This window comes from Zingiber officinale, chromosome 2A, assembly GCF_018446385.1.
Source record: "Zingiber officinale cultivar Zhangliang chromosome 2A, Zo_v1.1, whole genome shotgun sequence".
NCBI classification, from domain to species: Eukaryota; Viridiplantae; Streptophyta; class Magnoliopsida; order Zingiberales; family Zingiberaceae; genus Zingiber; species Zingiber officinale.
The window spans coordinates 125090489-125161346 of NC_055988.1; the positions used below are offsets into that span (position 1 = coordinate 125090489).

Sequence of the window (70858 nt, forward strand, 5' to 3'; positions counted from 1 at the left end):
TTTGTTTATTTAATTGATGTTGCGTGTATTAAATGAACATAAAATAAACTACAGATTGCCCTAAAGTCCCTAATAACAAACTTAACTTCCTCCTCAGTTCCTGCATCAAAAAAAAATTGTTCACACTCTCTACATACAAATATTTCTTGCTTTAACTCCCTTTCAACTTCCTAATATACACACTAATTTACCTAATTATCCTTTTTTTACGTACAAAAAAAAATCTAAAACAAAGTATAATTCCTCATAAATTCAATACCATTTAACTAGAATCGAGTATATTTTCTATCCAATTAAGACGTGCTCAATTGAATAGAAAATATACTCGATTTTAGTTAAATATTGTTGTATTTAGGAGAAATTATATCTCATTTTGGACTTTTTATACCTTCTGTTCCCTCGTGACAAACCGATCAATTGCCATTTGATTTCCAATCGATAAAATATACTCGATTCTAATTAAATAATTCTAAATTTAGGAGGAATTATATTTATTTTAGACTTTCTTTACCTTCTATATATTCTCTTATGATAAACTGATTGATTGTCGATTAATTTCTAATTGATTGATGTTATCCGATTGATAAAAAATATATTAGATTCTAAGAGCATCCACATCAATTATCCTAAATTAAACTTTTACCTTAAATTTTACATTTTACATTAAAAAAACATCCGCATCAGCTACCCTACCCATTCCCTAAATATACATTTTATGAACAGTAGTTCTTTAAATTTAGGGAATTGATTCCATTCCCTAAACATTAAAATACTATTTCTCTCTCCTCCCACTAATAATAAAAAAATTCTCTTTCCTCTATCTCTCTCCTCATCTAATAATAAAAAATATGAAGGAAAGAGAAAAAATAATTAAAAAATAAATATATGATAAATTATAGGGAAGCTGATGTATTATGTAGTGAAAAATGGATATCTAAATTTAATAAAGTAGTTCTTTTACTCTAAATTATAGATTTTGGATGAGGATTATGATGTGGATGCTCTAATCAAATAATGTAAAATTTTAAAAGAAATTATAACTCATTTTAGATTTTTTTTACTATAAAAAAAATAATTAGCTAAATCAATTTAAGTTGAAAGAGAGTTAAAATTAAAAAAATATTTATATAAGTGGAAATAAGTTTTTTCTTGACATAAAAACTGAAGAAGAAATTTAAGTTTAGGGCAATTTGTGCTAAAATAAATCCAGTCGGAATATTAAATTTGTCCACTAACATTGTAGAAGAATATTCATAATGCTCTTAATGTTAAAAGGATTGTGAATCACTTGAACTCGTTCAAGAGGTGGGGGTGGATTTCAGTTGGAATTCTTTCATCCACAAATTACGGATCAGGGGATGATCCACTGATATGAACCTTTAATTTGGATGGACTCCATTTTTAAATAAATGGAGTCTATTCAAATCAAAGGTCCTCATGCAGTAGGGATCCTCTGGTCCACAAATTACGGACCAGAGGATGGTCCACTGATATGGACCTTTGATTTGGATGGACCCCATTTTTAAATAAATGAGATCCATTCAAATCAAAGGTCCTCATGTAGTGGACCATCCCCTGGTCCGTAATTTGTGGACCAGAGGATCTGCTCCCCGTGGATCCACCTCACTAGTGTATTTTTTTTATGTTTTAATTTTATTTATTAAAAAATTATAAATTTTAAAATTAAAAATTAATAAAAGAGGTAAATAATAAAATATGAGAGTATTTTTTAATAATAATATTATTTATTTATTTTAAAATGATTAAATAGATGGTAAGATCTATATATAAGTATATGACAGTAGATAATATACTTTTAATAAGATGATGGATGTTACTATATTAGCGTTATGGTTGCTTTTATAATGGACAATTTTCTATTTTTTTTCCTTTACCACCTCACCGTCCGGCGGCGCGAAGTATTTTAGGTAAGCGCGTTTTATGTTTACCTGCTTTTGATTACCACGGCTGAAGTCAAATTTACAAAGGCGATCCAGATTAGAATTCTTTGTCTATAATTTCTTAAACAGGCCTTGCTATTGGGCTATTTCCTGGGGCCCTTTTGGGTCCCGATAATCTTTCCGAATAATAACGCGAGTACCAGTGATGGTGTCGATTCTGAAGGCCTATTAAAAATAAGCCCCGTCCGATCTCCATCGTCATCGCAGGCGGTCATAGGAAAATCAGACGGCTTTCCTCCTCCCACACGTTCGTAGCATCGTCACGGGAACGGAACGGCGCCCGTTAACTTTCTCCTCACCATTTCCTTTTCCTTTCCCGTTCTGTCTTCTGTTCATGGTCTTCCCCTCGCCTCCCTTTTTATTACGAGAAACGAGCCCTTCGCCCTTCGGCCTCCCCTCACCGCGATTTCTCGCTGCTTTATTGCGACGGAGATGAGATCACCGCCGGCCTCGATTCTGAATCCCCAAATCTCGATCCGCTTATTCTTGATTTGGTCACGGAATGAGATCTGAGAACCAAACTCGGGTGTTTGTTGAAATCTTACTTTGAATTCATTTCTTGGAGCGTCGGAAAGAGAAGTGGAATTAGGACGGTGAGGAGGAAGAGGAGATTAGGGCTTTGATCTGCGGAAGCTGAGGACGGAGGATGGACGGCAAGGGGTGGGAGAGGGTGCGCATGGCGCGGCTGGGCGGGTCAAGCCCGTCAAGGGGCCGAGAGGCCGCACAGCTCCGGCAGGTGTCTTCCCAGACGGTGAGGCTCGGCCGGGTGCAGCCCCAGGCCCCTAGCCACCGAACCATCTACTGCAACGACCGCGAGGCCAACCTCCTGGCTAGATTCAAGGTCAGTGGAGCCTTCTTCGGTATCTAATTCATCGCCTTGTCTTTTTGATTGGATTACGCGGTTATGAGATGCGATGTTTCTGCTTTATGATTGTTCCTTTTAACTGAATTACTCTGATTCAGTCAAAACTTAGGTCTGTGGCCACATTATCTATGGTGTTTCAATACCGAGGTATATATTTGGCATCCTAAATCTCTTTATATTCACTCTTAAGGACCCGTTAATTAGCATGCTTAATGATGTACCATAAGCAGCTGCGCAATAAGATACACAAGGTGTATAAATGGATTCAAGTGTGCACCATCTAGTGGCTATTTAATGTCGTGGTTTCTATCTCTAAGGCAACTTCTAATTCCCACGTTCTTCCTAAGAGTGGCCTGACCTAGATTAATTCCATCCATAATGAGTTTTTTTTCCTTCCTGATAAGGAGATTTTTAGATTGATGTAAATAATGTAAATTTAATTCCTTCTTGATTGCTGAGTTTATTAACCTTAAGAGTCAATATTAGATTGTTGGAATAGAGCCAACTACCACATTCCCTGTTATTTTACTTTGATTTTGTATCCCTAGGTTGTCTTGTTGTGCGGCGGTTTATAATTGTTATCAAATTCAACAAAGGTAATTGTGAAGATAAATTGATGGATTGATAGCATTTCAAATAGAACAATAGAATTCTGTTAAGCAGAGAAAAAGTTTTAATAAGCTCACTTATAGGCATTTAGAATGAAGTTAACTTTGCTAAGTGTAAAATAAAATTTGTGTATAGATAAATTGAATTAAGATACAGTCGCTAGTGATTTGGGCATTCTATGAGGAAGCTCATGTTGGCATACAACAACAACCAAGTCTTATCCCACTAGGTGGAGTCAACTATATAGATCTTTCTACGTTATTGGACTCTATCCCCTACTAGATAATCATTTATATTTAAATAAATTTTATCATATTTTATTATTACTAACCAAGTCTTTTTTGGTCTTTCCCTTTTTCTTTTGATATGGACATTTCTCATAGTTTCACATCGCCTAACTGGAGCATTTATTGGTCGCCTAAGTATATGTCCGTGTGTCTCCCGGAGTTTTCCCTCAATAAGTGCAACCGGACTTTCTCTCTAATATTTTCATTTCTTATCCTGTCCATCTTGATATGTCCGCACATCTATCTTAACATCCTCATATATGCAACTCTTATCTTTTGCTCATGTGCTCGCATTGTAGGCCAACATTTAGCTTCATATAACATAGCAGGTCTAACCACCATTTTGTAAAACTTCCTTTTACTTTACGATCACAAAGAACACCTAACGCTCTCCCTCATTTTAACCATCCCACTTGTATTCTATATAAGACATCTCTCTCAATCCTTCCATCATTTTGTAAAAATAATCCTAAATATTTAAAACTCTTAGTTATAGACAACTCGTCATCTTCTATCTTAACAATTGTCTCATTACGTCTAATATTACTAGGAAGCGAATGTTGGCAAAAGAGCATAAATATGGATAGTGTTGTTAACATTCCGCAAGCATAGTGTTATCTTGCAACTTGATGGAAGTGGGACAAACAGGTTGCCTGAGAAACTGAGGAGCAAGTACACAAGTGACCTTTCTTTTTGATGATTGTAATATTGACATCTTCTAGTCATTATATTCATGTGAAATAGGCCTTTGTTAGGAATCATGGGATAACAAAGCATGATTGCCAAAACTGGTTCTGGTATTAGTATCCAGATAAAATGTATATTGTGTTGGCATCAATGTCAGAAAGGAAGTCAGAAAAATTGAGAATCCTACCAATAGATTGATGGACTGACAAAATTGAAACTGGTTGAAAATGAATCAAATAAAACAAACTTCATACATAAGATTTCAAAAGATGGTCAAAATCTTAAGATGGATGAATATTATTTATCACTGAATATCAGATTGTTAACTGTATATAATATCTAATTCTGCATTATTTAATAATATATTATCTTAATATCAGGAATAATGTCATATTGACAAATAACAATACTAAATTATTATTACATTTGGAATTCTCTATACAGATATAAGTTAATTCCTTTAGGAGCAAGGCCCAAGCAATGAAGTGACAGGAAATCACACTGGTTTTGTGAGTGCCTGTTATATACTTAATCAAAAAATATTTCTGTACCTTGATGATGCAGTTGTATATGGCAGTTAGTTTTCTTTTGCAACATTCTTTTGTGTGCATATTATTGGGGGTCCTTCTTTTAATGCTTGGCTTTTCTAGTTTATAACCTATAGATCTTAGTTATTTCATTTTCTTTCTATGTAAAATTTGTTTTGAATTAATTTCTTGTTTAACAGTTGTTGCAGGATATGCTGGCATTTATCCTATTTCTTTTGTAAGATACTAATATACTTAGTGGCACTACTATTATTTCAGGTTAATTCTGTATCAACGACGAAATACAATATTTTGACATTTCTACCAAAGGGGTTATTTGAACAGGTATTTTATTCACAAATGTGTAGCTTGGAGAATTTTTTTTTAAAAATTTTTCTGCAAATATTTTAAGTCCATTTAGTTTCAAATATCTATTATTTGATTCTATCCTAAAAACAGTTTTGTGATAAAATTGACAGTTCAGGCGGGTTGCTAATCTGTATTTTCTCATGATTTCAATCTTATCTACTACACCAATCAGGTAAATATTTTTCTGAGATAGCATTCACAACTTTTTGATCTATTTGTTCTTCAACTATGCTTCCTTGTAACCACTGTATTAAGCTGCTTGTCATTTTTGCAGTCCAGTGTCTCCTGTAACCAATGTGGTGCCTCTTAGTCTAGTTCTTTTGGTCTCCCTTATTAAGGAGGCATTTGAAGATTGGGTTAGTAAAACTTCTACTCTTAGGGGGCGTTTGGTTTAGGGGAATAGGAGTGGGGAATGGGAATGAGAATCATTGATTGTCATTGTTAATGTTTGGATTATAGGAATAGGAATGCAAATAAGGGAATGAATCCTTGAAATTGGATAATAACTCATTCCCATGTACCTCCCCTTCAATGAGTCATTACCCTATTTTCATAAATCAAAATATTCCCTTATTCCAAAAATACCCTTGATCTAAAATTAAAATTTTCTCCCTTAATATCAAATATCAAAATATATTTATTTATTTTTTCTTTCATATCACTTCTCTCTCCTTGTTCTCTCTCATCATATTTTCTCTCTCATCATTTTATCATCACTTTCTGTCTCCTTAATCTCTCCTATCACACTCTCTTTCCTCTTTTTTTTCTCATCACACTTTCTCTCTTATCATACTTTCTCTCTCCTCAATCTCTTCCATCGCACTCTCTTCCTTCTTTTTCTCTCATCATACTTTCTCTCTCCTCAATCTCTCTTGTCACACTCCCTCCTTTTTTTTCCTCAACACACTTTCTCTCTCATCATACTTTCTCTCTCTTCAATCTCTCCCATCACACTCACTGTTATCTTTTTTCTCATCACACTTTCTCTCTCACCATACTTTCTCTCTCCTCAATCTCTCTCATCACACACTCTCTCCTCATTTTTCTCATTATATCTTCTCTCTCTTTATCCTCTCCCATCATACTTTCTCTCACATCATATTTTCTCTCTCATCTTCTCTCATCATGTTCTCTCCTATCACACTCTCTTTTCTCATTTTCTCTCAGCACACTTTCTCTCTCTTAATTCTTTCTCATCACACTTTCTCTCTCATGAGACTTTCTCTCTCATCATTCTCTTTCATCATATTTTTCTCTCACATTCATCTTTCTCTCACATCTAATTTTTTCTCTTATTTTCTTTTAAGGGTAAAAAAGGAAATTTTGATTTATTCCGATAGAAAATATGTAACTAACCAAACATTGCTTTTAAGAGTGATATCCATGCTTATACCCATTCCCATTCCACAATACAATGATTCCCATTCCGATTTCTATTCCTAGGAAAGAACCAAACGCCCCCTTATATTTTTTCTTCATCATCTTTGTGTTGAGCAAACTTTGATATGGAAGTTTTTTATTTGTTCTCTCAATCTACATGCTCTCTGGTACAGAAGCGTTTCCAAAATGATATTGCAATCAATAGTACTCCAGTTGATGTGCTGCAAGGTGAAAATTGGGAAACTGTTAGTTGGAGAAAGCTGCAAGTTGGCGACATTATTAGGGTACAATATAAACTCTATATGCCTCTTTCTAACAATGTATGCATGATTGTGTTTGCTAATAATTCTTGGATTCATATTCCTTCAGTAGCAGTACATTTGATATTTAGCATTGTGGTCATCTATGTTATTTGGAGAAAATATTTTTTGCATTGGTATTTGCAAGATTTATTGCATGGCTACTAAGACCTTGACATGGAATCTTTTGTTTCTTCACTTTTTGCTAAACTATGGTTTTAGAGTCTGATAATGGAGAAAGTGCATAGAAAGTTTTGTACCAAATGATTACTGGTTTAAAAAAAAAATTCCAATCATCAATGAATCTGTAACAAAATGTTTTTCTATAAAAAATCTTTCATGAGGAAAAAAGAAAACTAAATTGTAATTTGCAGACAATTAATCATGATACTTAGGCCATACCAAGCAAAAGTGATATCAGTATGTCAGTTCACCAGTCAATGCTTCTGTAGATTTGGACTGTGTTTACAATTTTGACTATTTCCCCAATGTTTTTATTACTTTGGCTGTGGTCTGTGCATATGATGATATTATAATGATGTTCAATATGGAGCAGGTCAAACAAGATGAATTTTTTCCTGCTGATTTGTTGTTCCTAGCTAGTACAAATCCTGATGGAGTCTGCTACATCGAGGTATCTTTTTTTTTTTACTTTAAGGACCTAAAGTGTTGACATGTCCACATGGAAGATTTGGTCAAGAACTTGAATGTCAGAATTTTTTATGCCTGATTTCTTCTTTGTAGTTGATAGTTGACATTTCTGTATTTGTGGTTTTAGACTGCAAATCTGGATGGGGAAACCAATTTGAAGATAAGAAAAGCTTTAGAAAGAACATGGGATTATGTGTTTCCTGAGAAAGCTTCTGAGTTTAAAGGTTTGATTGGTTCTTGATGATCAACTTCAATAATTGCTTTTTATCAGTGTTCTTATTGACATGAGCGATAACTGATTCTCAAGGACCGTATTAACCAAATGATATCTTGGGATTTTTTTTGACTTCTTTCTTCTCTTTTGTTTAATGGATGCAAATGCAACAGGAAATAAACATGCATATTCTATCATTATTCATGCATTCTCTGGCAGCAGTTGGACTTTCAGCTAGTAAAATTGTTTCTGAAGCTATTAAGATGATTTCTTGGAGACCTTAGAGTGATTTCCTTGCATAGTTCTATCTCATGTTTGAGTAGTTTCTTTTGATATATTTGTCATTGGAAAATTCAATTTTCTATTTCAAGATTTTAAAGGTTTTGATATTTGTTTCCTGATTTTTATGCTCTTCTAGATACATACTAATCAAATGAGCCATCTAATTCCTAATACTTCTATTTTCTTATTAGTTTCTTTAGGTCTGTCTATATAGGATGTGTGCCTCCTGCTGCATAGAGTTCTTCATTCTAAGATTCTTTTTAAACTATATTACAGTATAGGAACACTTTTGTTGCATCTTCCTAGTAGTTACACAATTGAGGTTTTCCTTAAATATATATTTCTTATCCAATATTCACTTACTCAAAAGGTAGGTTTTGTGTGGTCAAACTGTAGGTTTAGATGACTCTCTATTTTTTTAGAATTTAGATCTGTTTGCTTTTAATCTGTAAAGTGTAAACTATATTTCTTAGTTTAGAAGCTTTGCCTCCCTTAAACTTGATGTGACTACGTAACTAAATTATGACTAATTTTTAGGCTATTGCCAGTATGAACCATTTCTTTCACTAGAGCCTCTACACTTACTACTGTTTGCTAGCTTGATTGACTAATGAAAATTGTCTATTGTTCTGCATGAGAACTTTTCATGATTTCCAACTAATGCCCCTACCAACATTATTCATACATGTGCAGGGGAAATACAGTGCGAGCAACCAAACAATTCACTGTACACCTTTACTGGAAACCTTATTGTTGAAAACCAGACGTTACCTCTCTCTCCAAATCAAATTCTACTTAGAGTAAGAACAAAGACTTTTATTCCCATTTTTATTATTTTTATAATATATATTGTTTGTTTAACAAATTAAACTGTGATAATGCTTTTGTCATTTTAAAAGAAGTTTCTAGTATGTTCTAAGATTTAGTCTCTTATTCACTATTTCATAAGTATTTGTTTATTTGTTTTGTGATATTTTTGCCATTCATGAAGTTACGCTAATATTTGTTTATTCGCTATTTCATAAGTATTTGTTTATTTGTTTGGCCAATGTGGTACTAGAATAATATTGTTTTTCCAACAATGCAAGCGAAAATACTTTTATTTTATTTTTTTTAACAAAGCAGGAGAAGATACTATTATTTTTAAAGATATTCAGATATATAACCTCTAGTTTAAAAGATCCAAACCATATGAAAAAGAGAAAACACAAAAGCAAAGTAAAACTCACACAACCTTTTCCCCACTCCATACTTCCATCTCTATTTGTACATCCAATACAGCAATTATGACACTCTTGAAAATATTAGTTCCCTCCCTGTATTACCTATTGTCACATCTGAGTGATTCTCTATGACCTTTGTATTGCATAGAACCCGTCATGGCTACACCATAATCTCTTTAGCACCTGCTAAGCTAAGCTAGAGACACCCATACAGTTATAAGCAATATTTTAATACTAACAATCAGATTCACTAAATCATACCATGAAGAATCTATTAAGTAAAAGCCCAAAATTGCATAGAAATATCTACTATCAAGTTCTTTCACAATTAAAAGCATATGTGAAGTGAAAGATGATTATCAAATTAGATATATTGCTTCAACTGATGAGAAAAATAGGTAAGCAGAGCTGAGCAGATCCAAAATTATGAAAAGTCATGCAAAATTGACCACAACCCATCAAAGATCTATACACCCTATTCTCATGACCTTAGAGTTGCAAGAAAAGAGGAAATCAACACAATGCGTAATTTATCATCGGACTGCTAATTGTTAGAATGCAATCAAATGGGCATTGTTGGATCCACTCATTGGTGCCCTTGCATTTCCTACACTGTGTTACAGAATGACAGCATCACAGGACGTGCATGCCCCATATTGGTGACTACCAAAGCTCCAAGCTCATTCTCATCGGCATGGCCAATACACAATTGAGGAGAGAAAAACTAGTATAACTATTATGGTCCAATATCTTACAGGCCAAAGACTTTATCTACAAAAGAGTCATTATTCACAAGTATCTCATACTTAGCAAGTGATCATTTGTAATTAATTCAACTAGTGTTATCTCATGTTATGCCTTTTGTTGAACATATCCTAACCAAGGCGTGAAATCTAATATTCGCCATCAATATGGAATAATATCATCATACATCACCATGTAAAATATTTTGCATCAGTAATTCACATTAATAATAGTTAATATGATTTATGGACAAAAGAAACTGATAGAGGCCAATAAGATAACACAAGCAAAGGTAAGTAGAAGAGAGGTAACTCTAGATTTTCCATAAGAGTTGGTAGACTAAGCTCAATTCCAAGCTCACTCAATCTGCCTTCAACCCAATCTAACTTCACAACTCAATTGCCAAGTTACAACCGGACTAATAACTTACGACCAGGCTAATAACTTCCACTGCCTTACAAGCAAGTTGCAACTCCAAATCCCCATCTTCTTAAATTCTCAACCTCCACTTCAACCATCACTCAATTCCACCTTTTTGATCCAAACAAGAACCCCAAGATTGACCCTTGATATACCGTCATTCCTTCTCAGCTGACCTCTTTCATCAAATAACCCTCAACTCAAAAACTTTCAGAAACACAAGGGTGCCATAACAATTGTTTAAATATACCCATTTAACAAGTTTGTTTTTTTTCCAATTGAATATTTATTATCAAATCAGTTTGCCTGATTCTTCCTCTCCACTCTGGAATACACTGTACAAAACCAATCTTCCTAACCTTTTGTTTGCCTCTTCTTACAGTTTCACTTGATTGAATCAAATGAGAAGATGGACCTATTTATACAAGCCATGATTCATTGAAGTAACGACAAATATACTGTTATAGATGGAAGAGGAGTGCCTCCTCACTGCAACAGATAATCCTTGCACACTCGGCTACTGAAAATGAAAAATACCAAGGCAACACCAATTTCACAATTGAACTGCACAGGAAAACCCAAAATTATAACTCACCTGCCTACACACACCATAAAATAGAGAAGGGGAGACCTAAAATAAGGTGATGGTGATGCTAGAAGTGACTGCAGACTGCAATGGTGGTGTGGCACAAGCAGATGAGTGCTGGTGGGAGGAGGGCGGTTGAGAGTGAAGAATGATACAAAAAGCAATTCATGCCATAAGGAAAGAGAGGGAAGGAAAAGAGAAGGCGAGTGAGATATAAGGCTTAAGTTACTGACATACCAAATCCTAACCTATTGAACTGATACCGTTCAATACTGTTTCAACCAAAAAACACTCAACTCAACTCCAAATCCTGCCGGATTTAAACCCAAATCATTCTCCTAATGCAACCTTAAGTCAAACTAACTTCAAATTTAACTCAAATTGAATTCAAACACCATAAAATCAGCCTATATATTCACCTATTTGATCTCGAATACTACTAATTACCCACAATTAACCCACTAATCTCTTCTTAAACCATAATAAAAGAACAACCACCTATATATCCATCCACCAAGCCAAAAATATTTCTACAAGATAAACATCACGCACTGCATGTGTGTCATTAACATTGTGTAAATGAGAATTTTCCCTCCACGTTATTCTGCAAATCAAGAAGCTACAGCACAGTACAATTGTACACGATCCACCTCCCAACTCCATGGCCTGCACATGCTCACCTACCAAATTTCATGCATCAACTGTGGATTTGTAGTTCACTGGACTTTTGCTGCATATGGAACAGATGCTGATTTGTGTCCAGCTGGACAATGCTTGACTAGATTACTTATTTTATAGGGTATGAATGATTTTTTTTTTCCTTGCAAACCTTGATGTACTATCTGTGAAAATGAGGTGATGTAGGTGTGCCTTGGAGGCCTATATTAAAGTATTTGGATTTCATTGTTATTTCTCAAGATTTTGGTCTACTTGAGAAATATCAGTATGTACTTTATTGACACAAGTGATACTACGGTCCGATTTGTGTTTATCTATGTTCATATAAGGTAGAAAACACAAAACCATTTTATAATCTATCTTGGTCATTCATGATATGCTGTTTGATTCTTCAAGTTGATCCAGTGGGATCAAATCATTTTATCTTGTGGAATTTAAGGGATAGAACTTTTGATATTTGGATCACTATACTAATCTTTTCTAGAATATCTTCAACTTCAACACAGTGACAAAATCTACTGTTTATACATCTTTAGGACATGCTTACTTGGAGAAAAATAAAATGAGAAAAAACCAGGAGGATACTTTTTTTATTTTTGTATCCCCTCTAAGTTCTTTCCTTCCACTTCTCTCCTAGTGAACAGAAATTTAGTGCTTGCTATATGATATGGTAATTCTTGCCAATCTGACAATTTTGAGTACGGCAAGTATTTTTTTTTGGTTAGTAAAGTATGCTTCTGGTCTACAAAATAACAAATAACCTTTTGGTGCACTAAAAGAAAGGAAGACACATATAAAGAGCCATGTTGATTTTTGGCCACTAGATAGACTGGAATTCAGTTCTTGGTTATTCTTATGGTATTGAGTATTGACAGTCTCTACACCTGGGAATTGGATACAATTGATTTTATCAGTTGTTCATCTATCGATTTATGGTAATGGTGCTCTCATATTTGCTAGGTTTTGGTTTTGTAGGGAATATGTAATCTCGTAGATGTTGGACATGTTCATGCAAGCATAGTGTACTTTCATTCACTTGATGTGCTTATTTGATTTATGCGTTTCTGCACAGGATCTTCTAGAATTTTCTTTTAGAGATTGTGTGTTTCTTCAATTCCTTGACAGTGTTAAAAAAATCTCTATAGGGTTGCAGCCTTCGAAACACAGTACATATTGTCGGGGCTGTGATTTTTACTGGTCATGAAACAAAGGTTTGTGTTTAAAGGAGCCCTGCTCTTTGTATCAGTTGTTTTACTTTTTGAAACAACTTCTATGTATTTATTACCTCTGATAATCATATGACAGGTTATGATGAACTCTATGAGTGTCCCTTCAAAACGAAGTACATTGGAGAGGAAACTTGATAAACTTATACTTGCTCTCTTTGGTGGTTTGTTTTTCATGTGTCTTATTGGAGCCATTGGAAGGTAAACTTAAGTTTGTTTATAAATGTCTATTTCATTTCCGCTATGTTTCACATACAATGAACACATATGAGTCTCAACTATCGGAGTCAGTAACTTTGATCTTGTTCTGTCATTGAACTATACGTAAGGCAATCTCAGTAAGAATAAATACATTAAGATCTATACTAAAAAAGTTGTTAACATAGTTTTATGTGATATGTTATGGCTTATCTCAACTCTCCATTTGTGTCATAGGTTAGTTTTGGTAGTGTCATTTCATGTTATCAGATACTTTATTCATAATTTTTGAATTATAAAGAGATGAGACTAAAGCAGCAGTTAGATCATGTGGTTCATGTTGGTTAATGTAAGAAAGCTTGCTAACATTGTACAATACACCTAAGAGTCTAAGACCATGGAAAAGAGATGCCATTTGTTTTAGGATTTTTTTTATTTCCCCTTTGAAGTTTTGCTCCTTCATCAAAATGCTCTCTAGAGTTAAAAAAATGTTGAAATATACCCCTAGAGCGTGAAAACTTGTGTTCTCACTCACTGATCAATAGTAGCACATAATGGACTAAATATGTGATGGGTACCGCTTATATGCCTTGTCACTTCTCCATCAAATAAAGTAACAGTATCAGTGGTTAAAGGGTGAAATAAGAATGAAAATTTTACTATGTTTTATCAATCTTTCTTAAGTGACTAAAATCATGTTGCAGAAATAATTATATTCAAGGAAATTCATGTTGTTAATATATGAAAGCTTGTGGACATTGTATAATAAACCTAAGACCATGGAAAAGAAATGCCATTTGTTTTATGGAAATTTTTATTTGTTCCTCTGCAATTTAGCCCCTTTATCACAATGCTCTCTGGAGTTTCAGAATCACCAGAATATTACCCCTTGAAGTTTCAAACTTTTGTCATTTCACCCTCTAATCATTAACATCACCTAATGGACTAATGACATTGTGTGTATGCTACTTATGTGCCATGTTGCTTTTCTGTCTAGTAAAGAAATGGTTTTAGTGGTTAGGGGGTGAAATGATAAGAGTTTGAAAATACTTGGGATATTTTGACGATTTTAAAACTTTGAAGGGATTTTGAAAAAAGAGAGTAAACCTGGGGGTGAAATGAAAATTTCCCTTTATTTATCAAACATTCTTAAGTAACTACCATCTTACTACAGAAGTAACTATGGTCAAGGAGCTTTCTCAGTAAAGATAAAATCAAGGAAATATTGGGATATTTTTGCAAATTTTCAAAACCTTTATACCATTTCATATATATCGAGTGGGTATTTTTATAATACATGTTAAACTTGAGGTACCACTAAGTTCCATATGCAATCAACTGGCATGCAAAAAATAACTCAAACTGTAATGCTTTTGGTGTGAACACGTTTGAGTTAGCATGAAGTTCTATCTATTATCTGGGTAGTTATAGAAGAGACTAACAGCATGTCATGCAACTTACTTATCACATATGCTAATTTTGCAAGCATAATTTTTCATCAACTATCCTGTTAAATAAAAAATCACAGTATGCAAAAATGTAGTATTCAAAATCATTGTATTTCTGGAAACTAAGACAGATGTCAGTGGAGTATCTATGTCCTAGAATAGTGTTTTAGTACCCATTCAGCAGGATAGATTTAATTTTCCCCCAATCATCCTTTCATCATTTTATATTTGCGAGAGAGAAATTAGCTGTACTGCTAAAGCTAAAAACATACCTTGATTATTCTCTTGTTTTGTGCCCTGATGTCCTTGCTAGTTAAAAAACTTCAAATTTCATATCATGCACATGTATCCAGTTATTTGTTTCTGTTAACTCATTGATTGGTATTTACAGTGGAGTCTTTATCAATCGCAAATACTACTACCTTGGACTTTTTGAAGATGTGGAGCAGCAGTTTAACCCTAGCAATAGATTTGTGGTAAACTGTGAAAATTTTAAACAGTAAATACTTTATGTCCTGGACTGAATATGGTTTTGCCCTTCTATAGGTCTCAATTCTGACTATGTTCACACTAATAACATTGTACTCAACTATCATTCCCATTTCTCTTTATGTTTCCATTGAGGTGAGTGCTATCTCAAGTTCACAATGTGTCTCATTTAATATAACAAGAATTTTATGTGATTGTTTCTTTTTCAGATGATCAAGTTCATTCAGTGTGCTCAGTTTATCAACAAAGATTTGCGTATGTATCATGCTGAAACTAATACCCCTGCATTGGCACGGACATCAAATTTGAATGAGGAACTTGGGCAGGTAATGGTTTCTAATTATTTTCATTCTACTAACATATTTATTATTCTAGACTTCTGGTATCTGTTTATCTATGGGTTTAGATAAGATTCAGCTATAGTACATATAATTTGATAATGATTATTCAGTTACATAGTAATATGGCCATCATGTTAAAATTTTTATGCATTATTTGAGCGCTGTCACTTATCCATGTCGACGCTGCAGTTTTTCTAATCTTATTTGTTTCCAGGTGAATGCAAACATGTTACCGAATTAGCTTTGATATGAAAATGAATGTGGTTTGGCTAACCATGTTCAACATCAACTGATCCTGAATGGAATCAGATAGTTCCTATACTGAAATACAGAGCAAGTGCTAGGATTCTAGTCCTTCCATTGAGTTACCTCTGGTCAGGAGGCGAGTTACTGTCAAATTATAAACCCTTCTCTACTGTACCAATTGATTGAGCTTGCTTAAGCTAGTCTGATATTGGTTCAGTCAAAACTCAACCAAATTGAGTCCTCTTCAGACCAAATCAATTTCTACCTAACACAGTCCTCAATTAGCCAATCAACTTCCAAATTGATCCAAATTTGAATCAAAATATCAGGAATGATTTAATTCAAAATATTGGACAATTAGAGCTGAACAATGTCAAGTTAGCTCAATGATGACTGGACAGGCAAGTCGGCTATAGCAATTTTTATTTTGTGTGTGTGAATTTCAGTTCATGGAGGTGAACTGATTGGCTTGAATCCATTTCCTTGCTACTGTACAGATGAATTTTTTCTATTTATCCATTCAATCTACTTTTGTTCTCTTTTTGTTACTAAATCTGAGAGCTTTTTGGTGTAGGTGGAGTACATATTCTCTGACAAAACAGGAACATTAACTAGGAATCTGATGGAATTTTTCAAGTGTTCGATTGGTGGTGTGTCATATGGAGTAGGTATTACTGAAATTGAAAGAGGGCAAGCACAGCGGGAAGGGAGAGCATTGAATGAGGTATATGCATCTCTTTTAAGAAGGATGTTTATTAACAATTATTCACTTTGGATAACTTGACGTTACTTATCCCTTCATTCCTGGTTGTAGATTCAAAAGTCAGACACAGTGGTTTATGAAAAAGGTTTCAACTTTGACGATGATAGGATCATGCGTGGTGCTTGGAGGAACGAACGTGATCCTGAGATATTCAAGGTTAATTTAGTAATCTTCACAGAAATATTTCTTTGACATTTGATTGTAGAAAAGTCCTTCTGAGAGTTAATCCAAATGTTCTCTTTACAAGTGGATGATTTAGGGATTCTTGTTACAATATAAGATCCCTCTATATTTTTCGCATATGGTCAAGTAACTACTCATGAGATTTTAGTTGCTGAAGTCCATCTTGTTAATAATCCACTGGACCAAATTTTAGGTAGTTCCCTTTATAATGGTTTTATAAATACCATATACTAATGTCCATAAAACCTTTTTCTTCATGTATTCTTAATACTGAATAGAAATCATAATAATTATTTATTGTATCTATTCTGCATAAACCTATGCCATATTGATTGCTTCTACCTTTGCTCTTTTTTTTGCTTGCATTATTGTTGTGGTCATAATTGTTTTCTTAGTAGATAATTTGTTGTTTGTCATTGTAGTAAGTTGATCAGTCAAGATTACAAGTATTGAGTTTTCATGATAATTTGTCTCATGAACCTTATAATTAATGTGTCTTTATATTAGGAAAGTTGAGAACTTTCATGAATTCTACAGAATTACAATTTTTGTTGCATATTTCTTGTACTGATTTAAGTGGTTTACAAGTTATTTAGTTCCCTATGCCTATTGCTGACTATCTTCTGTTTCTGTTTGTTAATTAGCTGATTGATTGAAATATTTCACATGAAGTTTTGTTAGTGTATACTAGGACCACTTGTCAGTTTGCATATACTTGAATCTGGGATATCACCAACTAGAACATAACTCCAGTCAGTCCATTCCAGTTTTCTTATTGTCTCCCTGACCTCAAAAAGGTCCTACAGGATGCTTGAGGTGTCTAGGAGTTCCTCCTTTCAAAGCCATAGTCATATATAATGAAACACCTAAATTTCTTCATTGTGGCCTTACCTATGAAGATGAGAGCTTCTATTTAGTTTGTAGATCTGTTCAACTTTTGCCTGCGGAACTATGACTCTGAGATCATGGACAACATGGTGGAATCCCCATGATTGTTTCAAGATTGGTTGGTTAGTTGACTTTATTATCTAACAGTTCTCTCTGTTCTCCCAAACTGACGAACCTATCTAGTCTCTGTGTACCATCAGCTTAACCTGGTTGAAATCAATAATACCTAACCTGACAATTTTGAAAAGTTTGATGTCTTGAAGTTGGTGAGTTTTCATCGGGATTTTAAGGTCACTAAAGATGTTGTAAGGAATATATGTTTACATGAATACTTTCAGCTGCTCTTTCTCAAGTGTAGATTTATATTCAACTGATGCACTGATGTAATATTTTTTTTTATTCTATTAATCATTAATGCCGGTCTTTTGTTGGACTACTCCCAGTGTGTAAATTGGGATGCAAAAGTAGAAGGCTTTTGGTATCTTGCTTAAGTTACGGAGGAACTTTTAAGTTCGGAGTGGCTCTTTTTTACTGCCAAGAGAACTGTTATTAAGCAGATTAAATTCCGTCTAAAAGAGCTCTAAAATCATAGGTGGTTGACAAGGAGAATTTATTTAAGTTTTATAATTTTTATCGCTTAGAAATGGAATGAAATAAGAATAAAAAAGAATAAAAAAACAGATAAGAGCAGGACACAAACTAATTATTGAGAAAATTAAGAGAGTTTTGAGAGCTTGTGCATTTTTATATCAATTTTTATAGTTCTTCATATAGAGATTCTCTGAAAGTAGGCCAAGGAGGTTGGTTTGTCATATCTTCAAGACTTTGTTGGTCCCTGCATAGTTATTTCCTTGGTAATTTTTGGTGTAGTTCAAGGTTATAAGATGGGCTTAAAGGTCTCATTTCTAACAATTTAATGGTCCTTAGCCCGATTGATGGCTCTGCTCTTACTGAGGAATTTATTTGAACACCCACAAATATGTTTGGATTGTTGGAGCCTTTCATCCTACTGACATAAATTTTAAGAGAATGTAGGAGACACTTTATAGATAAACACAATCATGAGTTTTTTTTCTTTATTGGAAGTAGCCTATCTGTCAGATTAAGTTGTAATACAGTTGTATACAATAGTATTTTGAAATAAATCCTATGTAATGTGTAGGAATTTTTTAGATGTCTCGCGTTGTGTCATACTGTTCTCCCAGAAGGTGATGAATCTCCTGAAAAAATTGTTTATCAAGCTGCATCACCGGATGAGGCTGCTCTTGTAACTGCTGCTAAGCACTTTGGGTTTTTCTTTTACAGGTAATAATGGTGTTTTAATTCTTTTGTAAATTGCATGCTGTTTGTTAATGACTGAAGCATTTGTTGATATAAATTGTATGTTATATCCTTTATAATAGTTCAAATATCTCTTTTACATGATATTGATTGGGATTTTAACTTCTAAATGGCAATATTATCTCTGTAAAGAATCTTTAGTTGATATGCATTTATAAGCCTCTAGGGTACATATATATTGATAAGATCATCTGGCTTTGGAATTCATTTTGTGGTCATGGACTGGGCTCAGTAGAATCCAACTGTGCATTTATATTGACAGCAGAGATGATAATAGAGGATAACTACAAAGAATCAAAGATTTCATCTTGTTGGAAAGCGTCATATTCTGACAAGAAGTACTTTTAACTTGATGTCAAATGGTTCAATTGCAGTTGATTTTTATCTATGCAGGCGTACGCCAACTACTGTTCAGCTACGTGAATCACATGTTGAAAAGATGGGAAATATACAGGATGTATCCTATGAAATCTTAAATGTCCTAGAGTTTAATAGGTTAGTATATTCTTGTCACTGAGAACTTTCCTTCACAGTTGATAAGGACCCTTATAAGACTTTAATTTGCCCATTTACTTTCTGATAGTACAAGAAAGCGCCAATCAGTAGTGTGTCGCTATCCAAACGGAAGGCTTGTTCTCTATTGTAAGGTCAGATTTTGAATTTTGATACTTCTAGGTTATTATTGTATAATAAGCTAAAGTCAGTTGTATCTGGAATGCTTTAAACTATCCACAGGGTGCTGATAATGTCATATATGAAAGATTGGCTGGTACCAATCAAGATATTAAAAGATTAACCAGGGAGCACTTGGAACAGTTTGGTTCATCCGGTTTACGTACGCTTTGCCTTGCTTATAGGGATTTGACAATTGATACTTATGAAAACTGGAATGAGAAATTTGTTCAAGCAAAATCTTCTCTAAGAGACAGAGAGAAGAAACTCGATGAGGTATGTAGTGATATTGTGCTCTTTGCATGTTATATAAAACTCAGTTGCATTTTCTTTTCTATGTATTATTTCTGACTTTTGTTTAATGATAACACACATCACCCAGATTGTTTGATTACCCTAATGATACAACTAAAAGAGATTTGCTAAACAATCTTGTGTTTAGGGTAGAAGTATATGTCTAGAACAAGGATTAAAATCATGGAGAAATTTTCTTGTAAAACATTTGTTAGGTACATACTGTCAACTTAAATTAGAGAGTAGTGTTTTGAATTTGATAGATGTTCATGAAAATGTCATGGCCAGTCTAGTTTGTAGATGTTGCAATATATCTGGCGTGGTAGACACTGATCACTAATCTAGGGACAATCTGATACTTATGGTAATAGACAAAGAGCTATTTGACCATTATTATTTGATTTTTTTTTTTTTTGTTCAGCTTAGAATTATTGAGATGATTTATTGTTGGTGTACTTGTTGAGACATAATTTTGTACAAAGTTGCTTTTTGCTTAAACTACTTCCTTTTTTCTCATCTTCTCTATTCTACTTTGTCTGCTCTCAAAAATGATTATGACTGATGCAGTCTCATAATTCTCAATGGTCAATTTCATAGGCCTCAGACACGCTTCCATCAGTTGAACAATAAAAACCTGTAGCACTCTGGTGATGTCAAATTGATTAGTCTGTGTTTGACAAAAATGTTTAAGTTAAAGTGCAGATGTTTATATTTAATCTGCAATGCTGACTCATCAAATGATCTCATGCTGGTATCCTATCATCTTGTTTTCATCAAGGTTTCTAAACTCACGTGCATCTTTTTTTCTTGACCATTACTTGACTGGTTTGATGTCAAGATTTGACATACCTATCAAGTTTGCACAATTGAAAGTCAGTTTCTTTATCATATTTTGTTATGTGTTTAGCTAAACATTTTCTAAGTCTTGCTCAAAAATTTTGCATCTCTCTTTTTATTGTTCAGCGCTTTGATTTATGGTATTGTTCAGTAATGTTAAATTCTGAATTTCTTTATTGCAGGTGGCAGAGATGATAGAAAAGGATCTTATTCTGATAGGGAGCACTGCTATTGAAGATAAGCTTCAAGAAGGTGTTCCAGATTGCATTGATACTTTGTCCAGAGCTGGAATAAAGATCTGGGTTCTGACAGGGGATAAAATGGAAACTGCAATAAACATAGCATATGGTATGGCAAACATTTTGTCTCCCACGCCTTCAGATGCATCAAAATGAGATATTGAGCAATTCTTTTTTGACATCCATCTAGTCCTTATCAATTCTTTATTCTCTACTTGAAATATTAAGTCCTTTCTTTGTTTTGCAGCATGCAACCTGATCAATAATGATATGAAACAACTCATTATCACTTCAGAAACTGATGCAATTAGAGAGGCTGAGGAGAAGGTAAGATGATCTGATATATCCCTCTAATTATGCAAAACCTGAATATTCTATAAATAAGATTTTGAAAGGTGCTGCAAGTCTGTGTGAGACAGTCCCTAGACCATGTATAGGTTTACAATATTGCTAAGATTCAATGTTTAACTCAAAGTCTTTATAGTTTGTGGTATACAATGTCTCTGTGCCTTTCAAATAAAGTTTCTTTTCCCTAATGCTAAGAAATTTGTGTCGTGTCATGTCTTGGCTTAAGCTTACATTTTCATTGCCAGGGTGATCCTGTGGAGATTTCACGGGTTATTAGGGACTCAGTGAGTCATGATCTCAAACGATGTCTTGAAGAGGCCCAGCAGGACCTTCACATTTTTGGACAAAAATTGGCACTTGTAATTGATGGCAAATGTTTAATGTATGCGCTGGATCCAAGTTTTCGTGTCGATCTGCTAAAGCTAAGCTTGAATTGTAGTTCCGTAGTCTGCTGTCGTGTTTCTCCACTTCAAAAGGCACAGGTATCTTTTCTAGGTGTTATGCTCTAGTTGCGTTAAAACATTTTTCTGTAGTTATTATCCTTTGATAGCAGATAACAAGGTGGTGAGTGGTGACTCTTAGAATACATTTTTTTGTGAAATGAATATGTAAATAATTTGTATAGCTAGACCTATCTGTATCTATGATGCATTTTTAAATTCCTTCACATGTAAATTTTGTGAAAAATGGTTACCGTCTGGCCCATGTTTATGTGTTGGGTAATGTTTTTGCAATTTTGCTCACAAGGATGAATAAATTGACATTGAATCTTATCAATTGTTTTGGCTTAGTTTCTTCTTGTTTCTATTGAATATGTTCCTTGTCTATTTAATCAAGTATTTCCCGTGATTGTTATGTCAATTTTTTTTGTGTGTGCCACTCTACATTGTTTACTTGCTTAAAAAAACTTCTCTCAACATTTCTTCTATTCCTTTGAGTTTGTATTACATGATTTATAGTAGGACCAATTTTTTTTCCCCCTTTTCTTGACTTGTTTAATGATTTCCACTGCATTAGTTTGTTCCTACTTCTGATCTTCTGGTTGTGTTGTATTTTGAGATGCTCTTATAAATTATCCGGCTCAAGTCCCATTTGTTTTTTTTGTTTAAATAATCTCTCAAATTTGAGAAATTGAATTTTAACCACTTATTTTAGATGGTTCAGAAATGTATTGTTATATTCATCTTGTCAGGTCACTAGTTTGGTCAAGAAAGGAGCACGCAGAATAACTCTTAGTATTGGTGATGGTGCAAATGATGTTAGTATGATTCAGGCTGCTCATGTTGGTGTTGGTATAAGTGGTTTGGAAGGAATGCAAGCTGTAATGGCTAGTGACTTTGCCATCGCTCAGTTTCGCTTCCTTAAAGATCTCTTGCTTGTGCATGGAAGATGGTCATATATCAGATTATGCAAGGTAACTTTGCTTCACTTGTTCAACCTACCTATGTACCTATGCTTATTTTATCGTTACAGAAGTGGTTTACCAAGTTCTAAATGCAGGTCATTACTTATTTTTTCTACAAGAATCTTACGTTCACGCTGACTCAATTTTGGTTCACCTTTCATACTGGCTTCTCTGGCCAGAGATTTTATGATGATTGGTTTCAGTCATTATACAATGTCATTTTTACAGCACTTCCTGTAATCATTCTTGGACTCTTTGACAAGGTACATATCTCAATTTTCTTCTTTACGTAGAACTGTTGTCACTATTATACCAAGTGCACTCGCAATGCTCTTTCTATTAGGGTAGCAGTCTTAATTGTGGATACTAATGTACAGGATGTAAGTGCTTCCCTAGCAAAGAAATATCCGCAGCTCTATAAGGAAGGAATTAGAAATACCTATTTCAAGTGGGCAGTTGTGGGTGTATGGGCTTTCTTTGCTTTCTACCAGTCTTTGATCTTCTATTACTTCACAACTACTGCAAGTGAGAATGGCCATAATTCTTCAGGAAAGATTTTTGGTCTATGGGATGTCAGCACAATGGCCTTCACTTGTGTTGTTATAACTGTCAACTTGCGTCTTCTTATGGCATGCAATTCAATTACAAGGTGGCACCATCTTAGTATTTCAGGAAGCATTTTGGCTTGGTTTGTTTTTATTTTTATATACTCTGGAGTGATGACCCCTAATGACAGACAAGTAAGTTGTCCTTTTACTTTTGTATTTTCTCGCTTTTATCCAATTTCATTCTTTCCCATATTATTGCTGCAGGAAAATGTGTATTTCACAATATATGTGCTGATGAGCACATTTTATTTCTACCTTACCCTTCTACTGGTCCCCATCGTCGCACTTTTTGGTGACTTCTTATACCTGGGGTAAGTTTTTCATTCATTGCTGGTGTATAGTGATATCAGATTCTGTTTACACCACTGAAATCGAAAAGTCAATTATCTTATTCAATATGCAAAAATAATATATTTAAATTTCAAGTTCTCTTTAACCCCTTAATTGGCTCAATTCCATTGATAGTTGGTTTACCATTTACCAGTTACTGCTTCATGTGTCCAGTCTTCTATCTTCAACTAATTTGAGACAACTCCAGTCTGGGTGTTCCTTTCCAAACACCTGCATGCTCTCAAGTTCTGTTATTGTGTTTATGGTTTTATGAATTTAAATAATATTGTTTTTCAGGTTACAAAGATGGTTTTTTCCTTACAACTATCAAATTGTTCAAGAGATTCACAGAGATGAGGTAGACAGCATCAGCAGGACAGAGTTCCTGGAAATTGGGAACCATCTGACACCAGATGAAGCCAGAAGTTATGCTATCGCTCAGCTTCCAAGAGAAAAATCTAAGCACACCGGCTTTGCTTTTGACTCACCAGGTTACGAATCATTCTTTGCTTCACAGGCTGGTGTTTATGTGCCACAGAAGGCATGGGACGTAGCCCGTCGAGCCAGTGTACGGTCATCAAAAAGAACATCTCAAAGATAATTAATTATTCTTTAGCATTGTACATTTGTACCTCATTATTTTATGGTTTGTAAATCTTTTCCTTTTACGTTTTTGTTACCCTCATCATATATTATGTTAGAAACAACATTATATCTCGTAGAATGATTAATTGAATCTGAAGGATGCTGCTGAACGTGCATATTCCTTCAGAGTTTTGTCACCTATAATTGCTTGCGTAATATTCAAAAAAATTATTTTATTTTTGTAGACCTCTTCTTTGCTTATTTTCTTATCTTGTTAGGTTTCTAAACATGTTTGCTCAAGCCTTTCTGTCTTTGTAACGATGCTCCTGTTATCTGATCGTGGGTAATTGTTAATGGTCAGAGAATGGAAATTGTACATGTATTAGGGATAAAAAATTGATAAAAATCAAAAGAGTGCTACTTATTTGGAATCATTACATGAGTTGGACAAAGTTTGTGTTATAGTAGTTATAAAATTATGAGTGTTATAGCAATTACTATTTTTACGATTGTAGTTATAACAGACAATTTTGTAATTGTTAGAATATGAATTACACGTTCAAATTGTGACAGCTACATGAATGCTATTGGATAGGATAAGTTTGAATTAGTAGAATATTTTTGAATGGAATGAGTCAAATTTACTCGAATGGTTCAAGGTTTAAATAAAAAAAAAACCCCCTTTTGATTATTATCCATGAAAATTTTTAATGCTGCATTAGATTGGTAAAAAAAGTGTAAAAGGTCATGTTACCAAAAGGTTATTTGTAAAAATGGAACATCAATTGGAAATATAATTTATTCTTTTCGCAAAGGTATTTCTGATGATTCTTCCTTTAATTTCTCTCAAGAGGTGTATTGTCTTTTGAAGATTCTACTTCCTGATGGCAAACGTTTACGATTATTAATATTACAACTCACAATGGAGCACAATGCATATTCTCTCAACAGCAATCAAAGGCCAGAGTTCTCTTTAGATACTCAAAGTGTCTTCATTTCCGCTCTTCAACCATGTCATGTAGCCTCCGGCTAAGTATTTGACATTAGTGAAGCCCTAAGGTCGACATTTAGCGTTAAGGAGATCTATAGCTGCTAATATCTTTACAATTTAGCATTCTTGTATCCTTCAAAGTCGATATATCTTTATATAATTGGCCTACCGCGACCAGATCTATAGTTGCTCGTTTTGCTCGTACTCCAGTTCGACAACCCTACATCAATCAAAGAAATTATAAGTTCAAACAATGATCATTAATCTACCTTATGGATATAATTTCTAAAACTGCCAACATTCTGAAATACTTTACCACAATGAACGGCTCTTCGTGTCGAAGGAGAGACGAAACTTGCTCTATAAATTCAAGGTTCTTCACCTTCTCTGAAACCATAAAAAAATTCACCAAAAAGTGGCCAAAAAAGTTGAGCAATGTAGTAGATCGACCTCGAGGAGTGACAGAGTAGTAAGGAACATTCAAAGCGCCCTCCAAGTGCCCTTTCTCGAAGAAATCCTCCTCCATTCTTTGAAAATAAAGCTCCATTAATTAATCAATCAGCAAATCAATAGATCAGAGTTTTAATTACCTGACATCCAAGTAACGATGATGACCCGAAGCCACAAGGTTTCGAGCTTCAACACCATCTACAGTCACAATATCAGTCTCACTGCCATAGAATGAACAATATGAACAAAAATAGTTACGGCGAGAGCGAAGAAATTGCAGCCAAATGAATTGGAGCTCAGAATGTAAATATGTTTCAAACCTTTTTGGGTTTTCCATGACTGACTAAGCTCAATGAGAAGGCTTCATGTATATCAGATGCAAAGTCAACAAGTTTACCAACTGTCAGATATGACTAGAATCATCATGAGAAGCCACTTTCAATATGTTAATCTAATTCCAATGTTCTTGAACTCTTCAAATATAATTAATTAGCTAAGTTGTCAACTGGTTGGCTAATCCGTGTCAACTGAAGTAGCTACTTGGCATCCATGCTTTGTTCATTGTAGGCCACCACCTTCCATTTTGTATCCAAGCATAGATGCCGATCGATCATATGCAATGCAATGGTTGGTTGGTTTACATCAGCTAAATAGATTTGAGTGAAAAGAAACGAACAGCTAGCAATCACGTTCATAGGATCTCTATGATGGAAGCAATCTTTCTTTAAAAAAATTCAATCACATATATGTTAGAAGAAAATAAAAAAGATCATCAGCAATATATACACATTCATCTTCCATATTATATAATAATTCTTTCTCACCGTTGTTGTCATCTTTGCTACTTTCATCTATCTAATTTTGATCCTCAACAAGGTCCGCAGTGAGGGGCATTAGGGTTATGAGTGCAACAAGAAGGCCCAGAAGGCGGCACCGGTCCTTGCGGTAGAGACTGCAACAAGATCCCGCTCTGTTCCTCCCACGACCACCTTGATAATCCGTTCATCGTCCACATGGCCATCACCGTCATAGCAATTTGCAAATTTGAAGCCATTACGAGCAACACCACTATTTGCTTCCATGTCATTGCCATGGCAAATCAATTAACCAGAAGATGAAATTTAGTCAACTCAAATGTCCTCATGGCTTCTGGGACATTTTATACACAGTGAGACAATGGATTGCTCCCCAAGGTTTTGAAATTTTAGTCAGCTTCTGAATTCCCTTGTTTCTTTGACAAGTAACACTTTGACTTTGGTAGGCAGTTCAACCAAAGAACATTAACAGTCTTGGTAGTAAAAAAACAGAGAATTACTTTCAGATTGCTTATGTTCTTTGGTTGACTTTGGCTGGTAGGTCAACCAAAGAACATAAACAGTCCTGCTTGCATATTACCTCACACGGATGATCAAATAATACTGAAGCTTGTCTCAGAGTGCTAATGATGCAACAAAGATGTAAGGGACGCAACAAAGGTGTAAGGGACCTGTAAACGCCCATCTAAAGTGCAACTCAAGAGTAATTTAAGTGCCATCAAACAGTTCCTAAATTGATCAATGGCACTTGAACATCTTAACTGAACTAATAAAAGGATGAAGAAAATGATAATTCTGGGAAAAATACATGTTAGTATCGAAAATTTCAGATTACTGTGTTTGAATTTCAGGTGAATATTTAAGATGGTAAAGTACGATAATCTAATTGATATAACTATAGACCCCTTTCCTAAATGTTTCCAAAACTTCATTACAACCCAGGTTCTCTAAGAAATGCAAGAAAAATCTTAATGTTATTATGTTACAAGGTTTAACACTCAATAAATACTCAACGAGAGAAAAAAGTTTCGAGAATACAGAATTTTAACCTGAACAAACAACCCACCAACATTTTATCTGAACAATAGCTGGAATGAATAATCATAGATTTAAATCAATGCCATATTAAAAATCACATTTCTTCATGATTAGTTGCGCTCATAATGTTTCTACACACATCTAATAGCTTGCCAGGAAAACCCATCAAAATGGTGTTTGATTTGGATAAATTGTGGTTTTATTCTAAGAATATTAAAAGATGATTATGAAAACTCCGAACTGTTATAGATGTAGACATTATAGCAACTTGATACGGGTTTTGAATGATTAAAATTCAAAAGATAAATAACCATTATGGAAAATCCAAAAAATAGGAACAAGGGAGATCCATAGATATACCACAAGCTAGCATATCTGGATTGCATTGTCAATATTCAACTGAAATCTTTCAACCATCTTTTCAATGTGTCCATTGACTTCTTCCTAGCTGTTTGCTTTGTGCTTCGCCCAGAGAGGCTACCAAACAACCTATCTGGTGAATCCTTGAATTTTTCACAGACAACAGCAACCTTTTTGTAATCCAAAGCACCATAGTTTTCCTCCCTTATTTCAGAATTCATAAAACTGTCAGGCTGATTGCTCAGCAGAAGATTCACCAACTGCCTGGATTCCATTAAGCATTCTCTGAAACTGCAATCTTTCTTTAGGTCACTCAGACCGGTGCTTTGAAATATTTCATCTGCAAGTAATTCCAACCTTTTCAGATCGTTGTCAATGCCAACCACAGCATTGAGGTTGAATCTTTTTAAACTCTCGCTAAGAAAGGCTGCCACTATAGATTCAGAAATATGAGTAAGAGCAGCAAATCCCACTCTATAAAGCGCATCTAAAGGCAAAATCTGTTGTGCATTAGTTATCAGGAAGTTGAGATAAATAATGATTTCATTCATATAATCATTCACATGTTCTGGGGCTTCATCAGCTGTCCAATTTATACTGTGCATAAGATTAAGATATTCATCCAACTTAGAATCAACTGCGTTTGACAATGCAGTATAGGCAGCATTCTGTGTTGCCTTAAAAACAGCCTTGGCAGTCAAACCCGAATGAGGTCGTTCAAGTAAGTGTGAAGGCACCGAGCAAAGTTGGCCAGCATGCCATAGAAAAAGATCACAAGTGCGCTCTAGGACAGCTATGTTTGCTGCAATTTGCATTGCTTGTGATACATCTAAACTACCAGAATGGATCATGTTGAGCAAAGCTTTGTTCAGCACATCAATCATCAGTTTGTCAAGATACTTCCTTAACACATCGTAAGTATTTACGTGACCTCCGTGTGATAAGTAGTTGACAGAGTCCTCGATGAAGGAACGCACTATACGACAAGCATCAGGAACAGAGGAAGAGAATGTGGCAATAAATGGAAAAGCAGGCACTATATCTGAGGACTGAAGATGGAATGATACCACATTCATATTGTACTCATACTCTTTCTTTATCACCATTTGCTCAAAGGTATCACTTGCAAGGGCCTCTGCTATTTGCTTATGGCATTCACTGAGGAGAAGTTCATGGTACTTGTCCCTGCTGTTATCAAGAACGTCAAGCAAAGGCTTTACCTGGTATCCATGACGTCTAAGAGTTGAACCAAAAAGAGTGACAAAGTCCTTGACAAGTAGAAGGTGGTTTGCAGTGTCCATATGAGAAAATTGATCCTCTAAAACAGATGTCATCTTTGAGAGAGCGGTATCCCATAACATTTCCAGCTGACTCTCTAACAACAAGCCCTCAGCAGTCCTTAGGACTCGATCTTCCAATATGAAAAATCCAGCAATCTGTGTAAAGAATGATTGGTGGGATTCAAGAAAGGGTTGTGCTGATGAAATCTGCAAGTCCAAATTCAGCTGCATTAATCGGTTATTGTAATAGTGCTCATGAAACTTTTCCCCAATACCAAGGTAACTGTACACATGGTTTGCACGATAAACAGGTGTTAGGTCAAACTCTAGCATTGAATCTTCGTCAAAATTCTCGACATCTAACGTGAAAACAAGATCACTAAGCCCAGACCGACTCTGCTCTTCAGCTTCCCACTGGCTAGTTCTCTTTTCTGCCTCCCTTTGACGGACTGAGGCAGCCTGTCCTATAGCCAACTGCCCAATGTCCTTAGTGGTGCTCCTTACACGACCAAGCCATTCATTGAACTCATCAGACACCTTGTTCTCAATGAACTTCTTAATTGCAGGTATTTGTTTTTCGATCACCTTCTTGAATGGCTCAAGAGGAATGTTTTGTATGTATTCCCTTTCAATTACATCCACAATTTTCACTGCAGGGTAGAGCCGATTGTTCGAGATATGCATGTTGCATTGCAGGCATAGTTTCAAAACATGCACACAGACCCTCATTATTTGCATGGCCTTTGTGATATTTTTCTTAATTGAATAAAGCTCAAGGAGCTCATCAAGCTTCAATAAAAGTGCACTAGCAACATCCTGCAGCTTCAAATTATCGCTTGATAGTGAGCTCTTGAGTGCATCAGTATCAACCAACACACTTCGTAGCTCATCAACTGCAAGAATGAATTCCTCATAGTGAAGTTTGCACAGTTCTTCTATCTCGACTTCTTTCTTTTTAACAACATTCCTAAGTTGAAGCAAGAGTGCATCAGGCTTCCCTAACTCAAAGGCATACTGAACAATCCGGCGCAAATCCTCCCCATTTCCGATTGACCTTGCAAGTACTAAATCGATCCCTCCATCTCCATTTTCTGTCACAGTTCTCTTCTTAGCTGGAGTATGCATCATTCAAAAGTAAATCTGCCACAGAAATGAGTAAAATGATTTTTTTTTTAATATATTTACTAAAAAAAACAGATATAAGGAAGAAGCAAAGTGATTCTCATTCCATTTAAGCTTCTCATAAAGCAATATAATTTCACATGATAATCAAAATATCAGAAACAAAAAGTCTACGAAGCAAGCAAAACTTTTATCTCCTTCAATCACCATGCCTATTGAACTTCATTTTATCACCCTCGCCAAACCAAGACCTTTAGCGGAAGAATTGAAGTTCCAGCAAGAAATAAACCAAGGGTTCGCCTCAAAATCTAAAATTTAGGAAACTTTTACATGCATCAGGGACTAAATCCAAGTCAGGAGATTAATACGCACAAAGAAAACCTATGAAAAAGCAACATCAAACACACCGCAAGGTAGCTCTTTTTCCCCCTAGAACCACCGAGGTCAAGAATTACAAGGCAGCGCCGGCAATCGAACTGGAGGACGAGGCAGTATGCTGTGAGCTAGGGCTTCATAGGAAACGGCGCACTGGAGTGCCTCTTGAGAATCGTCGCTCTCGCTCCGCTTTGGGGGATTTAGGGATAATAAATAATCAAATCGATATGGCACTTTGTCGGTATCTTTCTGCCGCTGGCGTTGGAGTCTCTCCCGATGCGTTGCTGGCCTCCACAACAACGAGAACACCTATAGCGCGAGTACTTCGAGGCCAGCTCCTAGCTCTTTCTTTCTGCCTCTCTCTCGCATCGCAAGCTCGCCACACATGGCCCAGTGACGCGGAGGACGAGCACAGAGAAACGAACCCGAATCCGCCGGCCCGACATTTGTCGGCGGAAGACATGTTTGTTTGACTGGTCGTACGTTTTTGTTTGGACTAAGTAAATATAATCAAAGAACGTCTCATTGAAAAAGCCTCCTTTTTTTTTTTTTATTATCTTACCAAAAATTTTGATAAAATTTAAATAATTTTAACTAAATTAATAAAAAAATATTTTAATATAATAATATTTAAAATTTTAGATTTTTATAATAAAATTTAAATAATTTTAATCAAATTGATAAAAAAATATTTATATAATAATTTTAATTAAAGTAAAATAAATGATTCTTCACATTTTATCAGCTATAAAGTTACAGTTAAACTCTAAATTCTAAATTCTAAATTCTAAAATCTTGAACATAAATTTTAAAATTTAAATACTATTATATCAAAATATTTTTTACCAACTTGTTAAAATTATTTAAATTTTATCCAAAATTATTCTAAATTAATCAATATTATTTTAAACTAATGGTAGAAACTTCTAAGTAACTATGCAATCATACAATATTATTGTATTAAGTGTTATATGTTGCAACAACTATATAGTAGCTTCCGTAGAATCTAATGCACGTGAGAGTGGAGTAAATCATGTGATTTAAAAAACTCTTATTTTTTACTTTTTAAAAATAAAGTACGCAACGGAATAAAATAAAATATAAATAAAAAGCACGAGAAAAAGATAAGACAAGGGCATCTCTATTGTTTAAACATATTTAATTTCAAGTTAAGCTTGACTTTAACAACAGCTCAAACAAGAACTTAAACTCTGATTCTTACCATATTAACGGAAGATGTATGTTTTAATATTTTGATATAAGGAATTTAAGTCTCATCATCATCATGCAAATCTACTATCAACATGACATCACACGCATGACATAAATAATGACATGACACACATGCATGACATAAATGATGGCTTATAAACTTGATTTTAATAAATCAAGATTTATCTAATTAAATTAGGAAACTAATTTTCAAATTTAATTAACATATTTTATCTAGAATCGTTTTATCAAACCTTTAATTATTTTAGAAACAAATTTCTAAATTAATTTCCTAACAAAAAATAAATAATTAATATTTCTTGAATTATTATAGAATAATTCAAATTTGGAATTTTTATACTTTTTCAAATCTTTCCAAATTTGGTATTTTTAACAATTTAGAAAATTTTTCAAAAATAAATATTTTAATAAATCCAAAAATTCTAGAAAAGATAATTTCTATAATTTAATTCAGAATATCTCAAATCTGAATTTTTTTAAGAAATTTTAAAATTTTTCTAAATTTGGGATTACCTAACAAATTAGGAAAATTTCCAAAAAAAAAATATTTCTTAGAATTTCAGAAAATTCTAGAAATGATAATTTCTAAATTTAATTTTTAAAAATTAATTCAAAAACTTTCTAAAAATGAAATTTCCTAACAAGTTAGGAAACTTCTAAAAAATAGAAAATTCTTAATAATTTCAGAAAAATTCTAAAATTAATTACAACACTAATTATGAACTATAAAATAATTTTACGATCATGTTGAAGCACGATCAGACTCTTATACCACGATTGAGATATGCTCGATGCGGGTGCATGCTAAAACACATTTCATAAACATGCGCAACAGAAAATAAAAATAATAATAATTGCTAATTGTTACATCACACGCACCACACACATACAAGAATACAATATGTCAGACATAATCGCATAATTAAATTTTTGCGAAAAATAAATTTACGCTAGGTATACATTGTTGGAGCAATCCCAATGGTCCGTGGGACAATGCGTTTTGGTGTTTAGGCAAATGATTTAAGTTAGATTCACCCTTGTTATTTGATATATGTATGTGAGTGTGCAGGTATGCAGGATACACATGTGACTCAGGTTGATGGCTTCGGGTCCGGTGAAGGATGGAGCATCCGAGAGACCGTGGACAAGGCAGCGAGGACAAGGGTCGAGGGAGCGACTTCGAGGCATATGCGAAGGATGGCATTGGGGACGAGTCGCGGGCTTGAATGCATCCGAGGGACGAGAGCCAAAGGAAGTAAGCTTGAAGGCAAGATGTCAATGCTGCAAAGAAGCGTCAAGTGAGTCATAAGGGTGAGGGTACGAGTGTACGAGAGATTGTACTCGGAGTAAAATCCTAATTTCAGGGTTTTACTGTAGCGTTATTGTAGCAGTACAATAGCATTACTGTAACAGTCGACTGCATGTTTTAGCAGTCGACTGGGAGCGAACAGAATGCTTCTGTTCATTCGGTCAGCGTGGAGCAGTCGACTGCTAGTTTTAGCAGTGGACTGCTATTGAGCCGTTGGGATATAACGGTCGAATTTCTACAGAGGGCAGTCGACTAGTCGACTGCATGTTTTGGCAGTCGACTGGTAGGCGGGATTTTCTGTTGGAGTGTATACTGAAAGCCTAAGCTTTGTAAACATTCATTATGAATAAAGAATCACATTTGGTTAAATTGTCTACATTTAGTTGTAGTTGTTCAATTAATTTATACTGTAGATAACATAGTATGTGGTGCCACATGCAGAAGATGATGTTATCAGTACCTTATAAATTATAAACAGTAGCTCATGACCAAAATGGAAAGGAACAAACCATTAGAAGGTCGTAGTGTAATTAGGTATCAATTTATCTTGACTGTATAATTACACTAGTACACTTAGAGTGTATTGAGTAGGACCATTTGAGGTCGTTTCTTTTATACTGATTTTATAAAGAAACAAAGACCTCGGTTATTATAGAAGTGTGTGCTCTTAATCCTGATATAATAACAAGCACATATATTTGATATTTATTTCTTTAATTTATCAATGGGTGAGATTTAGTTCGATGAATCAATAAGCCCGATAAGTTGGGAAATGATATCACTTATAGTGTGTGTTGTTGATTATAGAATGAAACTGTGTCCTAGAGATACTAGGTTGAGAATGTCCCCAAGAGGAGCTCAAAAGGATTGTCATGTTAAACCCTGCAGGTGGACTTAGTCCGACATGACGATGAAGTTGAGTGGTACTACTCTTGGAGCTAGATATTAATTAAGTGAGTTGTCAATAACTTACTTAATTAGTGGACATTTGTTATCTTAAACACAGGGAGACTAACACACTCATAATAAGAAGGAGCCCAAAAATATAATTTGGGATTGATGCGGTAGTTCAATAATAATTCTCTAGTGGAATGAATTATTATTGATAAAATTAAGTTGTGTGTTCAGGGCGAACACGGGATGCTTAATTTTATCGGGAGACCAAAACCAATTCCTCCTCTCGGTCCCTATCGTAGCCTCTTAATTATAGAGTACTATACCCACCTATACCCACCTTCTTACCCATCCTATAGGGGGCCGGCCAAGCTAGCTTGGAGACCAAGCTAGGGCCGACCATGTTTTGGTTCATGGGTGAATTCATGTGGCCGGCCCTAGCTTGAACTCAAGCTTAGGTGGCCGGCCCTATTAAAATAAAAAGGAATTTTATTTTTAAAATTTTTCTTATGTGGATAACATGATTTAAAAGAGAGTTTAAAAATTTAAATCTTTCCTTTTATAAGATTCTACAAAAGATTAAGAGAAGAGTTAAATTGCTTTCCTTATTTGTAGATTAAAAGGTTGATTTTAATTTTGATAAAAACTTTCCTTTTAATCATGTTCATAATTTAAAAGAGAGTTTAAAAATTAAATATCGCTTTTATAAAGCTTCTACAAAGATTAAGAAAAGATTAGATATCTTTCCTTATTTGTAGATTGGAAGAGATTTTAATTTTTAAAGATAACTTTCTTTTTATCCACATGTTTAAAAGAAATATTTTAATTTATAAAATTTCCTTTTTATTGACCATCATGAAGGGAAAAATTATTAGAGAAATTTTTTATAAAATTTCCGGAAACAAATTAGGAAAGTTTTAATTCTTGATTGAATTAAATTTCCTTTGCTTGGTTTAAAGTGGCCGGCCACATTGTTGATGAGAACAAATTATTTTTAATTAAATAAATTTTCCTTATCAATGGCAAAAGAATTAAGGAAATTTTTATTTAAATTTCCTTATTTGCCAAGGCCAAGGATTATAAAAGAGAGGGTAGAGGTGCCTTCATGGCTAACAACTCTATTATTTTTCCTCTCTCTTTTCTTCCTTGGTGTGGCCGGCCATCCTCTCCTCCTTTCTTCTCTTTGATGGCCGAACCTCATCCTTCTTGTGGAGACTCATATGGTGGCCGGATCAAGTTTAGAGAAGAAGAAGAAGGAGAGAAAGAAAGCTTTGTTTCTAGCATCCCTTGGAACATGGTGGTGGTGCCCGAACCTCTTCATCCTAGGAGAAGTTTTGATGGTCGAAACTTGTAAGGAAGAAGAAGGTGCTAGGTGGTTCTCATCTCGGAAGATCGTTGCCCACAAAACGTCCGAGGTTAGAAGAGGAATACGGTAGAAGATCAAGAGGTTTTTCTACAAGGTATAACTAGTAATTTTTCTTTCCGCATCATACTAGTTATTTATGGAAATAATACCAAATACAAGAGGCTTACGATTCTAGAATTTCGAATATGTTTTTCGATGTTGTGTTCTTTTGTTTTTTCTTTTCCTTGTGATTTGATTGTTCTTTTCGGTTAACCTAAAGTTATTTTAGGAAATTAAATATTAGCTTTCTATAAAAGGTTTTGTCTAGTCGGTGGTGGTTGCTCTCATATCCAAGAAGGTCGTGTGTCTCGCCACGTCAATACTGGGAACCAATTATGGAAATTAATATTTAATGGAATTAATAACTTAAGGTGATTTGGGTCGAACGTGTTAAGTTCCGCAGGAGATCCAAGTCAAAACCTAAAAGAACAAATATATTAAGTTTTGGATCAAACGTGTTAAGTTCCGCAGGCGATCCAAAATTTAATTTAAAAGAACACATGGTAGCTAGGAAAAGGTTCAGACCTTTGTACAAAATTTTTGTACAGTGGAACCTCTAGGTTTTCCGAGTAGCAACCAACAATTGGTATCAGAGCTAGGGTTTTGCCTCTGTGTATTTGGTATTAGTTTAATTATGCACATGTCATACATAATTTAGGCAGGATAATAGTAGGATGTGCTAACTTTGTGGATGCAGGATCTAACTATTATGACTTTTAGTTATTATGTGTGTGATTGGACCCTTGGACATGTCAAGGGCATTTATATGTGTGTGCATGATTGTATTATAAAATACAGCAGGAGTTGTATTTAGTTTTATTATGATTTTATTTTTGATCTAGATACATGTACATTCCTTTTATGGAATATAGGATCAAAAATGTAAAATTCTATTTATGTCGCGGATCGAATCTTGCAAAGCGTGGAACCTTCTAAGGACCAGAGGCGCAACGGAACTAGGAGCAAGATGGATGCGACAGCTCGGTAGCCAAATATGGCAGCAGCTTGGGATGACAACACACGGAGGACAACTAGAGATAAAAGCCATAATAGTTGAAAATTAGATTTTCTATTTATTGCTTTTATATTGTGCTGTGTGTGCATGTTGGTTTACATATTTAGTAGGTTAGCATAGTTAAAATTTCTCATTTATAAATAACTAAGTGGGAGAGAGATTTTTAAGTAAATCTCATGGTCTCCATTACTGGTTTGTAAGTGATGCAAACAAGCTTGCGCGTTGGCTCTGAGTGCCTTCCTCCATAACGAATGAGCTTGTTTGTGGATCACTAGAACAGACTTCCAATTTTGGATGACTATAGGAAGTTAATTAAGAGCGTGTGTTCTTCCCCAACAGAAGGGGCATAATCTTATTAATGGACTTAGTGTCAAGTAATGGTATACACTTAGACACATTTAATAGTATCCTCCCCAACGGAGTCACTACTATCACTTGTGTGACCAAAGGGAAACAAACTATTGATTTGTCATAAAACTAGATTGGCAATATAATAAAATTAATAAACCCCTCTTACAAATGTTTGAATTTGTATACGTCCACACTAACGTGGCATACAAGATTCATGGTGTTTGAGGTAATTTTATTTGTCAAAAAGTTATATTGACAAGATAGTCAATGGGTAAAACCCTCCTCTTACAAATGATGAATTTGTATACGTCCACACTAACGTGGCATGCAAAATTCAAGGTGTTTGAGGTGTTGGTGAATTTAAATAATATTGTTTGAGGAATCAATGTTATTTTAAATTCAAAGAGTTTTGACCAAATATTTGATCAAAGACAGATCAACTATTAATTTTATTCGTCATAAAGTAAAGTTGACGAGATAATAAAATTAATGAATAAAATCTCCTCTTCGATTTTGTATACACAAAATTCATGGAGATTTTAAGGAGTTGATCTTGACCAAATATTTTTGTGATTCTTAGGATGTTTGTCAATCCCTAGTAGTCATACTATAGAAAAAGACTTAGTAGTCCCAATTGTAATGATTGGAAATAAGACTTCGACATTAAGGTAGACTGTCTTCTTAGAACTAAGAACAATTTAGGTATATTTAATTCATTAGTTGAAACATGTCTAGTAGTGTTATCTACCAGAACCTGGAGTGTAGATACAAGATGCCATTAATCATGTCTGCAATTCATTGCAGGGTTCCAGGAAACACTTTCCAGGATAAAAAAGAAACCTGTCTCCGGCCTCTTTGCTCCTCGGTCCAATATCGAGGTCGGAGACACTTTCCTTTTTATCCGTTGAAGCTTTAAATGGTTCCTTCAATGTAATCCATTGGTTCCAATTCATTTGGAACCACATCTCCATGCGCTTTCTCCAATAGTCAAAGTTCTCGCACTTGTATGGAGGTGGGATTCGGATGTCCTATCTAAGAAGTCCCTCTAACTCCATCTTCTTCTTGTAGCTGCTCTCTTGGCGATTAGTCCAACAAGAGCTAACCTCGCTCTGATACCACTTGTTGGAACCTTGATATCCGCTAGAGGCGGTGAATAGCGTTTCACTCAAAGCGTCACTTCCTATAATGGTTATTACGCACAACGAAATACAAAAACAAATACTAACAATAGAAAGGAAACTTAACACGTTGATTTAACGTGGTTTTGAGATAAAGCTCCAACTCTATGGTTGTCCTTAAGGTGGATGATCCCGATCTGTCGGTGGATGATTCCCCGGAGAACTTTCGGCTAGCTCACGTAGCTCCTTGTGGGTAGAGAATGTTGGTGCAACCTTAGGTCAAGGTTGACCTGGTTGACCTGACTCGAGTTGACCTGACTCGAGTTGTGTTTTGATGTTTGACGATGTTTGACGAGAAGAGAGTTGTATTCTTGATGTTTGACAAGAATAGGTGTTTGGGAGATTGTAGGTGCAACCTTAGGTCAAGGTTGACCTGGTTGACCTGATTCGGGAAAAGTCCAAGCAGGGAGCTTGGCACGCGAAAAGTCCAAGTGTGGAGACTTGGCACGGGTAAAGTCCAAGTATGGAGACTTGGCACTGGAAAAGTCCAAGTATGGAGACTTGGCACGGAGAAGTCCAAGCAGGGAGCTTGGCACGAGGGAAAGTCCTAACTGAGATGTTAGGCAGGTGGAAAGTCCTGGTGAGTGAAACCAGGCAGTGGGAAAGTCCTAACTGGGATGTTAGGCAGTATGAAAAGTCCTGGTGAGTGAAGCCAGGCAGTGGGAAAGTCCTAACTGGGATGTTAGACAGTTGGAAAGTCCTGGTGAGTGAAGTCAGGCAGTGAGAAAGTCCTAACTGGGATGTTAGGCAGTGTGAAAGTCCTGGTGAGTGAAGCCAGGCAGTGAGAAAGTCCTAACTGGGATGTTAGGCAGTATGGAAGTCCTGGTGAGTGAAGCCGGGCAAGGGAAAATCCAGATGGATCAAGGGTGATCGGACATCTGGTGTTGGGAAGTCCAAGTAGATCAAGGGAGTGATCGGATACTTGGCACGAAGAGGAAAGCCCAAGTGGGTCAAAGGGATTGACCGAACACTTGGTGGAGAATTCTAGCAGGTCAAGGGAGTGACCAGATGCTAGGAATGATAACCAACAGGTCAAGGTTGACCGCATGTTGGTGGGGAGTTTGGATCGGTCTGGGGACCGATCTAGTGATACACTGGATAGCCTGATCGGTCACCAGACCGATCAGTAACCATCCAGTAGCCTACTGTAGGTTATCTGATCGGTCTGGAGACCGATCAGACAACGATCAGGAGGCGCAAAGAAGTTCGGGAGAAGAGAAGCCTGATCGGTCCGTAGACCGATCAGGAGGTTCCCTGATCGGTCTGTGGACCGATCAGGAGGTTCCCTGATCGGTCCATGGACCGATCAGAGACGAAACAGAAGCGAAGGCAAGGTAATGGATCGGTCTGTGGACCGATCCACATGGAGCCTGATCGGTCCACAGACCGATCCAGGCACTAGCCGTTGTGACACAACGGCTAGATTTCTTCTGTGTTTCTTCACTTTCTTCGCAGGTTATAAAAGGAGGGCTGCTGCTGCGTACCTCCTTCTTCTCTTCTTCTTCTTCTTCTTCTTCTTCTTAAAGCTTCTGCTTCTGTGCTCTGAGGTTCTGAGCTTTGTTGAGCTCGCTTCCGAAGCTTCGCGTGAGCTTCCAGTCGTCGATCAGCTGCTGCGTTTGGGTTGTGAAGTTGCTGCTTCATCGCCTTCGGTCGACAGAGAAGGTAAGCGAGTGTTGCATTCATATTGTGTTTGTATTTGCTTCTTGCTTTCCTTGTACTCCTTCTTGTTGTTACAAGTATTGTGGCGAGGTTTCTCCACCCACAAGGAGCATTTATTAGCCGGTTCTCTGGGGACTCATCCACCGACGGATTGATAGGGCTCGTCCACCTTACGGACACGCCGAGGAGTAGGAGTATCATCTCCGAACCTCGTTACATCGGTTTGTTTGAGGTTTGTCTTCTTTTCTTTCGTTTCTATGTGTTATTTTTCGCTGCGCTAACCCTAGTTTGTAGAAACGCGACGATTTGGGGTCGGCTATTCACACCCCCCTCTCTAGCCTCCGCACGAACGATCCTAACAGAGAAATCTCACCATCCCCTCGTACAAGCACACTATATCACTTGGGCACTTGGAGACTCTAATTAGGGTTAACCACCACTAATTTCGTCAACCTTGGCCAAACACCCTGAGCTCTAATAAATAGAGCTCGGGAGGAAAACACCTATTGTTTTACCCGCCACTAGTCGACTGGTACAACCACCAGTCGACTGGTTCAAAGTGAAATTCGACTGTTACAAGTCAAAGGTCGGCTGCCAGTCGATTGATGAAAATACCAGTCGACTACTACAGTACTACTACAGTAATGCTACAATAATGCTATAGTAACGCTACAATACTGCTACAGTAACACTACAATAAAATCCTAATCCTAGGATTTAACCTCCGAGTACATCCACTCAGCACTCGTCCTCGCCCGACCAACCTAGACCTAGCCTTCTAGCCTTCTCCATCAGCCTTGCGTCCCTCGAATATCTCTCCATCCTTCATGTCTTGCCTTCTGGAGCTTCCATCGGTTTTTTTTATTGTTGTCGGGTCTTCCTTTTCCAAGAGGCCGCGCCTCCAGGACTTCATCCATTGCCAAGTCACACATGGACTTACGTTGTCAAGACACATGCTTGGACTTACATTGCCAAGACTCATCCTTGGACTTTCCTCCTTTGCCAAGATCACACTTGGACTTTCCTTGTTGTACATATATCCTACACACTCACAATGCATATCAAATACAATAATAAATCTAATTTAAACCTTTGCCCAAACATCAAAACCTAGGGTACCAAGATTGCTCCAACAAACTATACCTTTTTCGGTCTTTTGGGAGTTAGTTTATTCATGCAGTTCTAGTTCATAAAATAATTCGTCTAATTTTAACTTGGACAAATTCCTTAAAACCTTATAGGCATCTACTGTCGATACCCACAGTGCATTTCGGGGAAATGAATTTAGTGCGTACCTTATGATGTCTCGATTCTCTATTTGGTGGTTGATTATATGGAGTCTATTAAGGATGTTCTCAATCCTCGCGTGTAGCTGGTTCACTGTTTCTCTATTCTGCATCTTAATATTAAATAAATTATTCAAGAGGAGGTCACATTTGTTCCTTTTGTAATTCGACGAATTTATCCCATATCTCTTTTGCATTTCTGTGCGGGTCAACGCGGTTCAGTTCTTACCTTGTGAATCCACATTGGATTGTGTTCATTGCCTTCGTGTCGACTTGGGATTTCTTCTTTTAGTCTGTATTTTAATTTTTCGGGTCAAGTGACACTCTTGTCACTTTGTTTATTGGAGTCGTGTATCATTGTCGGATGGAGAACCATTGGTCGATGTCAGTTTTTAGGTACATCTCTATCCATTTTTTTCAATACAAAAAGTCTTCCTCGTTGAAGAGTTGGGGGGGGGGGTGAACGGTGTTGTAATCCTTGTTTTAGGACATTTGGTAAAAGGACCTTGCACACAAAAAAATAACCAAAAAAATCCTAAGACTAGATTAGTAGTGTGGGAGATACATAGATATATGAATCAGATGGTGTTGCACTAATATTGAGCAATTCGAAGAAATTGCAATGAAAAATTATCTGAAGAGGTAAGTATGCTAATTCAGATGGATTTGAAAAACTTAAAACTGAAATGAAAAGTGAAACAAATGAAAGCAAAAAATAAACCCCTCTGTTTGATTGGTGGTTGCACTAATTCAGAGTGACATAACTCTAATACTACTTTTAGGATCAAATGCACATGATTTAAAAAACTCTTCTTTTTTTTACTTTTAAAAAATAAAGTGTGTAGCACAATAAAACAAAACAAAAACAAAAAGCATGAGAAAAAGACAAGACACAGGTGATTATTTGGTTCAGAGCTTTCGGCGATTCTTACTCCAAGACTTATGTCTCTCAGAACTATTGATAGACAATATACTAAATTCTCTTCCGGAACCGCCGGAAGAGTAACTGAATACAAAGAAATGAATAGAAAAGTGTAACAGCTCTACACTTTCCTTTTGTAAGTATGTAAAGTAATTACAAATTGAAAAGTCATTACCAACACGAAGATATCGAAGTGAAAGTGCTCATGTGTTGGTGTCAGTTTATCTATAGTAGTCGGGCGTAATATGTTACAGTATACTAAAAGTCTAACTTTTGTAAATAATTATTTTGAAATAAAGAATCACATTGGTCAAAAATGTCTACATTTATATACTAAGTGTAGTTGTTCAATTAATTTATATTGTAGATAACATGGTGTGTGGTGTCACACACAGAAGATCATGTTATCGATTCTTTATAAATTATAAACAGTAGCTCACGACTAAGATGGAAAGGAACAAACCATTGGAATAGTCGTAATGTAATTAGGTATCAGTTTACCTTGACTAATATATTGCACTAGTACACTTTGAGTGTATTTAGTAGGATCATTTAAGGTAAGTTCTTTTTATACTGACTTAATAAAAGAACTAGACCTTAGTTATTATGGAAGTGTGTGCTCTTAATCCTAATATAATAACGAGCACATATATTTAGTATTTATTTCTTTGACTTATCAAAAGGTGAGATTTAGCTCGATAAATCAAAAGGCCCGATAAGTTGGGAAATGATATTACTTATAGTATGTGTTGTTGATTATAGAAGGAAATTGTGCCGTAGTAATCTAGGTTGATAATGTCGCCAAGAGGAGTTCATAAGGATTGTCATGTTAAACCCTGCAGGTGGACTTAGTCCGACATGACGATAAGGTTGAGTGGTACTACTCTTGGACTAAGATATTAATTAAAGAGAGTTATCAGTAACTCATTTAATTAGTGGACATTCGACATCTTAAATGCGGGGAGACTAACACACTCATAATAAGAAGGAGCCCAAAAATATAATTTGGGATTGATGCGGTAGTTCAATAATAATTCTTTAGTGGTATGAATTATTATTGATGAAATTAAGTTCGATGTTCGGGGCAAACACGGGAAACTTAATTTCATCGGGAGACCAAAACTAATTCCTCCTCTCGGTCCCTATCGTAGCCTCTTGTATATAGAGAATTATACCCACCTATACCACCTCCTTACCCAACCCAAAGGGGTCGGCCAAGGAAGCTTGGAGACCAAGCTTGGGCCGGCCAAGGAAAGGGTTGAGCCAAGATGGAAGTGGTCAACCCTAGCTTGGAGCCCAAGCTTGGTGGCCGGCCATAAGAAAATTAAAAGGATTTTTAATTTTAAAAGCTTTCTTTATGTGGAAGCCATGATTTAAAAGAGAGTTTAAAAAATTAAATATTTTCTTTTATAGCTTTCTACAAAAGATTAAGAGAAAGATTAGATATCTTTCCTTATTTGTAGTTAAAAGGAAGATTTTAATTTTGTAGAAAACTTTCCTTTTTTGAAATCATCCACATGTTTTAATAGAGAGATTTTAATTTATAAAATTTCCTTTTATAACCAACCATGAAGGGAAAAATTATTAGAGAAATTTTTATTAAAAATTTTGGAAGCAAATTAGGAAGTTTTAATTCTTGTGTTGTTAAAACTTTCCTTGTTTGGAGCTATGAGGTGGTCGACCATGATAATTTAAGAAAAGGAAATTGGTTTTAATCAATTAAATTTTCCTTTTCATGGAAAAGAAAATAAGGGAATTTTTATTTAAATTTTTCTTATATGCCAAGACCAAGGATTATAAAAGAGAGGGAGGGGTGCCTTCATGAGACACAACTCTATTCTATTTTCCTCTCCTCTTTTCCTTGGTGGTGGCCGACCATAAGCTCCTTGCTCTTCTCCTTTTCTCTTCCTCCTTGGTGGCCGGCGGCATCAACACAAGAGGAGTCCCTTGGTGGTCGGTTCTAGCTAGGAGAAGAAGGAGAGAAAGGAGGCTTTGCTCTTGCATTCCTTGGAGCTTGAATGTGTTGGGACCTTGACGTCCGCTAGAGGGGGGGTGAATAGTGTCTGACCCAAATCCATCGCTTCCTATAATGTTAGTGTACAACGGAAATACAAAAACAAATACTAACAAGAGAAACCAAAACTAACACGTTGATTTAACGTGGTTCGGAGATAAAACTCGTACTCCACGGTCGTCCGTAAGGTGGACGATCCCGATCTGTCGGTGGATGACTCCCCGGAAAACCTCCGGCTAGCTCAAGCTCCTTGTCGGTGGAGAAACCTCGCCACAAACACTTGAATACAAGCACACCGATCACACGAAGGCTTGGGAGACTCTAATAGGCTTTAACCAAGTCTATTTCGTTAACAATGCCCAAGCACTCCAAGCTCCATTAAATAGAGCTCGAGAGGAAAATAGTAAGCTGTTTTCCCGCTATCAGTCGACTGGTGTATGCACCAGTCGACTGGTCCTTAAAGCCGACCGTTACCCAACGTTCGACTACCAGTCGACTGCTACAGTGTACCAGTCGACTGCTACAGTACTGCTACAATGTCACAACAGTACTGCTACATTGTCATTCAGCACTCGTCCTCGCCCGACCAACCTAGACCTAGCCTTCTAGCCTCCTCCATCAGCCTCGCGTCCCTCGGATGTCTCCCCATCCTTCACGTCTTGCCTTCTGGAGCTTCCTTCGGCCTTGTCCATATTGTCGGGTCTTCCTTTGCCAAGAGGCTCCTCACCTCCGGGACTTCATCCATTGCCAATTCACACTTGGACTTACGTTGCCAAGACTACATGCTTGGACTTACACCACCAAGACTCATCCTTGGACTTTCCTCCTTTGCCAAGATCACACTTGGACTTTCCTTGTTGTACCTGTATCCTGCACACTCACAATGCATATCAAATACAACAATAAACCTAACTTAAACCTTTGCCCAAACATCAAAACTTAGGGCACCTAGATTGCTCCAACATAATGTTGGTGGCCGAAACTTACAAGAAGGAAGGAGGCTTGGTGGTTCTCATCTCGGAAGATCGTTGCCCACACAACGTCCGAGATTAGAAGAGGAATACGGTAGAAGATCAAGAGGTTATTTGCTTACAAAGAAAGGTATAACTAGTAATTGTTTTCCGCATCATACTAGTTTTTTCTTTATATGAATTCCAAACACAAGAGGCATATAATTCTAGGTTTCGAATTTGTGATTCGAGTTTGTGTTTTTTTTTATTTTTCGAATTTGTGATTCGATTGTTCATTTTGGTTAAACCTAGGGTTATATAAGGAAATTAATATTAGATTTCATTGAAAGGCTTTGTCTAGGAAGTGGTGGTTGCTCCCATATCCAAGAAGGCCTAGTACCTCGCCATGTTTAACCTGAAAGCTAATTTTTGAAATTAATATTTAATTAAATTTGTAATATGGGTGTATTTGGATCAATAATGTTAAGCATCGTTTGCGATCCAAGTCTAAACCACTAAGAACAGATAAGTTAAATTTGGAATCAATAATGTTAAGTTCCGTTTGTAATTCCTAATTTAATATCTAAAGAACACAATAGGTAGTTAGGAAAGGTTTTAACTTGTACAAAATTTTTATACAGTGGAACTGGTACGATCTTCCTATGACCAACCAATATAATAGTGTCATAGTAGAGCAGCAACAAGAAGTCGGAGCAGTTGGAACATCGAATAATTGTGTAGAAGAGTTGTATAGAAGTTGCCTTTGAATTCTTGGCCGAACACTCCTTTTATAAGGCATTGGAGGCACCTCCAACCCCACTCAAGGTGTCTCCGACCTTGAATTTGATCCCCTAAGAAACAGACTCAATCACCTCCGCCACCTTAGGTTTCTATTCACGTAAGGGTGTCTTCCATGTGCTCTGAGGTACCCTTGTGCAACTCTAAGACGCCTCTAGAGTACTCAAGAACTTTATCCTCAAAGTTCATCTTCGTGAGGGCACCTCCGTTCGATGCAGGGCACGTCCGCACAACTCTGAGGCATCTCCCCATTGCTCTTAGGTGCTTAGATATTGTTCATCCGAGGCTACTTTTGCATTTTCACCCTTGTAAAAGTGTTAGTCCAAGTAACAAACTATACACTACAAAACAGGGTTAGTATAATAAAATATAAGAGATTATTAATTAGATCTATCTTTCCAAGACTAGAATTTAGTTATGATCTCAGTTTAGGTTTTCAAAATGAACCTAAATTGGATCAGCGCCTACAGTCTCATTGGAACTCGTTCTCATTGAATCACTCTCCTCTTGTGACTTGCCTCACTTACCATTTGTAGTCTCTTGACTTATATCTTGACCCACTAGGTCTTCTCGCCGGTTGTCAGGTTTGCAGATTCGATTAGACTTTGGCTAGCTGTTAGGTCCTACAGACCTAGTCAGACTTCCTGTCAGATATTGGGTCATTCCTTGACCTATCTGGACTTCCTATCATCTATCAGGTCTAACAGACCTAGCTAGATTTTAGCCTAATATCATGTCCTCCAGACTCATTAAATCTTACACATTTACTAATAAAATTAGATAATATAAAATTTAACTTTAACTATTTATCATTTATCCAAACATAAATTTGACAATTAATATTAACTGCACTAGCAACTTCTACATATAGTAATTAGACGCAGTGACTATAATAACATTAAAAATAAGAAATATTATTTTAACAACTACTTGCAATGGTAGAAAATACTGAGTTGATTCATCTAAAAGATACCGAGTAATATATATTGATAGATTGTTGAAATAAATAATTTTATCTTGATGAGGCGTTTTTTCATAATAGAAAAAGGATGCACTTTTGATTATGTATATATTTGGAGCATCCATTTGATTTAATGTAATTTTTATTTTTATTATTTTTACTTATGAGTTGGACCCAAACTGAGTAGGTAGTGTCCGTGACGAACCATATTGTGCTTGACTCGACACAAACATAAAATAGGCTAATGAGACTTATCTCACACCTTGATCGCTATAGTGACTTTTAGGTTCATCACAATAACTCCATGTCTTTCATCATCTCTTCTGTTACTTGTGTCATTTACCTTGGCTACTTGAATTATCATGCATCCTAGACAAACATCTACATAGCAAGTACACATCTTATAAATATGAACTTGGCAAAAGGTGATTATTGTGTTGACCTCCAATATTCCTATCAATTTGTCATAGGATAAATACAGAGAAAATAAATTACGGACAATTAATAATCCTTAAAATAATGATTGACACATGATAGAATTATTTATCTCGACTATATCAAAATTTAAATTCCAAACTTAAGTTAACAGTATTTCATGTGCTAATTAATAAACCGTCTTCAGGGAAAAGTTGTATAACATACAATGGAAAGTTGTTCAAAAGGGTCTCTCTCAAATTTTGAGATATGTGCGGACGGATAAGATTAAAGCTGAAGTCAAACTGGCATTTGACCACCAAGATCTCCCTCCAAATTTGCCTCTTTCAAGTTATAACGGCAATGACTGGATCCAATCAAATGCTTACTGCAAACAACATGAAATTTCCTCTATCAATCTACGAGACGTGGGACAATATAATTGGTTGGAAATAATTTTAATTCGAATTGCCTAGTACGCGATCCCGATAATTCTTCGCCGGTTTTCCCGAGACAGAAAAAAGACATTTTTGTCGATTATTTCGAATTCCTCTCGCGCTTTGCGTCTCTTCTTTATGGCGGCCTCCGGCGACGGCGCCTTCTCGTCGTCGTCACCCATGGATCGCCTCCTCCGCGGCATCTCCATGCCATACGAGGTCCCTTCTGTCGAACGGCGGCTTCTCATGAATCCTCCTTCGCCCTCCAGGAAGAAGAAAGAGGGCTTCGCCGGTGCGGCGCTACGGATGCTGGGCTGCGCCTCCGAGGCGGCCTCGCAGGCGTACGATCCGTCTGTTTCGAACGAAAAGACGCCGGGGAGGAGGAGGAAGACGGAGAAGGAAGGGAGGCGGATTCACGGCGGTGGCAAAATCTCGTGCGCGCCGGTGACTCCATCCTCCACCGAAGCGTCTTTGGCTGGAAGAAAGCTGCTGGATGCCAGCGAGGTCAAATACATATCTTTTGCTCTGCGATCCTCTAGTTTAAGGGTTTTAAGATCGATTCCTCTTGTCGCCCTAACGAAAAATTTGTTTTTTCTTCCCCTTTTTGTCTGTTTGGACTGCAAATCACTTCATTTTCGAACAATGTAAAAGATTTCAGCCCTAATTAAGAATCTCGGGCGTTTTCCTCAGCAGAGTCCATCTTCGTGTAGAAGGGAAAACCACCAGGAAACACTGTCGAACCCTAACGCACCTCTATTAGGGCATGATCGTGTACGCTCGGAATATCTTCACCGATCGCCGGGATTTCACCCTACTCCGTATCGATCCGAGGAGGTAATACGACTGAAATCAACTATTTTGCTTTACTAATTTCAGGGAAACGATAATCGCCTCAATCATACTCCAATTCCCTTTGTCTAATCTTATAGATTCCTAGTTGTTTGCACAATGAGAAAATAGGTAACAAGACACCAATTCTTTTGCTGATAATGTACTCAGATTTGTTATACATCTCAGATAATCATGTTCCAGACGATCGTCCAGTTAGGAGAATTAGATGTGTATGAGCAATACCAAGACCAGTGGCTCGATGTCGATAACATGTCCTACGAGGTGCATATAGATTCACTTTCACCTGATCATTTTAATTTCCATATCATTCATTGGACTCCCCTCCCATTTCCGATCAAACAGGAGCTACTCGAGCTGGGCGATAAAATAGGGCAGGTTAACACTGGGCTGGAGGAGGAACAGATCATGAGCAGTCTAAGGAAGGTTAAATATTCATTTCTGGATGCTTTAAAAAGACACATTCGATCAGACAATGAACCGAATTGTATCATTTGTCAGGTAAGTATTTCGACCTGCCCCTCTCGTCTAATTGCCTGAAGTTTGCGGTTTCTGTTGCAGCACTTAAGCTTCATCTCTGTGATTTACAGGAAGAATACGCCATTAGTGACGCAATTGGAGAGCTGCAGTGCGGTCATAGGTATCATGTACGATGCATCAAACGGTGGCTTCTTCAGAAAAATGCTTGCCCTGTCTGCAAGACTGCTGTTTCTACGCAAGCTTTCGAGAGTGGATAGGCAGCGCTCATTTTGTTGCTCTCTTCTGTCTCGGCATTTGGCGCATTGTTGTTTCTAAAACATTGAATGTGATCTTGTTGCTTTTGATTTTGATTATGATGATTACTAATAGGGAAATCAAATCAATTAAATTAAATAAATCGAAATTGAATTAATTGATTTTTTTTTTAGACAAACGGAACCTTGTTATTAAAATGAAACCAATATAAATTTGGTTAATTCTATTACTTACTAAATTAATTAAATTTCTTAAGTTAAGTCCGTTGTTTAATCGGTTTTGGAATTTTAAAATCGAATTGAATAAATTGAAATAACTAAGATTTTGTGTAAAAAAAAAAAAACTCAACTTATTCGGTCTGCTTAACTCTAGTTGCTTGACATTAGGGTTATTTTATGTGATATTATTGTGTTTCAAATTCACTTTGAAACCACAAAACGGCGAGGCAAGTAAGTTCTCGGACGTGGGCCATGGGGCGAGGCAGATCCGCTCGCCCCCGTCGCCGCCCTGTGAGTTCTCTTCCGCCGCCACCGGAGCCCTCGCGGATCCGCCAGGTCGCGGTTGAGTGCGCCGCCTCGGCCTGCACGCTCTGCGTCTGTTGTCCTCTGATTCTCGCGTGGTGCTGCGTCTGCGCCCCTCTGGCCCTCGCCTGGCGGGCGGCGCGCGGCGCCAGCCGCCGCCTCTGCCGCTGCAGCCGTGGGGGCCGCCGCCGCCCCCTCGTCGAGTCCTCGTCCTTCTCCGACCTCGAGCTCGACGTCCGGTGGCGGCCGAGGCCCTCCCCGGCGGTAGGGTGACGTGACACTGACGAAGCCTTCTGCATGGGTCTTCCGTTCTCTTTGCCGTGTTTCCTAAGCTCCGCATTCTTTCTTGCAGCAACAATATTCTTCCACATTTTGTTTACCTTCCGAAGAATTCTATTGCCTCTGTTCTTATTCTAATTCTACCTCTTCCACATTTTGTCTGTGGAAACAGAAATTCTTCGGATTTCCTGTAATATCCAATGTAGTGTAATTCTCGATGTCGTTATAATTATCTTATATAGGGTGTGAAGAAGTAATCAGAATTCCCATTATAATCGTCACTGAGCGCGGGAGTGATTTGATCTGAGCTTGATTCTGAGTTTGGCTGGGGGACTTGACTCGTACGTACGTGACTCAGGCTAACTTGACCGAGTTGACTAACTGGATCGGAATGCGTTGACTGTATCAGTCTGATCAGAGTCTAGTAGCCCCTAAGATCTCCATCACATCATACCTCTTTCACATTTTGTCTTCACACGTGTCGAAACGTATCGGATGGGTGCAGTTGACTCAGTAAATTGAGAGGGAGAGACTCGTCGGATGCGCCAGTGTTTTGGAAATTAGATTGGATTACAGGTCAACATTCAAAAGTGTATATATATACATATATAATATTTACAGAGGGAGAGACTCGTCGGATATATATATATATATATATATAAAGACAAAGAATTGAATGTTCAACGTTCAACTTAAAAAATGAGAACGTATTACAACTTTGATAGAAGTTGTTCCACTCTGAAATAAATATCGTTAAAGTGGTACAAAGGCTACTTAGGATGATGCATCTTTAGTCAAAGCTCAGAGTTGTTCTAAAATGACATAATTTTGATTCAAACTATAGTTTTTAAAAGAGATTTTTTTAATGATATGAATAATTAGGGATGATCATTTTATTGCTTTCATCCTATAAATTTAAAATACACAATAGACTACACGAAACACATAAATTAGATAGACAAAAGATGACAAAGAGTTGGATGAATTGAATAGATGAAGTGGGAAGATTGATGAGTTGGGATGAATGTGTTGAGTAAATTGTGGTACACAAACAAGCTAAATAAATCTTAAATCAAATGGATTAAGAAAACTAAAGTGGGCTTTGTGTGTTCTTGTATGAATTTCTAAGTCTTGATATGACTCTCGTAAATTATACAATTTCTATAAACCAATAGGAATCCAACCTTCATTTCATTCCCCAAGTCAAATTTCTCATGTTTTTGTTTGCTCCTGCTTCATCATCTCATTTCGCAAACTAAGAAATCTATACTTCTTAGTTTGTGAATATTTCAGGAAACTTATGTTATTTTTTCATATTGATAATATTTTTATTTTATCAATTTTAATAAGATATTTAAAATTATTATAAATAATTTTGGTCTTAGCCTAGTAACAATTAAATTTTATTCCACTAGTTAAGATCCTTAATTGACTTATATTCTCTATTATATTATAATCTATATTTTTTTTTAAAAAAAAATATGTTATGCCCAAAAGATGTCCACATATTTGATATTATCCACTTTAGGTCTACACTCTCATGATTTTACTTTTGAATTCTTCTCAAAAAGTCTAATGTCAATAAAGATATCTTACATCTTTTAAACTCATGATCTTTATCAAATTTTTTCAATGTAAGACTTTAATTAAATCCTAACAAAATATATTATATTTTATTATTTCTGATTAACTTAATTAAAATTAATAAAAAATTATCATAATAATTTGATTAAAACTTTACTTTTATTATGAAATAATTAGAGTCAAAATTATTATAATGCGAAGTAGTCAAAACTAAATAATTAGAATAGTCTATCAAAATTATTTTATTTTAAAATAATTTTAATTAAAGTTATTTTATATTAGAATAATTTTAACTAAATCTGCTGGAATACTACAACAAAAATGAGTTTTAACTAAAATTACGTTATATTATATTAAAATTGCCCCAAATGATTATATATAATAATAATAATAATGATAAGGGGTCGAAAAAAGCATCAAACTTCGGTTACAGTGTGTCGGTCGACACGACAGAAACTTCAAAGTCATTTGTCATAATTATTTCTATGGCCAACCGGCCAACCAAATCCGGTGCGATCGTCGGTCAACACGACGAAATCTTCAAAGTCTCACAGACATAATTATTTCAAACTCAAACCAACATAATTGAACAACGTTACAACGGAAGGAGAAGGAGGAGGAGGAGAAGAAGAAGAAGAAGAAGAAGAAGAAGATCGGTGAGAGAATCACCATGTGGCTGTCCAGGAGGAACCTCTGGATCCCTGCCCTGTTCTTGCTCCTTTCCTCTCTGCAACCAGCAGCGTCGGAATCCGTCACGCCCAGCTACGACGACTGCGCTCCCCAGCGATGCGGCCACCAGGTGGTCAGCTACCCGTTCTGGATCATCGATCACCAGCCGAGTTACTGCGGCCCTCCGGGGTTCGCCCTTACTTGCCGCAATGACACCGGCGTCCTCTTCCTCACCGTCCTCAACATCAACTTGTACGTGCTCCGGATCTTCTACTCCAACAGCTCCATCCACTTCACTCTCGGCGACGCCAACGACTCCTGCACCTTCCTCCTCAGCAGAAACACCACCGGGGTCTTCCCCTTCAGCGCCAGCGACTCCAACAAGCATATCTTCTTCCTCTTCAACTGCTCCGAGTCGGATAGCGCCATCCCGAGGAGCTACCAGAACATGTCCTGTCCCCGGTTCAATACCCGGGTCCTGTTCGGTGGCGAGTATGACCCAGTCCGCACGCGCTCGCCGGACCCGAACTGCACCGTCGGCGTGCTGCCGGTGATGGGCGACTCGAACATCAGCGCCGGCAGCAACTACAGCGCCCTGTTGCTGGCCGGGTGGATGGCGAGTTATACCGCGAAGAGTTGCAGCAAGTGCGCCGCCAGCGGCGGCCGGTGCGGCTTCGACGCCAACAATACCTCGACGTCGCAGGGCAGTATCTGCATCTGCCCCAATGGAGTCCATCTCGGAAGTTGCAGCAGTGAGTATATCTCTGAGATCAGATTACGCGATACCAGTTGCTGGATTTCAATTTCGATTCTCTGTTCTTTCCGCAGGGATTCCAGGGAATCAAAAACGTTCACTTGTTATTATACTTACAGTAGGCACTACTGCATTACTTCTCTTCGGAATAACATGCTATTTTACGTGGGTGAGGCACATGCGATTGGGTGAGGTTCTATAATAGTCATGCTATATTTTGTAGAACTTCACAAAATCAATCATCACTAGCAATAAGGTTGTCTACTCGAATGCAGGAAAAACAAGAAGATTGCGCGAGTTAAGAGCTCCTGATGATACTATTGGATCTGATAAGGAAGTCATTAATGCCCCCCTGGTTGATTTTTTCAGTATTCATAAGGCAACAGATAACTTTGCGGCTACAAATAAGCTCGGTGAAGGTGGTTTTGGTTCTGTCTACAAGGTAATTAAGAACAAACAAATTCTCCTTAATTTGTTAAGCTTTATGGGATCTTATTTGAAACAAATTAAACTATCTATTGCAGGGAAGACTAGAAGATGGTCAGTATATAGCTGTGAAGAGACTCTCTGAGAACTCAAAACAAGGCTTTGAGGAGTTGAAAAATGAAGTTAAGCTAATTGTCAGACTTCAGCATACTAACCTGGTCAGGCTTTTAGGTTGGTGCGTTCATGAAAATGAGAAAATACTCATCTATGAATATATGCCCAACAAAAGTTTGGATAAATACTTATTCGGTTAGTTATCTAACCATACTTCTCACTCATTTGATTCAATTTCATGAGTTCGAGTAATTAAGACATATATTTTCAGATTCAAATCTTTCAGTGCAATTAGATTGGCATAAGAGATTCTGTATAATACAAGGCATTGCTCAAGGACTTCTTTACCTCCATCGCTATTCAAGACTGCGTGTCATTCATAGAGATTTGAAGACGAGCAACATCCTACTGGATGAGAATATGAATCCCAAAATTTCAGATTTTGGTTTGGCAAGGATATTTGGAGAAAGTCATATGGAACAAAACACAAGGAGATTAGTAGGCACATAGTAAGTATTATCTTTTATCAACTCAATTGGCATTTTTTTTTTCTTTTTTTCGTGTTTAACACCTTTTTGTATGTTTCTTGATAACTTTGTTATGTAAACAGTGGTTACATGGCACCAGAATATGGCTTGAATGGTCGTTTTTCTGAAAAATCTGATGTATATAGCTTTGGGGTGATTATGCTTGAGATCATTTCTAGTAAAAGAAACTCTGGCTCATACTCGATGAACGATTCGTTCAGTCTTCTTGGATACGTAAGTTGATCATCCCACTTGTTCATATTCTTTAACCTCATTGCTATGACTAATTAGATGATCAAAGAACCATTATAAATATACTTGCACATCATTTGTTATTCGTATCTTTTTTATAAGCTTTATATATAGCCTTGGCGCAAAAGTAAAATTGCTGTTGTGTGACCTAGAGGTCATGGATTTGAGTCTCAGAAATAGTCGCTTGTAAAGCAAGGTAAAGTTGTATACAATAAATCTTTTTTTGGGATCCCGTATTAATGGGAGCTTTGTGCATTGACTGCTCTTTTCTTCTTTATAAGCCCTAAGACGGAGACATGATTGCCCAATCATTTTTAAAAAAAGTAAAGATATGTTTAGAAGTAATGAAGAAAAATAGCTTTAAAAAAGAACATGATATTAGATTCTATCTTAGACCTATTTTGTCATAAATATCATTCTTGATTGGCTTCCTCTGATCTACAAGGAACCAACCAACTTAAATAGCTTGAAACATTATATCTAGCTCAGTGGTTTACAAAAAGAGTTAGTGCATTGATTTATTGACATTTCATAGGCATGGCATCTTTGGGCGGAAGGAAGATGTTGCGAACTGATAGATCCACAATTGATTGATTCATTCCCAGTTTTTGAAGTGGAGAAATGCATTCAAGTCGGCCTATTATGTGTTCAAGATAGGTCCACCGACCGACCAACAATGGATGCTATCACTATAATGCTGGTGAACAAGAACCCAGTTTTACCATCGCCTCAACAACCTGCATATACCTATAGAACAGATTCACCAACATTGATGCCAATCCCATATTCTCAGCCACCAGAATTGACGATGAGTACCATTGAAGGGAGATGAATTATCTTCTTCAAACCCTATAGTATTAGTTTGAAGGAATTATATTCGATTCAATAGTTAGTAGAGTTGTATATGAAGTTATATAGGTGGAATTCTCAGTCCCCGACCAATGTTTTCTCTACCTCTAATCTACAATGCTTGTAGAGTTTAGTGTAAAGATCAAAGAGAATATCATCATATGTTTTTCTTTGTAGATTCATGTTGTTGAAACAGAGAAACATAGAAATAGGGGAAAAAAAAAGAATAGAGAAAAAAAAAAGAGAAGACAATTGCTTTATTGTTGATTATTGTCATGTTGGAACCAGATGTTGAATATATAGTTGATTATTGTCATGTTGGAACCAGATGTTGAATATATAGTGATCCTGTCCGTACGTTGAGTCGATGAAAGCTGAGGATGTGGCGTTCCTTACTGCTTTCAGGTGATCTCCGCGATGACGTGGACCTCCGGTGAACCTGCAACAAAGCCGGGCTGGGAAGGGGTTCCCGGCGACGACCCTCTGACGCTCAAGTCAGACAACGGCGAGATGAAGTAGGGGCAAAATAACGGGACTGTGGCTACAGTAGATGAGAGAAAAAACTCATACCTCCTTCGAAGTCCGGGGGTCTTTATATAGGACCCTGGAGAGGCGCGTGCACGCTTCCCGAGGCGTGCACGTTCCTCAAAGCATACCTCAGAATGGTTGTGTCAGAAAAGCATGTCTGACGCCATACCACAACTGTCCGAGCATATCTCTGCCACGACAGCGAAAACTTCCCCCGTACGATCTTCGGTACGAACCGACCGCCGACCATGCTGTTTGTCGGCGGCAGGTGTCTCAAGAATGATATCACTAGCTGCCCCTTTTGTCTTCTTCTAAGCCTTTTGTCTCTGTTTGGGCTAGACGGGCTGGTTGCTCGGCCTCCAGGGCGCTCGGGTATACATGCACCTCGGACCGGGCGAGAAGGCCGCTCGGCATAGCGGTTCCTCTATAAGAGCTTGTGAGCGCCGGAAGCTCGACCTGAGGTCGAGCTATCTTCGTGTCGGCTCGGGAACTACTCCGGCCGGTTGGCCAGGTGACCTCCTCCCCACTCAACCGGAACTTTGACTCTCCCGTGTCGTTGACCCCTTCCTATGTGGGCCCCCGGTCCTTACCACCGGATCACGTGCCTTCCCTCCAAGTCTAGTTGAAGGAGGCGGTAAGTCTGACTAACTGGACCGTTGGTTTGGTGACATGCCTACCACTGGGCCACCGCTGTTAGTGCCTACCCGATCGGGGACCACGCAAGTGGGTGATGCCGATCGGCGAGACACCGGCTGGCACTTGGAAAGTTTTGTTTGCCAGCTGTTGTCCCTTCGCTTCGGCATTGGTCAACGCTGATATCCCTAGAATCTCCTCGGAATTCGTGCAAATCACCGCCATTAAGGCTGAGTACGCGACCACGCCCGCATAATGGTGCTCATTAAATGCGACCTGTGAGCGGGTGCCACGTGGTCGCGCAGCCGTCACCGCTCGCTCAAGCTGTCAGGGTTGATGTGACCTTTGGCCTTTCGAATTCGATGGTCAGATCTGCTCCTCGGATCCCGTGACCTGGATCGGATGGCTCTGGTAGATCGAGCCCAATGTTTATAAGGACATCTCCTCTTCCCCAGCCGCTTCGCGTTATCGTGTGTGCGCGTTCGAAGGCTTCTGCTCCATCTTGTTCAGTGTTCCGGCGAACTTGTTTCTCTGCATTCCGGTGATCCCTCGCCTCCTCCTTCAGTCATATCTTCTGTAAGGCCCCTTCGTCCTTCTCCTTTCAGTTCTTTTGCGTTTTTCTTTGCACTCTCGCCGTATTCATGTCCCCCTTAGACACTGTTCCAGCCACTCTTCTCATTAACCCTTGCCATCTCTTGCATCGACCCTTGTCCTGGTAATGGCCAGTTCCTCTCGCCAGTCTGACCTCGCCCTCGGCCTCTGGTATACCACCACGGAGAGCCAGTTCGACGAGAGGGATGCGCTGAGCCTCACCCGAACCTTCGAACTTCCCTCTGACCATGAGCTAATACTAGCTACCCCATCCGATCGGCCACACGACCCTTCGATCGACACTATTTGTTTTTTTCGAGACCAGTTTGTGGCCGGTCTACGTTTTCCTGTTCATCTGTTCATCCTTGAGGTGTGCAATTACTTCTGCCTCCCGCTCGGCCAACTCGTCTCGAACTCCTTCCGGTTGTTGTGCGGGGTAGTTGTCCTCTTTAAGCTACACGACACCCCCTTAATCCCCAAGACTTTCCACTATTTCTACTATCCCAAACAGTCCGAGTGGGGCACCTTCCTCTTCTAGTCGCGGATCGGTCTTGTTTTCTTCGACAAAATGCCGACCTCGAACAAACATTGGAAGGAGAACTACTTTTACCTTCGTTTTCCCGAGCGGCCACCTTTCTGAACTAAATGGCAGACCACCGTGCCGACCCCGCCGGATCTTGATAAATACAAGAGTCAACCAGATTACCTCCACGCAGCCAATCTGCTGGCCGGGCAGAGGTTCAACATCCACAAGCTGCTTTGCGAGGGTGTGCTATACATATTCGGATTGAGCCCGATCAGAACCACGCTTCCGAGCAGCATGGGTAAGCATTTTTCTCTCCCCCCTTCCTTTTGGTCTAACTGATTTATTTTTCTTTTATGAAGCCGACATCATGTGGCGTGCCAAGGCCACTGATCGGATGAGATTGAAAGCTGCCGAGGTAGAGACGGCAGCAACTAAGGAGATGGCCGATCTGGGTATCGCACTGGTCGGCTCACACGAGGGTGAAAGCAAAGAAGCTCCACCCGCAGTTGGAGAGTTGGTCGTTCGACTCCCTACAACCGAAACGGTCGGCGATGCCATCTCGTCTGCCGGACATCCGGCATCGGAGGACGCGGGGCACTTGGCCGAGGAATCCCCACTGGTGATACGCAACGGCGCCGGACGGACCTTCACACCCACTCAGCTACATCTGTGGAGCCAGTGACAGAGCAGGTCGGCACCCCCTTAGCAACAGTCGACCCGGCCCCTGCTTCAGTCGAGGCCATCTCCTCGGATCGAACTCCCTCTCAGCTTGATCTGCCGGTGGCTTCCCTTGAAGCGCAGCCCGTCAGTTCCTTGCCTCGGGCTCGTCCTCGGCTTAGGCGCTCCGGCATAATCTCTGCGTCGCTCGGCGAGTCGTCTGGTCGGTCAGCCTCAACCCAATCTGATCCGAGCGACCGTCGAGTGATTAAGGCCATCCTCTATCTCCCCACAGAAGAATTTCTTCTGGCGGCTGATCGGCCAGTTGCTCCAGAACATCAGATCACCATCCGCGGACCGCTCGCCAAAACATAGGAGGATGCGAGGGCCCGTGTGGCGTTAATGACCCCCGGTTAGCTCAACGACAATCATTTGCAGCAGGCTACTGGGGTATGCTTCTCAAACTCTTATATAATTATTTTGCTCGCTCCTTGATATTATTTCATTCGAGTGCAGAGCTGGGTGGAGAACATCGCGGTCAGTAACCGTTTGGCGGCGCTGGAGAAAGAGTTGAAAAAACTTCAGATTTCTGGAGGGGCGCCTGCTCAGGGGCCTTCGTACGCCACGCTTCAGTCCGAATTGAACAAGACAGAGAAACAGCTTGCGGCCGAGTGACACAAGTCTTCTGGCCTGGAAACCAGGGTAGCTGGGCTTGAAGCCCAGATTAAGTCTCACGACCAGGAGATCAAGCTGGCGACTAACATAAAAAGATAGGGTCATCTCTAATTTAGAAGCAAAGAATGTGCAAGCCCGAGCGCTGGAGCAGCGCGTCCAAGAATTGACCGGCCTGCTATCCACCAAGTGAGAAAGCCGATCGGCTGCTGAAGCTAAACTTCAAGGAGATAAGAAGGATCTCCAAGATGCTCTCGAAGCTTCCCGAGCTGCACTAAAGGAATACCAAGACGGTGAATCAGGCCGCTTCGCGGTGATGAAGCAAAACTATTTCCGCTCGGATGAATTTGGCGATAAGTTTAGCGATCGACTAGTTCTAGCCTTTGAGGAAGCCATCCGGGCTACAACTGTTTATCTGAAGACTAAGAGCCATCTCCTGGAGACGACCTCTATCCCCCCCAATGACCTGGCCGGACTGCTGGAAACCATTCCCGAACCCATCTTTGATGTCTTGGAGTGAGGAGCATCTTTAGCTTGTCTTTGTCTTTATATTTTGAAGTTTCATCTGTATGCTAGCTGTTCCATGAGTTAATATTATCCGCTTTTATCTGACTTTTAGCCCACTTGTCTGTGTATTTTTATACGATGAGTCAATATAAAATTCCGATTCTGTTAATGTTACTTTTTCGCACTCATTCTTTCCGAGCGGCATTCGGTAGTCTTCGGGCTGGGGGGTTTATAGTCGTCGGTTCGACTCTGGGATTTAACGTCGCCGCTCGACGGTCTTCAAGCCGGGGGGTTTATAGTCGTTAGTCCGACTCTGGGATTTAACGTTGCTGCTTGACGGTCTTCAAGCCGGGGGGGGGGGGTTTATAGTCGCCGGTCCGACTCTGGGATTTAACGTCGCCGCTCGACGATCTTCAAACCGGGGGGTTTATAGTCGCCGGTTCGACTCTAGGATTTAACGTCGCCGCTCAATGGTTTGATGGAGAGGGTCGTTCGGTGGAAATCGGTATACCCTTGTATTTTGTGATTCCATTCCTGCAGCTAAAGGATACAGGAGAACGAAAACATGCTTAAATGATTACATTGGCGCACCTCTCACCCAGCTCGATACGGCTGGAGATGGTTCGCGCTCCAAGGTCGTTCCAGCCGTCGTCCTTCTTGATTCTCGAGATAGTAGGCGCCCGATCGGAGCTTTTCAATAACTTTAAAGGGGCCGACCCATGGGGCCTCCAGTTTACTTACATCGCCGACCGACTTGACTTTCTTCCAAACGAGGTCGCCGACCTGAAAAGATCTGGGAATCACCCGTCTGTTGTAGCTTTGCTTCATCCTCTACCGATACGCCATCAACCGAACGACGGCCTTAGCTCGCGTCTCGTCCACCAGATCCAGCTCCAAATTCCTACGCTCCGCATTGTTCTCATCGTAGACTTTAATCCGGTCGGATTCTACCCCGACTTCTACCGGGACGATGGCTTCTCCCCCGTATACCAGGTGAAAGGGGGTCGCTCCTGTTCCCTCCTTGGGCATTGTTCGGAGCGCCCATAATACCCCGGGCAGCTCGTCCACCCAACTGCCTCCTTCATGATCGAGCCGAGCCCGAAGAACTCATAAGATCTCCCGATTGGTGACTTTGGCTTGCCCGTTACTTTGGGGATATGCTATGGAGGTGAAAGCTTGCTGGATGCCGTACCCCTCACACCATCCCCGAGTTGCTGACCCGAGAATGCCTCCCATTATCGGAGATGAGCCGTCGCGGGATGTCGAATTGACAGATGATATGCTGCCATATAAATTTTTTGACCATCTCCTCGGTTATTTTAGCCAGCGGCTTGGCTTAAATCCATTTGAAAAAATAGTCCACTACTACTAGCAGGAACTTTCGCTGTCCGGTCGCCATCGGAAATGTCCCCACAATGTCCATGCCCCATTGATAGAACAGGCAGGACACCATGGAAATCTTTAATTCTTCTGCAGGACGATGTGAGAAATTGTGATACCGCTGGCAGGATAAGCATGTGACGACTGTCCGGGCGGCGTCCTCCTGTAAAGTCAGCCAAAAATAGTCGGCCAAGAGAATCTTCCTCGCCAACGAGCGGCCGCCCGGATGGCCGCCACATGAGCCTTGGTGTACCTCTTGCAAAATATAGGCCATATCCTCCGGGTCGACGCATTTAAGCAGAGGCCTGGAGAACGCTTTTTTGTAGAGCTGGTCGCCAATGAGGACGAACCGACCAGCTCTCCTTCTGAGCAGATGTGTCTCCGACCGATCAGACGGCGTTGCTCCTGACTTAGGAACTCTGTTATAGTCGTTCGCCAGTCATTTGGAAATGTGAGTCCCTCCATCCGATCGATGTGGACGATCAGAGACACTTGCTCGACTAGCTGCTCGATGACGATTGGTGATATTGAACTGGCCAGCTTAGCCAGTTCATCTACAGCCTGATTGGCCGCTCGGGGGATCTTCTGTATCACCACCTCTAGGAAACCGACCCTTAGTTTGGCGAAGGCTTCCGCATAAAGCTTGAGTCTGACGTTGCTTATCTCAAATGCTCCTGAAAGTTGCTGAGCGACCAACTGTGAATCTGAATGAATTAAAACATTGCTAGCTCCCATATGCCGAGCAGCCTGCAAACCTGCTATAAGCGCCTCATACTTCGCTTCATTGTTGGTTGCTTTATAGTCCAGCCGTACGGACAGGTGCATTCATTCTCCGTGTGGGGAAACCAGCAGCACGCCTACCCCACTTCACTGCCGAGTGGACGATTCATCTACGTACACCTTCCAAGTGGCTTCGGGCTCGGGATTTTGTACCTCAGTGATGAAGTCTGTCAACGACTGTGCCTTGATTGCTGTCCGGGGTTGATATTGTATGTCGAACTCGCTAAGCTGCGTATTCCATTTGATCAGTCACCCGGACGCCTCGGGGTTTAGTAGAACTCAGCTTAAGGGGCGATTTGTCATGACAATGATTGTATGCCCTAGGAAATAGGGTCAGAGCCTTCGAGCGGCTAGAACAAGCGCGAAGGTAAACTTCTCAAGACCAGCGTAGCGAGACTCAACATCCTTTAAAATGTGGCTAAGGAAATACATTGGCTGTTCTTCACCGTTCTGCCGGACTAGCGCCGAACCGACCGCGTGCTCGGTTGAAGACAGATAAATGCGGAGGGACTCGCCGACATATGACTTAGCTAATACAGGTAATGAGTTTAGGTAGGCCTTCAATTCTTCGAATGCTTGGTCACATTCCTCATCCCATTGGAATTTGGTCGCTCGACGCAGGATCCTGAAGAAGGGCATGCTCCGATCGGCTACCCGGGAGATGAACTGGGATAGCGCTGTTATGCGGCCCGTAAGACATTAGACTTCCTTCAAGTTTCTGGGCGGCGGCATATCCTGTAGCGCTTTGACCTTGCTAGGGTTGGCCTCAATGCCTCGCTCGGTGACTATGTAGCCTAGGAAACGACCACTTTTTGCTCCGAACAGACACTTTTGCGGGTTCAGCTTGACCCCGTACGCCCGTAATGTCCCGAAAGTTTCTTCCATATCTGCACAGAGGTCGGCCGCTCGGAATGATTTAATGAGTATATCATCAACATATACCTCTAGGTTTCTCCCGATCTGCTTACGGAACACCTTATTCATGAGTTGCTGGTACGTAGCCCCTGCGTTCTTCAGTCCGAACGACATCACGTTGTAGCAGTAAGTGTCATCCGCCGTGATGAAACTGGCTTTCTCTTGATCTTCTCGGGCGAGCGGCACCTGGTGATAACCCTGATATGCATCCAACATGCATATCAGTTCACACCCGGCGGTTGAGTCCATCATTTGGTCAATTCGGGGCAGTGGGTAAAAATTCTTCGGACACGCTTTGTTCAGGTCACGGAAACCGATGCAGACTCTCCATTTGTTGCCGGGATTGGAGACTAGCACCACATTTGCGAGCCAGCTTGGGAACTATACCTCGCGTATGTGGCCGACCTCCAGGAGCTTCTCGACTTCCGCCCGTATGATGATGTTCTGCTCGGCACTATAGTCCCGCTTCCTTTGCTTGACGGGACGAGCGTCTGGTCGGACGTATAGCTCGTGCTGTGCGACGCTTGGTGAGATTCCTGGCAGCTCGTGCGTCGACCACGCGAAGACGTCATGGTTTCGTTGGAGACATCTGGTTAGCTCCTCCTTCTGGCTTGCCTCCAAGTCGGAGGCTATGAACGTCGTGGCCTCCAATCGAGCCGGGTGAATCTGTACCTCCTCCTTTTCTTCATAGACAAAAGTAGGCGGCTTTTCGGTTATAGAATTTACTTCGATACGGGGGGCCTTCCGAGCGGACCTCGACTCTGCTCGCACCATCTCCACATAGCAACGGTGCGTTGCCAGTTGATTGCCTCTAACTTCTCCCACTTGGTCTTTCACGGGGAATTTGATCTTCTGATGGAAAGTTGAGACGACCGCCCGAAACTCGTTGAGAGCCGGTCGGCCCAGAATGACGTTGTATGCCGAGGGAGCATCCACAATGATGAAGTTAGCAGTCCGCGTCCTTCTGAGTGGTTCTTCCTCGAGCGAAATGGCCAACTTCATCTGACCGACAGGTTGAACCTCGTTACCTGTGAATCCTAACAAGGGCGTGGTCATCGGTAGTAGCTCCGCCCTGTCGATTTGGAGCTGGTCGAACACCTTCTTGAAGATTATGTTGACCGAACTCCCCGTGTAAATAAAGATGCGATGAATAGTGTAGTTTGCTATTACCGTTCGGTTGATGAGGGTGTCATCGTGAGGCACTTCGACTCCCTCGAGGTCGCCAGGACCAAAGCTGATCGCCGGCCCGCTCGCCTTCTCTTGGCTACATCCCACAGCATGTATTTCCAGTCGTCGGGCGTACGACTTGCGGGCTCGGTTGGAGTCACCGCTTGTTGGTCCACCAACGATGATATTGATTTCCCCCCGAGCGGTATTGCTTCTATTTTCTTCCTCCCGAGCCGACGGTCTAGCTCGCTCATGAGAGACTCGAGGGTTGGCCCTTGGCTGGTGATGTTGCTGCTGATGGTGATATCGATCGGGTGAACGCCTAACTATTCGCTGCTCGGCGTTCTGATGATGAGCTCGCCTATCCAGTGAAGGCGATCGACGGCGATAGTTCCTCGGCTCAGGTTGACTTACCGGGGGGAGACTTCGACAGTCCCGCGTGTTATGAGTGGATGATTGATGGATTTTGTAAAACATGGGCGTCCATACCTTGCCTTTTTGTCGAGGCCGCTCGGCCGCAATGTGCTGAACGGTGGGCGACCTGGAATCTTCAGGTGGCCTTATCCCCTCGGTGCGTGGTCCTCTCGGCGATTGCTGGTTGGTGTGTGTTCTCCGTTCGGCTGGGGTTGGGAGCTCGCCTGACGCTTCTTTCTTTCGGGCCGCTTGCGCTTCCTCCACGTTAATGTACTCACTTGATTTTTTCAGCATGTGGTCGTAGTCGCGAGGCGGCTTCCTGATGAGAGAGAGAAAGAAATCCCCGTCGACTAAGCCTTGTGTAAAAGCATGCATCATTGTCTCAGATGAGACCGCGGGGATGTCCATAGCTGCTTGGTTGAAGCGCTGGATGTAAGCTCGGAGAGTTTCCCTTGGCCCTTACTTCATGGAAAATAGGCTGACACTAGTCTTCTGATAGCGCCGACTGCTGGCAAAGTGATGGAGGAACGCCGTTCGGAAGTCTCTGAAACTCTTAATTGATCCGTCCAGCAACCTCCGAAACCAGCGTTGAGATGAACCGAATAATGTAGTAAGGAAGACTCTGCATTTGACTCCGTCGGTGTATTGATGAAGAGTAGCAGCATTATCGAACTTACCGAGATGGTCCTCCGGATCGGTTGCACCACTATACTCTTCGATCGATATTGAAGCGTAATGCTTTGGGAGAGGGTCTTGTAAGATCGCCTCAGCGAACTAGCGATTGACCCACTCGGGGGATGACTCTGCACGCGACACTTTCCCCTTTCTGGCGTCCCGCACGGGCGCTTCATCGGACGACCCCTGGTTGGCTAGGGCCAGCTCCGACGGAGTCTGGAACAGTGCTCTATGGAATGGAATAGGGGCGGTCGACGCGTCTCTTGGTGTGCCGGTCTGCCCCTTGTTCTGAGCCCAGGTAAAATATTGTTCCGGTCGGTCCTCCATTGTTGCTCGGCCTTCCGAAACCGAGACGGCCTACTGCGCTATCTTCTTGGCTTGGGCCTTCTGCTATTGCTCGACCATCTTTGCGGCTCGCGCTTGGATGAGTGCGTCCAGCTCCACGGGAGAGAGTGTCACCATGAGTTGGCGTCCAGCTTCTTCCATCTTCTCGGCTCGGATTCAGGTGCGTTCCCACAGACGGCGCCAATTTGATCCTGTCCGTGCGCTGAGTCGATGAAAGCTGGGGACGTGGTGCTCCCTACTGCATTCGGGTGATCTCCGCGATGACGTGGACCTCTAGTGAACCTGCAACAAAGCCGGGCCGGGAAGGGGTTCCCGGCGACGACCATCCGACGCTCAAGTCAGGTAACGGCGAGATGAAGCAGGGGCAAAATAACGGGACTGTGACTACAGTAGATGAGAGAAAAAACCCATACCTCCTTCAAAGTCCAGGGGTATTTATATAGGACCCCAGAGAGGCGCGTGCACGCTTCTCAAGGTGTGCACGTTTCTCAAAGCATACCTCAGAATGGTTGTGTCAGAAAAGCATGACTGACGTCATACCGCAACTGTCCGAGCATATCTCTGCCATGGTAGCGGAAACTTCCCCCGTACGATCCTTGGTACGGCACGGCCGCCGACCATGCTGTTTGTCGACGGCAGGTGTCTCGAGAATGATATCACTAGCTGCCCCTTTTGTCCTCTTCTAAGTCTTTTGTCTCCGCTTGGGCCGGACGGGCTAGTTGCTCGGCCTCCAGGGCGCTCGGGTATACATGCACCTCGGACCGGGCGAGAAGGCCGCTCGGCATAGCGGTTCCTCTATAAGAGCTTGTGAGCACCGGAAGTTCGACCCGAGGTCGAGCTATCTTCATGTCGGCTCGGGAAATACTCCGGCCGGTCGGCCAGGTGACCTCCTCCCTACTCAACCGAAACTTTGACTCTCCCATGTCGTTGACCCCTTCTTGTATGGGCCCTCGATGCTTACCACCGGATCATATAGTTTTCACGTATATTTGCAAAAGGTCTTACTAATCTACATTTTGAATGGTGTGTGCCCTATGCTTGCTAGGGTTGTTCTGAAAACCATGTTGTGCATACTTGATCCATCTTCTGATTTGCTCATATGCTGTCGTTGCCTCCTTTGACATGCATGTGACTTCTATATGTGTTGATTTTCTTTTTCCACAAACAACCAGATCTGTCTGATAAGGAAATAAATTATCATACCAAATCTCATAAAAATAAGGCAATCACATGCTATAATTAAAGGATTGAGGATTATTTTAATCACATAAATATTATCAAATATTTACTCAAGGGATCATTCTCTTTCATGTAACTGTGTATAAATATTATCTAAATTATTCATAATATTGCATTGGATTAAAAAACCATTTCAGCGAGTCAGGTAAAGCTCCCAAATTTCAAATCCTATGGCGACACAGTAAATCCTCCTCTTTGGCCTAACCATATCAACAAAACTCGACCAGAACAACTGTATTGTGGAAATCACAGATACTTCTTGTGCTAAAGGGGTATCACTTGTACCAATTTGTTAATGGTACAAAAACAACAGCGCCATCTAAACTTATTGATGAGAAAGATGACAAAGGAGAGATTGCATACTCCATCAATCCAGATCTTACCGCTTGGGAGACACAAGATTAGCGACTCCTCTCATGGCTAATGACGACGCTTTCTGAAACCATACTGGGCCAAGTTATTGGCTCCTCATGCACGACGTCATGACACCACTTGACAACACTGGAGAGCAATTTGCCTCTCAATCGAAGGAGAGAATTATACATCTACACTCCCAACTCCAGACAATGCAGAAAGGGGCACTCACAGTAGCAAAATACCTGTAAAATATAAACAAAATGATAGATACCTTAGCTGTCATTGGATAATGTATCTCCGATGATGACCTCATCTTCCACGTGCTTGGAGGCTTGGGACCAGACTGCGAATCTCTGGTTATCGCACTTACAACATGACCTGACATAGTGTCATTCGACGATAAGGTGGGGATGCTTCTCTCCCATGAGTATCGGTTAGAGTCACTCACCTACACTTCGTCGATGGCCAATCACTCAATCGACAGCAACCGTAGCAACATACATCGCGACAGTCAACCTTCTCAGCGACAATGATAAGCAAGTGCTGGAAATCCTCCATCTCTCTCCCATGGGCCACTTTACCCTTCAACGAATGGATGACCTGAACAAATTGGGCAGCCAACCTACAATTTTTCTCCAAGTGGAACAAATGGGGTGCACTTTGATTAGGCTTCTACGAACAACCCTGCCCTATCTCGCGACCGCGCTCACCAAGACTCTCGAAATAGTGGTAATCGTTGTCTTCGATGCACTAACTGCTCTCATTTTGGTCATATTATCAAAAATTATCGTTCTACTCCATATTGCCAAATCTGCAATGGCAAGGATCATTCTGTAATAAATTGCTTCTGCTTGTTTGATCAAAATTTTCAGCACACCACTACAACCACCACTTTGATGGCTGCACCATTTACTGCTTAAGATCCATCTTGGTATCTTAACTCTGGTGCTACTGATCATATCACAGCAAACCTGGGAAATCTCCAAGTTCATGCTCTATATCAAGGTACTAAAACTATTATTATCGTGATGGTAAGACACTTCATATTGCTAGTATTGGTAACTCTACTATTCCTAGCTGGACAGATCACTACACTTGGCTAATATATTACATGTGCCTGTAATTACCAAAAATTTATTGAGTGTCACTCTTCACTGCTGATAATAATATTTCCTTTAATTTCATCCAACATATTGTGTTGTAAATGATAAATATACGAAGATGGAACTCCTTCGGGGATTTCTTAAAGGTGGGCTTTATTATCTTCATTAGCACAGAGTGACCCACAAACAAGCTCTTGTTGGTACATGGTGTTCCATTACCATTTGGCATCAATGCTTAGGCTATTCATCCACAATCACGACCTCTTATGTTATTTCACATTTTCAGTTGCATGTGTTAGACAATAAGATTATTTTTTTCTTATGATGCATGTCATTTGGGCAAGGTTTGTAAACTACCTTTTGAACTATCTATGACTAAATCTATTGTACCTTTAGATTTGATTCACTTTGATATTTGGGGACTTATTCCGATACTCCCTAGATTTGGCTATCGCTATTTTGTATACTTTGTTGATGATTTCAATTGCTACACTTGGCTATATCCTATCAAACGAAAGTTAGATGTGATTCACATTTTTACTTAGTTCAAAGCTTTGGTTGAGACTTAGTTCAATTGTCAAATCAGAAGTTTACAAATTGATTGAGTAGATGAGTTTCAATCTCTCAGTAATTTGTCTGTACTTCATGGTATTTAGCATCGCCTGTCATGTCCTTATACTAGCTAAAAAAATGACATTGCCGAATGCAAAATTCAACACCTCACAGAGACATATCTTGCCATGCTTGCTCATGCATCTATGCCCCTCTGCTACTGGAATGAACCTTTCTTGATAGTTACCTACCTTATCAATCATCTACTTACACCAGTTCTGGCTCGACATTCTCTGTTTGAGGTATTATTTGGTCGATCACCAAACTACAATATTATGAAAGTGTTTGGGTGTGCATGCTTTCCACTTAAGTGACCATACAACCAACATAAGTTTGACTTCTACTCAGTCAAATGTGTATTTCTTAGGTACAACTCTTCTCATATGGGTTACAGGTGCCTCTGTATGTCAACAGGATGGATATTCATCTCTCGTCACGTTTAATTCGATGAGATAACTTTTCCTTTCACTACATCATCATCACCGCCTTGTCAGGTTATCTCCTCTCCTTGTCTAGTACCTGCTCCTCTTGATCTATAGGTTGCAGCGCAATCTCCTTCAGGATCACAAAGTGCATCAACTCCACCACAATGCCTAATCACTAATCTTCTCACTATTAATGAATCACCTTCCTTGGTGGATCCCACTATTGATGAATCTATCTCCTCGTTGGCTCCGCCTCTAGATGACTCTTCTCTACCTTACGGGTCTCCACTTCGAGCTCCTGCTTTCTCTGCTCATCCTATGCGCACTCGTGCTAAGACTCAGGACGCCCATCTAGTCAAGACTGACTCCCCAGAATCAACCTACTTCACCACTGCCAACAAAGACCTACTTTGGCGGCCGGTTATGACAACTGAATACAATGCCCTTCTTCAGAACCACACGTGGTCACTAGTTCCACGCTCAACTCACCAAAACATCATGGGATGCAAATAAGTATTCAAAATTAAATGCATAGAAGATGGTTCCATTGACAGGTACAAAGCTTGTCTCGTTGCTAAAGACTTTCACCAACAACTCAGTCTTGACTATACAGAGACATTTAGTCCGGTTAGAAAACCTACAACCTTCCAGACTATTCTCTATCTCTCTATCACCCATGGGTGGCTCATATACCAGCTAGATGTCAGCAACGCTTTGCTTAATGACACTCTTCATGAGGAGGTCTATATGGCTCAACCTCCTGGATTTATCCATCCTGACCAACTTGACCATGTCTGGCGGCTACACAAAGCCATCTACGGTCTCAAGTAGGCCCCTCGAGCATGGCATGCCACCTTACGTGCTTCCTTACTCTCACTAGGGTTTACTGAGTCCAGGTGAGATACATCGCTCTTCCTCTTTCATCCAGCATGAATCACGACATACCTCTTGGTTTATGTGAATGACATCATCTTCACTAGAAGCTCTTCCTCTTTTATTGCATCTACAACTGCTCATCTAGGCACCTACTTTCCTCTCAAGGATCTGGGCGAGCTACACTACTTCCTTGGTATTGAGGCTACTCGCACTGTAACTGGTCTCTTCCTATGCCAGTCCAAATATATTGATGACATCCTCTCTCGAGCAAACATGCATCAGTCTAAACCAGTCAACAACCCTATTTCCGGAGGCTTCTCTTTATGTCAACACGATGGAGACCCACTTCCCGATCCTCACATATATCGGAACATTGTTGGTGCCTTACAATACTTGACACTAAATTGTCCCAAACTGGCATTTGCTGTCAATCAAGCCTATCAATTTATGCATAAATCCACTATGACTCGCTAGATCATAGTCAAACGTATTCTCTGATATCTTTGTCACACCCCTCGTCATGGTCTCATGTTGCGCCCTGTAACTTCTCTCACTTTGACAACATACTTGGATGCTGATTGGGCTAGTTGTTCTGATGATCGTCAGTCTACCACTGGCTACTATATATTCCTTAGTGACAACCTCATTTCCTAGAATTTAAAGAAACAATAGGTTGTTGCCCGATCCAGTAATGCGTCAGAATACTAGGCACTAGATCATGCTATTGTGAAACTCTGTTGGCTTTCATCTTTATTAGGTGAACTCCAAGTGTCTATGTTGTCTCCTCTGGTTCTTTGGTGTGATAACATTGGCGCAACTTCCCTCACTGCCAATTCCATCTTTCACGCTTGTACAAAACATATTGAGATAGATTTCCACTTTGTTCATGAATATGTTACCTGCAAGACCCTCATCATCCAGTATATCTCCACTCAAGATTAGTTGGCTGACATCCTCATGAAGGGCCTCTCTTCTCACATATTTACTCTTTTATGTGACAAATTCATGGTGTGTGCTACACCGCTTCGTTTGCGGGGGGATGATAAGGAAATAAATAATCACACCAAAATCTCATGAAGATAAGGCAATTACAGGCTATAATCAAGAAATTGAGGATTTTTCTAATCACAAAAATATTATCGAATATTTACTCATATCAATTAGGCTACAACCTGTTAGGATCGTTACATACATGAGAGGGGGTGAATCACATGGTTTTAAAAACTGCTCCTTTTAACATTTTGAGAACGGGTACACAGCGGAAATGATGAAAAGAGATAAAGAAGGAAAACATGAACACAAACGATTTTACTTGGTTCGGAGCTTTCGGTGACTCCTACTCCAAGATTCAGGTCTCTCAGACCTATCGATGAGTAATCCACTAAAGTCTCTTCCAGAATTGCTAGAAGAGGAAATC

At 39.1% G+C, this 70858-nt stretch overlaps 5 protein-coding genes across 10 annotated transcripts; 3 read left to right on the forward strand and 2 right to left on the reverse strand.

Annotated features, from left to right (window-relative positions):
* The first annotated feature begins 2273 nt into the window (after positions 1-2273).
* On the forward strand, positions 2274-24467 carry LOC122042220 (phospholipid-transporting ATPase 3-like). Of its 3 annotated transcripts, XM_042602222.1 has the most exons (27): positions 2274-2802; positions 5216-5281; positions 5416-5477; positions 5580-5661; positions 6859-6969; positions 7541-7618; positions 7763-7859; positions 8825-8931; positions 12928-12993; positions 13088-13209; positions 15046-15130; positions 15201-15278; positions 15353-15469; positions 16305-16454; positions 16545-16649; positions 18727-18869; positions 19299-19400; positions 19489-19552; positions 19641-19853; positions 20891-21056; positions 21195-21274; positions 21541-21777; positions 22488-22709; positions 22796-22963; positions 23078-23440; positions 23513-23619; positions 23936-24467. In XM_042602222.1, exons 1-27 carry the CDS (start codon positions 2608-2610, stop codon positions 24237-24239), a joined length of 3690 nt encoding a protein of 1229 aa, XP_042458156.1. In that variant the 5' UTR covers positions 2274-2607; the 3' UTR covers positions 24240-24467. The 3 variants fall into 3 exon arrangements, with proteins under 3 accessions (XP_042458156.1, XP_042458157.1, XP_042458159.1); XM_042602223.1 differs by lacking the exon at positions 2274-2802 and having other exon boundaries at positions 5421-5477; XM_042602225.1 differs by lacking the exons at positions 2274-2802; positions 5216-5281; positions 5580-5661 and having other exon boundaries at positions 5446-5477.
* Positions 24468-25079: 612 nt separating this feature from the next.
* LOC122042222 (thiosulfate sulfurtransferase 18-like) lies at positions 25080-28014 on the reverse strand. Of its 3 annotated transcripts, none has more exons than XM_042602229.1 (5): positions 27878-28014; positions 25985-26239; positions 25805-25885; positions 25531-25741; positions 25080-25434 (listed from the first exon to the last, which is right to left on the reverse strand). In XM_042602229.1, exons 2-5 carry the CDS (start codon positions 25999-26001, stop codon positions 25297-25299), a joined length of 447 nt encoding a protein of 148 aa, XP_042458163.1. In that variant the 5' UTR covers positions 26002-26239; positions 27878-28014; the 3' UTR covers positions 25080-25296. The 3 variants fall into 3 exon arrangements, with proteins under 3 accessions (XP_042458163.1, XP_042458164.1, XP_042458162.1); XM_042602230.1 differs by lacking the exon at positions 27878-28014 and having other exon boundaries at positions 25531-25601; positions 25665-25741; positions 25985-27652; XM_042602228.1 differs by lacking the exon at positions 27878-28014 and having other exon boundaries at positions 25985-27652.
* LOC122042221 (exocyst complex component SEC15A-like) lies at positions 27794-31101 on the reverse strand. Of its 2 annotated transcripts, XM_042602226.1 has the most exons (3): positions 30687-31101; positions 30487-30587; positions 27794-30269 (listed from the first exon to the last, which is right to left on the reverse strand). In XM_042602226.1, the coding sequence occupies exons 2-3, from the start codon at positions 30503-30505 to the stop codon at positions 27913-27915; spliced, it is 2376 nt and encodes a 791-aa protein (XP_042458160.1). In that variant the 5' UTR covers positions 30506-30587; positions 30687-31101; the 3' UTR covers positions 27794-27912. The 2 variants fall into 2 exon arrangements, with proteins under 2 accessions (XP_042458160.1, XP_042458161.1); XM_042602227.1 differs by lacking the exon at positions 30487-30587.
* A 16489-nt stretch (positions 31102-47590) lies between these two features.
* Positions 47591-49175, forward strand: LOC122039986 (probable E3 ubiquitin-protein ligase ZFP1). The gene is made up of 5 exons (XM_042599381.1): positions 47591-47984; positions 48174-48314; positions 48498-48593; positions 48675-48830; positions 48920-49175. The coding sequence occupies exons 1-5, from the start codon at positions 47619-47621 to the stop codon at positions 49064-49066; spliced, it is 906 nt and encodes a 301-aa protein (XP_042455315.1). The 5' UTR covers positions 47591-47618; the 3' UTR covers positions 49067-49175.
* Positions 49176-52041: 2866 nt separating this feature from the next.
* On the forward strand, positions 52042-55263 carry LOC122042223 (receptor-like serine/threonine-protein kinase SD1-7). The gene is made up of 7 exons (XM_042602231.1): positions 52042-52869; positions 52946-53059; positions 53147-53313; positions 53396-53606; positions 53683-53920; positions 54022-54172; positions 54726-55263. Exons 1-7 carry the CDS (start codon positions 52119-52121, stop codon positions 55020-55022), a joined length of 1929 nt encoding a protein of 642 aa, XP_042458165.1. The 5' UTR covers positions 52042-52118; the 3' UTR covers positions 55023-55263.
* The last annotated feature ends 15595 nt before the right edge of the window (positions 55264-70858 follow it).

Coding starts and splice junctions, on each gene's coding strand:
- LOC122042223 (XM_042602231.1), top strand. CDS start 52,119: ATGTGGCTGTCCAGGAGGAACCTCTGGATCCCTGCCCTGTTCTTGCTC. Junction 53,060..53,146: donor GGTGAGGCACATGCGATTGG/GTGAGGTTCTAT, acceptor ACTCGAATGCAG/GAAAAACAAGAAGATTGCGC. Junction 54,173..54,725: donor CGTTCAGTCTTCTTGGATAC/GTAAGTTGATCA, acceptor GACATTTCATAG/GCATGGCATCTTTGGGCGGA.
- LOC122042220 (XM_042602222.1), top strand. CDS start 2,608: ATGGACGGCAAGGGGTGGGAGAGGGTGCGCATGGCGCGGCTGGGCGGG. Junction 18,870..19,298: donor TTTGGGTTTTTCTTTTACAG/GTAATAATGGTG, acceptor TTATCTATGCAG/GCGTACGCCAACTACTGTTC. Junction 21,778..22,487: donor CTCCACTTCAAAAGGCACAG/GTATCTTTTCTA, acceptor TCATCTTGTCAG/GTCACTAGTTTGGTCAAGAA.
- LOC122039986 (XM_042599381.1), top strand. CDS start 47,619: ATGGCGGCCTCCGGCGACGGCGCCTTCTCGTCGTCGTCACCCATGGAT. Junction 48,315..48,497: donor CTCCGTATCGATCCGAGGAG/GTAATACGACTG, acceptor TATACATCTCAG/ATAATCATGTTCCAGACGAT. Junction 48,594..48,674: donor TCGATAACATGTCCTACGAG/GTGCATATAGAT, acceptor CCGATCAAACAG/GAGCTACTCGAGCTGGGCGA.
- LOC122042222 (XM_042602229.1), bottom strand. Junction 25,742..25,804: donor CATCGTTACTTGGATGTCAG/GTAATTAAAACT, acceptor TTATTTTCAAAG/AATGGAGGAGGATTTCTTCG. Junction 25,435..25,530: donor ACGAAGAGCCGTTCATTGTG/GTAAAGTATTTC, acceptor TGATTGATGTAG/GGTTGTCGAACTGGAGTACG.